At 33.8% G+C, this 72,089-nt stretch overlaps 5 protein-coding genes, 2 non-coding genes and 1 pseudogene across 7 annotated transcripts; 2 read left to right on the forward strand and 6 right to left on the reverse strand.

Annotated features, from left to right (window-relative positions):
- Positions 1 to 4,318: 4,318 nt before the first annotated feature.
- On the reverse strand, positions 4,319 to 9,627 carry LOC105954693 (pescadillo homolog). Its single transcript, XM_012978374.2, has 13 exons — positions 9,314 to 9,627; positions 9,158 to 9,243; positions 8,555 to 8,803; positions 8,325 to 8,462; positions 8,150 to 8,234; positions 7,953 to 8,060; positions 7,579 to 7,672; positions 6,580 to 6,827; positions 5,952 to 6,059; positions 5,479 to 5,600; positions 5,124 to 5,334; positions 4,838 to 5,035; positions 4,319 to 4,573 (listed from the first exon to the last, which is right to left on the reverse strand). Exons 1-13 carry the CDS (start codon positions 9,335 to 9,337, stop codon positions 4,490 to 4,492), a joined length of 1,755 nt encoding a protein of 584 aa, XP_012833828.2. The 5' UTR covers positions 9,338 to 9,627; the 3' UTR covers positions 4,319 to 4,489.
- A 5,954-nt stretch (positions 9,628 to 15,581) lies between these two features.
- Positions 15,582 to 19,177, reverse strand: WEE1 (WEE1-like kinase). The gene is made up of 10 exons (XM_088813931.1): positions 18,817 to 19,177; positions 18,660 to 18,705; positions 18,521 to 18,587; positions 17,598 to 17,858; positions 17,380 to 17,447; positions 17,189 to 17,298; positions 17,063 to 17,103; positions 16,836 to 16,984; positions 16,357 to 16,710; positions 15,582 to 16,049 (listed from the first exon to the last, which is right to left on the reverse strand). Exons 1-10 carry the CDS (start codon positions 19,026 to 19,028, stop codon positions 15,960 to 15,962), a joined length of 1,398 nt encoding a protein of 465 aa, XP_088670057.1. The 5' UTR covers positions 19,029 to 19,177; the 3' UTR covers positions 15,582 to 15,959.
- Positions 19,178 to 26,819: 7,642 nt separating this feature from the next.
- Positions 26,820 to 26,908, reverse strand: LOC148765185 (small nucleolar RNA SNORD24). The gene has a single exon (XR_016029966.1). It is a non-coding gene; the product is annotated as a small nucleolar RNA SNORD24 (small nucleolar RNA).
- A 134-nt stretch (positions 26,909 to 27,042) lies between these two features.
- On the reverse strand, positions 27,043 to 27,119 carry LOC148765186 (small nucleolar RNA R12). The gene has a single exon (XR_016030010.1). It is a non-coding gene; the product is annotated as a small nucleolar RNA R12 (small nucleolar RNA).
- Positions 27,120 to 39,176: 12,057 nt separating this feature from the next.
- On the reverse strand, positions 39,177 to 41,781 carry LOC105952510 (1-aminocyclopropane-1-carboxylate oxidase homolog 1). The gene is made up of 3 exons (XM_012976071.2): positions 41,149 to 41,781; positions 40,082 to 40,403; positions 39,177 to 39,597 (listed from the first exon to the last, which is right to left on the reverse strand). The coding sequence occupies exons 1-3, from the start codon at positions 41,640 to 41,642 to the stop codon at positions 39,346 to 39,348; spliced, it is 1,068 nt and encodes a 355-aa protein (XP_012831525.2). The 5' UTR covers positions 41,643 to 41,781; the 3' UTR covers positions 39,177 to 39,345.
- A 3,943-nt stretch (positions 41,782 to 45,724) lies between these two features.
- LOC105952511 (Amino acid dehydrogenase family protein) lies at positions 45,725 to 47,716 on the forward strand. The gene is made up of 6 exons (XM_088813299.1): positions 45,725 to 45,938; positions 46,032 to 46,215; positions 46,756 to 46,913; positions 46,994 to 47,206; positions 47,271 to 47,510; positions 47,634 to 47,716. Exons 1-5 carry the CDS (start codon positions 45,840 to 45,842, stop codon positions 47,502 to 47,504), a joined length of 888 nt encoding a protein of 295 aa, XP_088669425.1. The 5' UTR covers positions 45,725 to 45,839; the 3' UTR covers positions 47,505 to 47,510; positions 47,634 to 47,716.
- Positions 47,626 to 48,994, forward strand: LOC148765187 (putative galacturonosyltransferase-like 2 pseudogene; annotated as a pseudogene).
- Positions 48,995 to 50,862: 1,868 nt separating this feature from the next.
- LOC105952491 (uncharacterized) lies at positions 50,863 to 51,557 on the reverse strand. The gene is made up of 3 exons (XM_012976052.1): positions 51,530 to 51,557; positions 51,299 to 51,471; positions 50,863 to 51,213 (listed from the first exon to the last, which is right to left on the reverse strand). Exons 1-3 carry the CDS (start codon positions 51,555 to 51,557, stop codon positions 50,863 to 50,865), a joined length of 552 nt encoding a protein of 183 aa, XP_012831506.1.
- Between the last annotated feature and the right edge of the window lie 20,532 nt (positions 51,558 to 72,089).

The following is a 72,089-nucleotide window of genomic DNA, read 5'->3' on the forward strand; positions in this document are numbered from 1 at the left end:
GTTGATAAGAAGATTCAAACATGATCAATTGACACATGCTCACTTGCTCCACCGGTTACGCCCATCCTTACGGGACAGTTGTCATGTATATTTGCCTAAACAATTTTCTGATTGCTAAACAATAATTGATGGTTTTTATTAGCACTAAGCAACTCTATTACACCAACCACCTAATTATTCGGGTGAGGCATGAAACAAAGTCTCAGGCTATATATGACTCAATTATTGTCAATATTTTTCTACTAAAAGTTAAAATTTGATTCTTAAAGATTCATTTTTATATAATCGAATTTTCATTTTGTTTTCTTTTATACTTTTGAAACACATCACATGTGTCGATTTGTATATACTAGCTTCGTGTTAAGCACTATTCCTCTCCTTATTGAATTTGCTCGTGCTAAACATTCTTACTTTTATTTTGGCATTAGCTTCGAACTAAGCATTATTCCCGTTCTTATGGAATTATCTTTCTTTTATTATTTACTTATTTATTTGTTTTTATATATTTATTTATTTTTATTTTATATAATTATTATTATTATTTTTCTTATGAATTAGCTTGTGCTAGGCATTCATACTTTCGGTTTCGAATTAGCTTCAAGCTAATCATTATTCCGCTCATTATGGAATTTGCTTGTGCTATACATTCTTACTTTCATTTGGCATTAGTTTCGAGCTAAGCATTATTCCTCTCCTTATGGAATTGGCTTGTGCTAAGCATTCTTACTTTCCTTTTGGCATTAGCTTCGAGCTATGTATTCTTACTTTACTTTTGGCATTAGCTTCGAGCTAAGCATTATTACTCTCCTTATGGAATTAGCGTGTGCTAAGCATTCTTACTTTCGTTTTAACATTAGCTTCGAGCTAAGCATTATTCCTATACTTATGGAATTAGCTTTTTTTTATTATTTATTTATTTAATTAGTTTTATTTTTATTTTTTACAATTAATTTTTTTTTCTTATGGAATTAGCGTGTGCTAGGTATTCTTACTTTTCGTTTGGCATTAGCTTCGAGAAGCAATACATGGAATTTGCTTGTGCTATACATTCATTCCTTCCTTTTGGCATTATCTAGGAGCTAAACATTATTCCTCTCCTTATGGAATTTGCTTGTGCTAAGCATTCTTACTTTCTCTATGGCATTAGGTTCGAGCTAAGTATTCGTACTTTCCTTTTGGCATTAGCTTCGAGCTAAGAATTATTCCGCTCCTTACGGAATTAGCTTATGCTTTGCATTATTACTTTCCTTTTGGGCATTAGCTTCGAGCTAAGAATTATTCATCTCCTTATGGAATTAGCTTGTACTAAGTATTCTTACTTTCGTTTAGCTTCGAGCTAAGCATTATTCCTCGTCTTATGGAATTAGCTTTTGTTATTATTTTTATTTATTTATTTTTATTTTATATAACTATTTTTGTTTTTATTTTATTTTATTTTATTTTTCTTATGAAATTGACGTGTGCTAGGCATTCTTACTTTCGGTTTGGCATTAGCTTCAAGCTAAGCATTATTCCTCTCCTTATGGAATTTGCTTGTGCTATACATTCTTACTTACCTTTTGGCAGTAGTTTCGAGCTAAGCATTATTTTTCTGCTTTTGGAATTTGCTTGTGCTAAGCATTCTTACATTCCTTTTGGCATTAGCTTCGAGCTAAGTATTCTTACTTTCCTTTGGCATTAGCTTCGAGCTAAGCATTATTCCTCTCCTTATGGAATTAGCTTGTGCTATGCATTCGTACTTCCGTTTTGGGCATTAGCTTCGAGCTAAGCATTATTCATCTCCTTATGGAATTGGCTTGTGCTAAGCATTATTCCTCTCCTTATGGAGTAAGTATAGGGCTAATTCTGCAGTTTTCAGAACTGTTTGATCCAGGGAGGTGGATTTTCATAAATTACAAATTTACCTCCACTTGGGGGGCATTTCCGGTTTAAAGACCAAAATTAAAAATGGTATATAATATAGGGACCAAAACTGTAATTATCACAAGTTTATTATAAATAATATAATAAATTAAAGTTTTCCTAAATTGTAAATCGTAAATCGTAAAATTTGATCGATTTGTTGATATTTAAGATTTATTTTAACTTTTGAATCGACTTATGTATGAACGAATTGAATCGTAAGATTTGAATCGTAAAACATAAGATTTTGAACTCGGTATTGCTAATTTTCGTAAATGAGTCGCACACGATTATAGCTGAGGAGTCGAAGCATACTGCGTTGGTGGCGTATATTTCGGATATTGCAAGAGAGATCCACTTTGGGGTTAAATTTGCAATTTGGGTGGAGCGACTGGGAAGATGGAGTAAGTATAGGGGTGATTCTACAATTTTAGAAACTTTTTCAATCAGGGAGGTCGATTTCCAGAAATTACAAATTAACCCCCACTTGGGGGGCATTTCTCGTTTTAGGACCAAAATTAAAATAATAATAATAATAATAATAATAATAATAATAATAATAATAATAATAATAATAATAATAATAATAATAATAATAATAATAATAATAATAATAATAATAATAATAATAATAATAATAATAATAATAATAATAATAATAATAATAATAATAATAATAATAATAATAATAATAATAATAATAATAATAATAATAATAATAATAATAATAATAATAATAATAATAATAATAATAATAATAATAATAATAATAATAATAATAATAATAATAATAATAATAATAATAATAATAATAATAATAATAATAATAATAATAATAATAATAATAATAATAATAATAATAATAATAATAATAATAATAATAATAATAATAATAATAATAATAATAATAATAATAATAATAATAATAATAATAATAATAATAATAATAATAATAATAATAATAATAATAATAATAATAATAATAATAATAATAATAATAATAATAATAATAATAATAATAATAATAATAATAATAATAATAATAATAATAATAATAATAATAATAATAATAATAATAATAATAATAATAATAATAATAATAATAATAATAATAATAATAATAATAATAATAATAATAATAATAATAATAATAATAATAATAATAATAATAATAATAATAATAATAATAATAATAATAATAATAATAATAATAATAATAATAATAATAATAATAATAATAATAATAATAATAATAATAATAATAATAATAATAATAATAATAATAAATAAATAAATAAAAATAACGAAAAAATAACAAAAAAAAAAAGTATTTAGTATAGGTACCAAAAATCGTAAAATTTGATCGTAAACTGATGTGGGGTACATGCTTTTTGCCCCGAAATATTAAATTCAAGGGTGGTTTTTGCTAGGACCGGCAATTGAGCCGGGCCTACCCGAAGCCCGATAGCTCGGCCCGATTTTATTTGAGCCGAGCCCCGTTAATTGTGAGTCGGGCCGAGTTTGAGCCGTTTTATTAAACCCGATTAAACTATGAGCCGAGTCTGAGCTTACCATGGCTCGACCCGAATAAAGCCCGACTATATATATTTATATATATATATTTATATATATATATATATATATATATATATATATATATATGTATATATATATATATATATATTTGTTGTCCTTTTTTTTATTTTAGGTCTCAAGATTTTCGAAAAGAGTTAAGGACATTTAGAATTGCTTCTAGTTATTTTATTTTATGATTTTTTTTTTCATTTTGGCCTCGGATGCATTTTTTAGTATAATTAATTAAGGATTAAATATTTGCAATATTAAGCTTTATTTGTTTTAATGAACAGACTATGATTTATTTATTTATTTATTTATTTTTTAAGCTTATTTAGATTTTCAATGAATAGTCTAGATTTTTCGCTTAGACTGCGAAGTTTTTTTTTTTGTTTTTCTTTAATATGTCGACTCCAAAGTTGTAAAATATGTAATTTGTTTATTGCTCGATATAAGCCCGATATAAACCCGAAGCCCGAAAAAATGCGTGAACCGAGTTTGAGCCTATAGGCATGAGGCCCGATGTTATTTGAGCTTGAGCCTATAATAATGAGGCCCGATGGTATATGAGCTTGAGCCGACCCAGGCTCGGCTCACACGGCCCGATTGCCAGCCCTAGTTTTTGCCAGTTTTGAAATGTTAGGGTGCAAATCGTTGATCAATATCAATCACGGGGTGGAAAACGCAATTCACCCTTGTAATTGGAAGTGTCATATAGTTTGTTGGTAATCTAAGTTTGGGAGGAGGCTCAAAAGTGCTATTTACAATTTATTTACTTAGTTATGCATTTCTGCTTTTGTTTATATTGCTTGTTTTAGGGCAGGATATTCAGGATGTTCTATTTTCGTTCAGCCCCGAGCTGTGTGAACTACATTCATCACATGAGTTCACTTGTTTTCCTTTTGATATCCCGAATTCAGAACAAATGAATAAACTATCAAAACTGGAGTATTAATTCCAGGGTTCATTTAAGATACAGCATTAAGTTATCAAAAAAAAACTATCTCAATATTCATGCAAGGTTCTTGGCTTGGTCAATATTCTTCTTCCTTTCCTTGAGACGATTTACGCTTGACCGTTTCCTCTCCTTGCTCATCTGAATATGAGGCAGCAACAACACATGTAAGCAACAACATATATATATATATATATATATATATATATATATATATATATATATATATATATATATATATATATATATATATATATATATATATGGTCTTACTACATTTGAATAGCAAAACACAATGATAGACAATATAAATAAATGAAATGCACAAGGGCTTTGTTTTCTTCACAAAGAAGATGAATAATATTTTACGTAGATAAAGAAAAGAAAAATGATGAACATCCTGACCTCCATGGCTTCTAGAAGCTTTCGCTTCTTGCGGGGCATTACAACCTTGGACATATTAGATACATCATCAGCAATTTGCTGTACATCAGAGATGGCGTCGTCTCCTCCTCCTACAGCATCAATGTCTTCAGAAAACGGGGGGGCACCTTTGAGCTCTAGTTTCAGCTCGTCAAGGTACTGTTTCTCCAGCATTGAAATCTTCAAAAAAAAATAATCAGTATTTATAGCCAAGAAGAAATCATCATCATCATCGACGAAATAAATCTTAAAATAATATATTTATTACCTGTTGTTTTCTCTTAGCAGCTTCAATAGCTTCTTGGCGGTCACTAACAAGTAAACCCTGAGGGTCATCTAAATCCTCTATTCCAGTGCCAGGCAACGGTAGCACTTGTTTTCTTCCAGCAGCCTTCATTCGTTCTATGGCTTCTGCATAATCCGGGACATGGCCTTCTGCTTCATTATCAACGAATGGAGACAAGTGGGGTGGAGGAATACTGTCAAAAATTTAAAGAACAACGAGCCAGCCCAAATAATTAATTGTTAACGTGAATAAGATCCTCATTCTATACAAGTATTATATAAAAAGGTGGGAAGGGAATTGAAAAAAAGATGCTAGATGAAATTGTTTCAGAACTTACCATCCCACCATATATTTGTCAGTGGGCAATAAGATGCGTGCATTTACACAATCATACACCCACTGTGGCTGAACATATTCTCTTGAAAGGAATTTGCGCCCTTGTATTGGCCTATCAACGACCTGCACAAAAACATAATTAAACCTCAAACAAACAATTTAAATAATTCTGCTGAGCAACCAACAAGATTAATTCCTAAACCCAAACACCTACAGTTGATTTGAATTTATCTAGATTAATACTACAGGTATGCAAGATATACAGTAGGTAACACTAAGAAATGCCAATATATATCGACTCATATAATACCTTGTAAGATGAAAAGGTCGGTAAAACAATAAATAAAATTTATATTTAATTTCAGAGTAAAATTTACCTTCCTTGTTAAGAAATTTGTCATCATTAAAGAATCATAAGTCTGACTTAACAGAAATTAATTAACAATATTCATGAAATGATGTGAAATTACAGACCTGATGGGTGATGCTGTCGTCAGACTCATCAAACGGTGCTCCTTCGCCTTCCCAAGAAACTGTGCCACCAAAAGCAGGGATAACAAAGAGCAACGACTCTCTCGGAACCTGAAAAAGAAACATTTGGAAATGAGAGAGAAAGCATATTACTTACAGAATCAAGAAATAATATGTACAAAAATGTGCATATTATTAGCAACAAATTCTTAATGAAAAAAATAAAAATAAAAGATTTTCTATGACGGAAATTTTAAATCATTTTGAGTAAAAAAACCACTACCAAATGCAACAATGTAAGGAACGACATTTTAGTATGAAAGAAACATAACCAATAAAAGAGCCAAAATAGAATACCCAATTTGGTGTCAACTTGGCAAAAGGCCAATTTGGTCATGGAATTAGCTTGTGCTCACAACTAGTTCGACATACCCAAATTGTCTTATTCAGTGGGTCAGCAGCAAAAACAGTTACAATTAGATAAAAAAAATATTGTTCCCAAGTTATATCAAACAATGATGATTTCAAAGTGAACTTAGTAATGCATATAGTTGTTGCAAACATCATATATGAAAATAAATAAATAAATAAATGTAATAGTATAGTATAGCAAGAAGTCATGGCGGCTCACCTCACGACTCAAGAAGAATTTAACGTTCTTAAAGAGACTTTTACATTCCCGTGTTTCTAAATCTTCATCATCTTTATTAGAACCGTCATCAAGCAGGTGCATCAAAGCACCAGGTTCGTTAGAAGGGAGATGTTGATGAAGCTGGGCAAGTCTAACTTCCGACTCATCAAGGTTTGTTCCCTCCTGCTGGTTTTCAATTTGCTTAGACTTACCATTCGCATCGAAGTATCTTGACAACGCATAAAGATCTGCAAGGTAGTCAAAATCGGAATTTTAAGTGAAATCGGAGAGGGGTAGTAAAATCGGAAACGTAAAATCGTAAGACTTTACATGTATTGTAAAATAAATATATTTAGTACTTACTACTTAGAAAACATCCGTAACACAAATAAAATAAGTCATAATATACATAAAATATGTCCTAACAAATATATAATAACATCCCAAAATTAACAAAACATGTTTTCATATTAATTAAACATAGTCTAACATAAATTGTGTTAGGAGATAACAGAAATTGACACTCACAACCGCTGGATGTTTTTTTAGCAGAAGAGAAGTATTTTCTTCTCGTTGTGATAGATTGTTATTTTAGGGCAGGGCTGAGCTTTATATATTCTGGATTTGGTAATTGGCAAAAAAAAATTAGTTAAAAAACTGAATTTATGAGGCCAAATCCAAACTTTCAGCCCAATTCTTGACAAAAACCAAAAACGCCAAAATCGCACTAAAATCGCGTTTTTAACGATTTTGAACGCGATTTCACACGATGTTAAGGCACTTGCGATTTTAGTGCGAACTTACTCCTTTACAGTGTGTAAAATCTTAAAGTCTTACGATTTTACGATTTAGATCTCTATTTTGACGACATTGAAGATCTGCATAGAATTTTCATTCTTTTATAAACCGACTTTGCTAAAAAATTGTTGTAAATTTGCATTTTTTAAGAATACCAATTACAAATAGATTGGAACCTAAATAACAAAAAATAAAACAAACCTGCAGCCAGAGCTTCAAGCCGGGGGTCGAGAATGGGTGGATAGTTCACATTAATTGAACGATAAAGTTTGTAATTGACAAATGCAAGAAGAGTCTGGAAACAAATAAATTAAAATGGTTAAAGATAAAGATACAAATTAATAGATTATTTCAAAATCATCTAATTCGGTGAAGAATCAAATTCATGGACTATTCAATCAAATTTTGGTACAAATGACCGACACAAAGGAATCATTAAAATCATTTTCTTTAAGAGAGATAAGTTAGTCCTACACATTGAAATTGAAACTCATTAAGTTTTTGCACGCACAAAAAGTTGAGCCATAGAAAGGTAAAAATAGAACAACAATTACATGTCTAAGAGATGAACTAACCTCATAAAATTCCAAAAATGTTAGCAAGACTCTATAATCAACTTCAGGCAGTACTTGTTGCAATGCATGTGGAGTTAACCAAGTAACTATTTGCCCCTCAACCTCTGCCTGTAATTATTATAAACAGGGTGATTGATGTAAACAACACAGGAAACAAAAAGAATCGATACATTCATAGGAACTTAAGCATTACATACTTGGTAATATATTCCTTTAACAGAAATGAACGTCTTCCTCAGTTTATGGGTCCGAGAAATGTAAGCCAGCCATTCATGACTCAACCTAGAACCGTCATTGAATCAAAACAAAACATAAATGAAAATTTGCATATGGAAAACAGAAGAAAATAAGTTAAAAAAAGAAATGAATAACCTCCTGCAATTATGGACACGTTCTACAGGTATCTTTTCTCCATCTACAGCCCTATCCACAGCAGGCAATGCAGCAAAAAGATGTACCATACTAAGACAGTCATCAAGATCCCTCAGTGCATCAATGAATTTCGGATACCTAAAAGCCGAGCGAGCAAGAGTAACAATAATAAATGAACAGCCATAGAAAAAACCAAGCACAAAAAAAAAAAAAAAGCAGCTCAAGTCCACCTCTCTCTAACAAGCATGTCAAGTGTGTAAGAGGGCTTTCGTGTCAACAAACGTTCGGCGAGGTCCCTATTTTTCTTTGACACGGCCTTCTTTATCTTCTTATCATAAGTTCGTATGTCTCTCAATTTCTCAAGCAAGGGCTCGTGTTTGAGGAACATTATATCTTTCATATGATAATAAGAATGGTGATTTCCCTTCACCTTCTTCTTCGGTACCCGAGGAAACACACCTTTCAGGATACATAGTTTCCTGAGTTGCATACAAAACATCACACTTTCATTGACATAACAACTAATTTCTTTTAAAATAAAATCGAAGGTGGATGCATAATTATCCTTAACAGCAAAATGTTTAAACAACTGATAAAAGGAAATTACAAATAAAAACACCTTTATAAACTAAAAAAAAAACAGGCTAAAAATCCTATACAAATATCACTGCAATAAATTAATGAAAAAATTATAGATAATTACTTTTTTACTGGATTGTAGAAATTAAACTTAAATAAACCTTGAACTAGTATAATTTCAATGGCTGGAAAGTGATTATGACACAAGTTATTAAAGCAATTGTCAAAATATTAAGAAATAAATTGAAGTAAACCTGAACACTGGAAGGCTGATTTGGAGGTATTTTACAGCCTGAGTTCGGGTCACATATTTCGCGGCGTTTCCTTCCTTTTTCTTTCCCTGGAAAAATTAAAAAAATAGAGGTCAGCTTGAGTTGAAAATATTGATCGCGATTGAAATCGGAACTTACGGCGGGCCTGTAATGCTTCGGCATGGCGTCGTCGGCGTACGAGTGCCGGTCGGTGAAGGGAAACAGAGAGAAAATGAGCAATAGGCGGACGCTAGGGTTTTATGGCACCTTGGCCGGTCCGGTTCAAGCTTAAAACCCGAAAAATGTCAAAAACCCGAGTCAGATGGTTGTGAACCGGAAAAAATACCGGTTGAACCACAAAACCGGTAAAACCCGGCCGGTTATGGGTTTTGAGAAGAAAAATTGAAAATATTTCTTCTCTTCGAAATTTGGTTTGCTGGAGGATGTTTAAGTGGAGATTTGACAACGGTAATACGAATATTGGTGGTGTTGTAATGAGTTAGAGCATCTCCCACCCATCACCAAATCCTATAATTATCACCTAATTTAGGTGTTTTTAGTCTCCCAACCTAAATCTCTAAATCACCATTACACCTAAAATTATAGTCATTTAGTTTAGTCTCCCACCCTGGTCAAACTCTATATCACTATATCCCTAAATCCTATATTTTCAGCAAATTTTTTGGTGAAGAAATTTTTATCTCCCACCCGTCCACCATATTACCATTTTTTTTCCACCAAATCCTATTTTTTCTATCAAATATAGAAGTGAAAATAGGATTTGGTGTAATTAACACCATTTTATAATTAGCATATACAATTATTATATTAACTAATTTCATGTGATTATCAACTTATAAATATACTTATAGTAAATATATTAGTGTTAATTAGTGAATTAGTTTTCAAGATTTAAAATATATTTATTATTATTATTATTATTATTATTATTATTATTATTATTATTATTATTATTATTATTATTATTATTATTATTATTATTATTGTTCTTATTATTATTATTATTATTATTATTATTATTATTATTACTATTATTATTATTATTATTATTATTATTATCCACTGTCCCACCTTCTAAGGTTTGAAGAGATTTAAATAATACAAAATATGTTAATTTTCTTAGTCGACATCGAAATCTGATAAATCGAGGAGAACATAATGAACTAAGGAGAATATGTTAATTTTCTTAGATAATACAAAATATGTTAATTTCCTTGTTAGGCCAAACAAGGTTTTAACGAGCCCCTGTTATCAATGAAATAATTTTTTTGGCCAAAACAAATGTTGTAATGTTTTTATAATGAACTTATGTTGTAATGTTTTTATGATTAATTTAAGTTGTAAGGTTTTTAGGAAATAATTAATGAAATTATTGTTTATTCGTGGTTTTATTGTATGTATAATAATCTAAGTCGATTTTCATTCATGTTTCAATAATTTTTTTATATTTATCATAATTTTAAATTATATACATAATAAAATCATTGTTTAAGATCAAATTCATAATCAATATTTTGGTAATAAAATAGACTAAATTTACAATTAACATTAAAATTATAATTTTGTAATATATTTGGTGAAATGCCATGGGAGACCAAACCAAATCGTATTATCTATAAATGGTAAAATGGTGAAATATTAATATTTTATTATTTGGTGTAAAATTTGATGGAATTGGTGGGAGACCAAATATACTATTTTGTCACTAAAAATAGAGAAATTATAGAATGGTGTGCTACGGGTGGGAGATAACACCATTTTTTCACCACCAAAAATAGGATTTGGTGAAAAAATGGTGTTAAGGGTGGGAGATGCTCTTAAGGAAGAAAACAAAGTACAAAGAACCTATAAAATAAGGGGTTTTTGTGCATAACTCTCCAACCAAGCATCTTTATTATTCTAGGTTTAGGGGCTATATTTCTTTCACCAATAAGCACATTCTTTTAATATTTATTATAAATAAAGGAAACATTCATTCATGTATATATCAACCATTTATACCCAATTCTTAATTGTAACCCCAATTTAATCAATTTTGTTCACAAAAATCCAATTTTGACCACAAATATTCAATTTTGACTTTTTTTTGCAGCATATTCTAATATGCTCCAATTTCATCATTAACTTAATTTAATCTCAATTTGACCCCAAATTCACAAAATATTCAATTTGAGACTTTTTTTTGAAAAAAAAAAATTTGCCGCTGGATTCTGGCGTTGACTTTTCAAAAAATAAAAATCTTCTTTCGGATTTTTTCGCCGGTTTCCGGCGTTGACTTTTTTTTTCTTTTTTCTTTTCTTTTCTTCCGGATTTTTTCGCCGGTTTCCGGCGTTGACCGGCAGTCTCCGGCGATGACTTTTTTTTAGTGTTTTTTTAAGTTTTTTTTTATGTTTTTTTTTTTACGTCCGCCGCTAAACGTTGACCGTAATTGTGCTGTCACTGACAGTAAATTAACGTAATTATACTGTCAATGACAGTTAATTAACGTAATTGTACTGCCGTTGACAATGCATTTATGTAACTGTTCTGCCGTTGACATTAAATTAACATAATATTATTATTTTTTTATTTTTTGTTATTTTTTTTATTTTGTTTGTTTTGTGGACAAGTTAACGTAATTATATTATTGTCGTTGACAGTAAAATAACTGTAAACACAATAATATTACTGTCAACAACATCAATATTATTATTTTTTGGGGTTTTTTGTTTTGTTTGAATTATTCACGGAGTAACGTAATAATATTACTGTCTATTATTGTAATATTACTGTAAACACAATAATATTAATGTGGTTGACGGTAATATTACTGTTGTTATGGTAATATTGATGTCAACCATATCAATATTATTATTTTGTTTGGATTTTTTTGTTTGTTTGAGTTATTCACGGAGTAACATAATAATACTACTGTCTATTTTTGTAATATTACTGTGGTTGACGGTAATATTACTATTGTTATAGTAATATTACTATTACTCACAGTAATATTAATTCTTTTGGCCTTCTATTATGTTTACATTTGTTGAACGGTCAACATAGTAATATTACTCTATTACACAATAATAATGAATTTTGTTGTGTTAATATTACTGTGTTAGAGATTAATATAGCAATATAACTGTGTTAAATTGTAGTTTAGTTAATTTTACTGTGTTTAACAATAATATAGTTAATATTACTGTCAATCACAGCAATATTGTTGTTTAAACGAAAAAAAAAAGTTACAGAAAGAAAAAAATAAAAATCGAAAGAGTCAACGCCGGAGACCGGCGTTGACCGTCGCCGGTCAGCGCCGGAAACCGGCGAAAAAATCCGGAAGAAAAAAAAAATTAGAGTCCTAATAATCCACCGCCAAAAAAAGAAGAGTTGAAAGGAAAAAATAAAAAAAATGGTCAGATGTTAGCTAATGCAAAGTCAACTAATGCATAGTCAGCTAATCAGAGATTCGACGTCTCGTTGTCGAGGAAAAAAATTGAAAGAAGAAAAGTAGGATGTCAGTTAACGTTATGTTACGACATAGATAAATGACACGATTTTGTGGAATATATCTACTCACTATACCAAAAAAATCATTTTCTAACACTTATATATGTTAGATTAAATTTATTTTTAACGAAGAAAATCAGTAAAAAAATGTACATCAAAAATTTAAGGCGGAAATTTGGATACTTATAGATGCATGTATGAATTTATTAACATGTATTATAGTATAGAACAAACCCTAATGTTATCGTAACTGTATTTTACATATATTTTTTTTGTATTTCGACTCTGTGTAAGAAGAAGGTACTCCGTTCGTTCTAAAAAAACCCTTTAAAAGTTTAAATACATGTATTAATGAAAACCTGTTTTTTTTTTTTATCTTTCTTTTAGGAAAATAAAAACTAATAAATATGTATTGATTTTAGAGTAAGAGGATAGTTGGGTAAACTTGTACATTGTTTATATATTTAAGAACTTATAAGTTCTTCTAAACTTTTTTGGTAATAAGATTGTGGAAAGTTTAAACTTGAAAAATTACTTATACTCCATCTTTTTATTTAAGATTTTAGAAACAATGACAATAACTTATTATTCAAACGCTTCAAAAATTAATTGTAAAAATAAGACGTAATAGTTTATCACATCGTAAAACAACTTATCAGATGTAAGTGTTTATCAGTTGTCCAAAATAAGCTTAATAGGACTTGTTGGATATTTGACCTTTGAGTCAAATATAATTTAATTGTTTTGACTTTCTTATATGAATTTTTACTATTTTCGAATTCATTATTATTATAGGATTTATTATGTTAATTTGGATATATTATTTAGAGTTAGTGGGCGGTTATTTTTAGCTTAGTGGGTAGTTATTTAAGCACATGTTTAACTAGTCCACTAACACATTATCCAACTAACTCATGATCTCTCCTAGTGTGTTTATTTCGCGCATTGCAAGGAGCTCTTGGACTCTATAAATAGAAGAAGAACTCAGTTCATTTCTCACCTTTTCTACAGAGAGTTGAGAGCACAGAGCTGCGGGTGTTGGCACCACCGTCGACAGCACCCTGTTATCCTTATGGATTTCTCACCGCATAATTGAGTCTATTTTGTATTCAATCTCATTGAATACTGATTTGTATTCCTAGTATATTGTTAAGTGCTTTTGTACTAGATACTAAGAATTGGTTTACGAAGAAATCATCTTGCGATTTCTTCTTAGAAGAGAAGATTTTGGCTTCTCATTTGTATTCTTTTGAATACTGATTTGTATTCCTAGTATATTGCTAAGTGCTTTTGTACTAGATACTAAGAATTGGTTTACGAAGAAATCATCTTGCGATTTCTTCTTAGAAGAGAAGATCTTGGCTTCTCATTTGTATTCTTTTGAATATTGATTTGTATTTCTAGTATATTTTATAAGTGTTTTTGTACTAGTTACTAAGAATTGGTTTACGAAGAAATCATCTTGCGATTTCTTCTTAGAAGTGAAGATATTGGCTTTTCATTTGTATTCTTTTGAATACTATTTTGTATTCCTAGAGAGTTGTTAAGTTATAGAATCTAGGAATCGGTTTACGAAGAAATCAACTTGTGATTTATTCTTAGAAGAGAAGATCTTGGCTTCTCATATAAGTTCTTTTGAATGCTGTTTTTGGCCTATGAAGGCTCCATCAACAAGTTATATACTTGTGGATAATGATTTAAAACTTGTGTCATTTATATTCCGCTGCATAATCTTTCTCAACACAAGTTTTTGTTTATTTGAAAAAAATCTCTGATTTTATATTGATTTATATTATTTTAATGAATTTGGAGGCATTGAATTCTTTCACAACTCAACTACCCTTCCAATCAATTCTTTTTTTTCCCTATTAATTACTCGACCTCCTGAGAATTAAAATTTGATCGAAACTTAAGAATAATTAAGTTTGATAAAAACTTAAGAATACTTAATGAGTATAAATATTGAGAAAAAAAATTATTACACTATTATTTTTTAAAGTAACATAAAATAGGAAATAAATAAAAAAAGAATCTTCAAATTGGTAGACCGATACTTAATTTGAGAGTAATGACATTCGACAGCATAATAAGCTTTAGCCTTTATACTGTAAAGCATGACAGATGATTGATTTCATACATCATGAATTGAAAGTGTAACTATTTGTAATTACCCCATATATCTGTAATTACCAAAATCCACCGATGTTTGTTTTCGTCTTACACCGACCCCCTTACATATTTGCAAACACCCTCAACTTTTAGGTATTAATGGTGTCGACGATATAAAAACGAAAGTGTTGGAGATTTTAAGTAGAAGAAGCTGGAATATGCCGTTATAGATGTATGCTGAATGATATACGGGAACGATTTTCGGAGTGGATTAATCTTCGATTGATTTTCCATTTCCGGTTCAGCATATATAAAAGAAAATCCTACAAGGTGGAAATATCCTTCAAAAGTGTTCGAAATAATGGTTTTTGTTGTCATATATTCTTTTTTTCTGGTCCTTGCTTGTTTGAGAGACATGATACATGATGTAAATCTGGTTGAAAGTTTTCATTCATCAAATAAAATTGTCATCCATGCAACAATTTTTATGACAACGTCATTTTAATTAGTCAACTGAGTTTTTATCATATTTTCTCTCTTAAAAATTTAGAGGGTGTTAGGCTAAGCCTTATCAGATATTTAAGAATTTATAAACTATTTAAAAGTATTTGCGACTTATATATGTAATGCTTTGAATTTCTCTATTGTTTATTTAAACTCTTGGAGTTTTATCTATTCAAATTAATGCAAGTAATTCTCACCTTAAGAGAATGCATTTTATGCTATTCTTGTGCTCCTGGTTGGCATATATCATAAGCAGTTACATTTCTACAACGAAAGCAACCAATAAATAGCCTTTCAGATCGAATATACAAACAAAATCTTTAAATTGAGTAATCTTACAAACCAGCTGACCGGATGATTAACTCGAAAGGGGAAGATATGTTTAGGTCAAGAAACAGAGAGGCCTTGAAACAATGCTAAAACAAATTACCATAATCGCAACAAAAATACGGCCACTTGTTCACATTTCTAGTCTATACAAAGTTAGCACCACCACAATTGAAAATCCGGTGCAAGAAAATGGAGAAAACAGTATGGCCCGACTTCCATATCTGAAGTCCACTGCGATTCAAAGTCCTTTTAATTATTGCAAAACATAAGTACATTAGTGTGCAGCAGCGCTAGAAACCTGATTTCGTATTTATCGGTTTGCTAGAAGCCCTGATTATATACTTTTGATTTTTTACTTGTTCTTTCCAATCCTGTAAAAAATTGGATTCTCAACTAGTTCTTTGGCAGTTGGTCTACGAACAGGATCGGCATCCATCATGACCTGAACGATTAACAAATCAAAAGAAAACCGAACACCAATACATAAGTCAATTTGTAGCAATCCAAAGCATTTTTATTGAACATGCTCACTATAAATTAATAATTAATATTGAAAACTCCAATATTTAATTTTGCTCTGCAAGTTGTTGCACCAAATCAATACAACTCAAAGAAAAGAATGTTATATCAACACAATTATCACGATGGTTTTCATTGAAATTATCAAACATTAATTGTAAAGACGACAAATAGGATGTCTTCGATTAAGACCTACTTTTCATATCATAAAAGCAGAGAAGGTAATTTACCTTGATTAAATTCTGAAACGGGATTGAACGACCAGGAAGAAGGGGCAGTTTTCCTTCCCGAAGAGTGAGGAAATGAGAACCTGATTCAGGTAATGGTGACCCTCTTGCAAGTTCATAGATGGAAGCTCCTAACGAGAATATATCAACTTTGTCTAGATTTTCATAATTTTCATTCAGGATTTCTTGGGGCATGTACCGAGCATCACCTTCTTCAATTGCTAAGCTTTTATCAATGAGAGTTGCACAACCGAAATCACCAAGTTTATAAACTCCATTTTTTACATATATGTTTTCTGGCTTTACGTCTAAGTGAACTATTCCTCTCCCGTGTATAAACTGCAATGCTTTAGCAATCTGCACAAATGGAATTTTTTTCATTGGAAAATCTCCTCCGGGAAAGGTCATAGTCGATAAAATAAATATTTAACTGATCAAGAAAAAATAAACAAACCGCACGTAATAGATTCAAAATCATTTACCTGATACATTGCCTCTAAAGCTTCTCTTTCTGTGAATAGTTTAGATAGTCTATTGAGAGATAGGCTGTGCTCACATAGCTCCAATTGGATGTAGAGTTGCTGGTTTTCAAACCAAGAAGAATAATATCCAACTATATTCTCGTGGTACCCTGAGAAAAATGCGAGTCGAAAAGTTTAAAAATCTCAACTTTTTATAAAAATAAAAATAATATAATAATGCAACAAACCTAAAGCCGCCAAAGCTTGAACTTCCATCAAAGCCTTGCGCCTGTTACAGAATTAACCATAAGTTTGCTGCTACAAGAAAATGGCGTAAATACAAGCAGCTGATCATTACAATTAAATTAAATTACCTTTCAGCATCCTGATGCAACTGTCTCATGCTATGTTTTACGGCATACATGCAACCATCAATTCTCTTCAAGACTTTGAAAACCTGGTTGAAGTTTCCATAACCGATTTTCTGGAAAGAAAAAAACATCAGTTCAGAGTAGACAAGCATTTTGAAAATCAAGATACAGCAGTTATGTATTGGTTTCCAAACCTCAATTTCATGGAAATCTGTCCGATAGCGGGAAAGACCATCACCGCCAATGCCCGCAGGCTGAAAACCTGGAGAGAGAGAGAGAGAGAGAGAGAGAGTGAGTGCACTTATAAAGTTGCGTAATAGAAAAATATACAAAACTGCTTCTTCAGCATAAATACTGCATTATATTTCAATCTTCGATTACCAAAAAAAGTGACAGTAAAATATAACTTTACCTGCACATTTCGATCTTTGATTACCAAAAGGATCTGCATCGAACTCTGACGTATCCTTAAGGTACGGATTCTTCAAGCATGGGGGAGGCATTACTCTACACCGTAGAGCCACTGCAGACTTTGAAAGATAATTGTGATTCTTTTGCCACTCAACTTCATTGTCTATCTTCACTTCATCCGTCCATAAATTATCTTCGACAAGATCAACCATTGACTGATGGCCAGTATCAACTGGCTCGAGGGTTGCTTCCAAGTCAATATCTGGGAGGTATCCCATGTGAAACGTGAGCAGAAAACCAGACAATTGGAGTTACAATATATATGTTACGAATGAAAATTGTGTAATGCAGTCTAGAACTCAAAATTACCACTATCTATATGCCTTTAACCTTACGTATTTAACTATGACTCTACTGTAACAAGTAATGATCTAAGCAAGAAGTACCACACCAGTTTTCTCAACATTCTAACAAAGTACTAACTAAGTACAATCTCATATCACATAGTCTATGGGAATCGCAATTAGAAACAAACGAAAATGACTTAAAGATACTACAGCGAAATACGAATTAAAACCAAAATGACAAGCTCAAACAGCTACCGGTTTCCTCACCATGTTATTTCTGCATGAGATTGCCCAAACATGGAGCAAAAAACATGATTTAATCAACACAGAAGAACCAGCTTTACCTTAAAAAAGAAAAATCATGCCAAGCATATATTGATGTTTCTAGTATTACTAAGTCACACTATCAGATTAAGGTTAAACAGCCAAATGGGCAGTTTTGTGTCTGACCAACAAACTTCATCCATCTTCATACAATACAACTTTTGTATAATTTCTATATTGTACATTGACTGAACTATCAAAAGAAATATCAGCAAACACTAATTGCACACAAAATTAATTACAGTAAGGTTACCTAGTTTTTGCCGCTTACTCCTAATGGTCTTAATTTTCTCAGGTGACTTGGGACATGTAATATTTTCCTGCAACACAAGTTTCCTTTAATATATCAGCACCCAATTAATTCATAAAGTAGGAGGATTAATTAATCTTACCAAGCTCGAATCTGTATTGGTTGCTGGAGTAATATAATCAGGCGTACTGCAATAAATAAATCAATCAAATGATTAACATAAATAATTAAGTAATAACACGACAACATATTCATCATCGAATTAAAAAGAAAAAAAAAGGGTAAATGATTATTATGACCAGAAGAAATCCTGACTGCGGATGAAATCTCTATCAATGGTAGATTCGTCGGCATCAAAATCAAGGGGTTTCTGTTTCTGGAATAGAGAAGGATTGAAAGATGGAAGAGGTAAATTCAGCTGCATCGTCAAGTGATTTGTCAATGTGCCTTTCACCATTGTCTTTGAATTTTGTCTGTATCTCTTGCTACTACTTTTCGAATTTCTCTTCATCAATTGTAATCCCGCAGTGCACTATTCACTATGTGAGAGAGAGAGAGAGAGAGAGAGAGAGAGAGAGAGAGAGAGAGAGAGGGGTGGGCGGGGGAGAGAGACGAAAATGATTCAAATTTGTGGGGGGAAAAGGAAAACATATGGTGGGGTTTTGGGAATTCGCATTTGGTGTCTTATTATAGATACAAGTCAGGTGCTGCGTGCGTGCTTTGTAAGCTTTGCCTTTGCCCAAATAAAAAATTGAAAGATAAAGAGATATTTACTTGTTTTTGGGTAAATTACACACACCCCCCTGAGGTAAGCTTAAATAACTGTAAGGTTCCTGTGGTATCGATAATTACACTCAGCCCCCTGAAACGTAGTCAGAAACTCTAATGGGATAATGAATTGGATACGTTATTCCGATAGGGTTCTAACGGACTATTGGTTTCAGAAAGTGGTGGTGACAACAAAGAGCAATGGGTGATTTAAGAAATGTTCGGGAATGTTCGAGGAGCCATGTTACCCCATAGCTCTTTGTTGTCTTCACCACTTTCTGAAACCAATAGTCCGTTAGAACCCTATCGGAATAACGTATCCAATTCATTATCCCATTAGAGTTTCTGACTACGTTTCAGGGGGCTAAGTGTAATTATCGATACCACAGGGACCTTACAGTTATTTAAGCTTACCTCAGGGGGGTGTGTGTAATTTACCCTTTGTTTTTTAGTGAAGACATTTTTTAATGTAGCAAAAGTTGAAATCCCTCGCCTCAGGGCCCCCATTCATTGGCCCGATAAGGATTGATGGAGGAAACAGTCCATTAAGGTAGTCAACCCTCATTGAAGTTGAAATTCCCACACTGCAGCTGTCAGGATTCGATCCTAGGACTTTGCACCAACTTACCACCTCCGGAACCAGTTGAGCTACACCCATGCGGGCGTCAAATCATTTTACTGTAGCAGTCACATCATATCTGAAGGAGAGATAAACTTTTGAGATTGTTTTGAGAAAATTATTTGAGAAGTGTAATAAGTATAATTTTGTTTTGGGGAATCAATGAAAACAAAATAAAAACGCAACCAAACATTGTGTTTCGAACAATATTTTATTTTGAATTCCTATTTTTCTTTATTAATTTCATGATGGGAGTGAAATATATATAAAATTTGATTTTCAGTCCGATTTTAATTTTCAAAAACAAATTAAAAAAAGTCCTTTTTTTTCTTCTGAAAATTGTATTTATATATCAATACAATTATGTATTTTATATTATAAATCAATAAGAACTTCAATTTTTCAGTGAGTCTTAGAGGGTGTTTGGCTAAACTTATTTTAAACAGCTGATAAGCTCTTACGTCTAATAAGATGTTTTAAGAGCTGATAAGCTGTTACATCTTATTTTTAGAATTAATTTTTAGAGTGTTTGGATAATGGACTTATTTCCTATTTTTACTCATTAAAAGATCTTAAATAAAAAGGTGGGGTAGAGGTACTTATTTAAAAAGATCTTATTTGCTCTCCAACAGCTTATTTTAAAAAAATTAAGATCTTTTTTTTTAAATTTACCAAACACTGTGGAAGAGCTTATAAGCTCTAAAACATCTTATAAGCTCATTTTAACATCTTATAAGTTTAGCCAAACACCCTCTTAATTTTAAGAGACTATTTGACAAACTCTCTCATTGAATTTCAATTTCATAATAAATCCATTTTCTTAATTGATTTATGACATAAATCATTTGAGTTAAAATTTTTTTAAATACTCCTATCATATTCTCTCTTCAAAATAACTCCTCAAAAATCTCACGTTATTTCAGTTTTTTCGTATTGTTTTTCTTTTATCAGAAAAAATATGGTTCAATTTTAAAACAACATATTACTTTTATTTTATTTCAGCTTTTTTTTTTATTTAGTTTTTTTATTCTTTTTCCACCAGATTTTAAAAAGGGATAATTTGACAAACACCCCTCATTAGCCTCCTTCAATTACAATAAGTCCAATTTTTTTTTTGATTTTTAAGTTAAATCCAAAATATTTTTAATTAATACAAATTAATAGAATTTCACGATTATACCCTTCTTCCTATTTGATATAATTTTATTATTTAATTATTTAATCTTAATTTATAATAATTCAATTATAATCTCCATCTCAAACTCCCAAACCCTATTCTCAAACTCTTTTCTCTTTCACGTAATTTTTTCTCCAAGCCGCCATCATATATCATCGCCCAACTTCTACTCTCTCTCTCTCTCTCTCTCTCACACTTTACTCTCTCGCCGTCTCAAGCAATTTTTGTAATTGAGTTTCTGAGATTGTAATTATTTGATGAAGTGTTTTTATTTATTTATGATATAGTTGGCAAGCCAACTGCTGTTCCTGAGGGCTCTTTCTCTCCCCCTCCACTTTTCTTCTCTTCATTTAGCAATCTTTTTTCTCTGTAATTTTAGTGAAGCCCATTGGAGCCCTAATAATCTAAAATTTGTGTTTTTCTGTGTTAGCCTGAGATCATAAATTAATGACTGGAAAGGTGGAGTGGTTTTTAATAATTATTTACAGAATTTTTATAGTGGTTTTCAATAATTATGTACATATTTTTATAGTGGTTTTCAATATTTTACAAACCACTATAAAAATCTGTACAAAAATTGTAGTGGTTTTCAATAATTTTTGTACAGATTTTTATACAACTGTATATATAGAGTGGTTTTTATGTTGATATAGTTGTTATACAAAGTGATTTTCAAGTTTATATAGTTGTTATACAAAGTGGTTTTCATGTTATATAGTTGTTATACAGAGTGGTTTTTATGTTTATATTGATGTTTATACATAGTGGTTTTCATGTTTATATAGAGTGGTTTTTATTTAAAAAAACTGGAAAGAAAAAAAAACCATTAAAAAAAATTCAAAATTAAGAAAAAAGAAAAACCATGAAAAAACGAAAATAAAAATAAAACCATTTTTTTTAAATTAAAATAAAAAACATGAAAAATATAAATAAGAAAAAAGATAATTTAAAATAAAACCGAAAAAGAAATAATAATAATTACAAAATTTTCTTTTAAATCGAAATAAAGAAAACAATTAAAAAAAAAAGGAAAAAAAAACTGAATTGGCGTGATAAGGGGAATAATTTTTGGAGAAGATTTGGGTGAAGATTATGGGTACAATTTTTTTAAATTAAATAATTATATTAATTAATAATTTGTGGGGGCATATATGGTTTTTCAGGCCCATTGGATTTATCTCAAATATCATTTATAAATAAAGGATTTATCAAAAATTAAAATCCCAATGAAGGGTGTTTGACATATAGCCCCTTTTAAAAAATATAGTTTTTAACGCCCAATTTTATTTTAATATTTTATCTTTTTTTATTTCAATTTTTTTTCCACCAGGTTACGAAAATTAAAATTCATTATATACTCATCGGAAACCACTGTAAAATTATCGAAATCCATTTTATCGAAAACCACTGTAAAATTACCTTAAAATTCACTATAAAATTAACGTAATTCATTTTAATATTAACATAATCCACAACAAACTTATCGAAATCGACTAAAAATATACGTAATCCACTAACACAACTCCAAAAATAACCAAAAAAAAAAAGCATAAATTCACTATTCGAAAATCCATTCTTTGAAACGTAAGTCCACTACTATGTCTAGGGAAAAGTCCAACACCAGTACACCACCACCAACAAGGCCGACGACAGTCACTAAATCAATCTGAACAAGAAAAAAAAAAATTGCAAATGGAAACCAATTTCCAAAAGCAAACCTTATTGTCACATGATCGTTTGTGGGAAAAAAAAAATGCGAAGCTTTCATAAACAAATTCTTTCCAACCTATTAATATGCAATGTATCACCACTATTGTTCTTTTTAATTATAATTGTTGTTTCCTCATTCATTTTTTGTTTCACACTCACCAATGTGACTAATTTATGAAGCTAGGTAATGGATAGTCCCGATGCCAAAAATTTATAAAAAAAAAATATATTCAAGGTGCAGTACAAAAATAACAATATATATAATCATCTTGTTCAAAACAATAATTTATATGAATTAATAGTCTTTTTCAAGTATAGTTATCAAATATGGACTGTCCCAGAAACCCTAAAACCACAACAAGACGATTATACAAAAAAAAAACCAAAAAGAAAAAACATTTGTCTACCACCGCATAGAGATCATGTTGTGGATTCACATCCACAAACAATAACAAGCCACATAATATAAATTAAACCAAGAAAGAACATACAGATATCACTATGTGGACTCAAACGATTGTTGCTACCGTTGCCACAACTACAGTTATCACAGATCTAAAACTAAAAGACGAAAGCTATAGAAACAGATAAATAACACAATATTTAAGTGGTTCGACTTGTATCACCACAGGCCTACATTCACTGTGCACAGAGAACAAAATCCACTAGATCAAAAAGGTTACAAATTACAAGATAGTGATTACACTCAAGCTCTCAACAACTATTTCACCTAAGTTGTTTTGACACTCCCCTGTGTATACCTCACTGTTTCTCTCTTGTTTTCCAACCCCAAGACTCACAAAACGGTTAAAGATTTCCTTCTAGTTTATTTCATTTGTTCTTGAGTTTCCTCTCTTTTCAGCCCTTCAAGCCTTATCCCATTGATGAGCCTTGCTCTCCAGTCTTTCAAGCCTTATCCCTTGATTAGCCTTGGCCGCCAAGCCTCTCCTCCAAGTGCTATATATATTCAGTTAACCCTAGCATAAAACAACATGGTCCCCAAGCAAACCACTGTGAGCTTGACAGGTGTCCACCACAATCAATGGTCCTCACTTGTTATGTGTTTTAAGTAACATCTCATTGGGTTTAATATATGAAAATTGAAAACCACTATTTATCAAACATGTATCCAGAACATGTATAAATTGAAAACCACTATTTATTTATCAAATTGAAAACCACTATTTATCAAAGATGTATAAATTATTTATCAACTTAATCCAGTTATGAAAATATGAAAACCACTCTGAATAATTGCTACAATATTTACAAAGTATACATGTATTGGAATCGGACACCACTCTAAATAATTGAAAAACCGCTTTCCTATTCATATAAATAGGGAAGAGTTTTGAGAATTATAATTCCCACTATGATGAAACGATATTCTCAAATCAAGGAGCGAGATTTGTGGATGTGATTGTGAACGTGAATTTCCCCAAAATGTCTCATATCATTGTTCTCACATTATAAACTATTGACATTTCTCACTGATGTGGGACTTGGTTATATTTGTTCAACAGATAGGACCTCCGGCAATCCCGCACCGAGCATTGAATAACCGGCAAATTTCACCACATGGTTAAGTTTGAGCCATGGCATCTGATATCACTGTTAGGGGCCCACAGGATAACACAACCTCCAAACTGGGATGATATTGTCCAATCTGGGCAAAACCCAATTGGTTTTGTTGTTGGATTTCCCCAAAAGACCTCATACGAATATAATTATTATTCCCACATTATAAACCATTGATATTTCTCATATTAAACCAATGTAGGACTTGGTTTGCACCCCAACAATAGAAAATCAAGTGACCTTATGGACAATGTCACCGGTTCTTGGAACTCCGAATTAATCCGAGAGATATTCTTCGTAGAGGACCATCTTATCCATTCCTCTCGACAGCACATCAAACAAGGACATGCAAATTTGGCATTACAATAGGAATGGAAAATTCTCAATATGTAGCGCGTATCGTCTTGCAATAAAGATTAAGGCAGAGGTAGACGGTCACCCGAGGAACAACTCAAATGCCCACCACGTGAGAGATTTGAAATGGCTCTGGGCTAGGGATGGCAATTTGACCCGCCCCGATGGATCCCCGCCCCGCCCCGCCCCGAAATTTTCGGGTATTACCCGCCCCGAAAAAAAATGGGGCGGGTATGGGGATTGAAATTTTTTTTTGACCGGGTACGGGTACGGGGATGGGTTTGTCTATACCCGCCCCGTAGACCCGCCCCGTACCCGTCCCCGTACCCGCCCCGCATTATTTATATATATAATATATATTTTTTAATTATTATATTAAATATAAATAATTAAATAGTAGTAATATATTAAATATTAGCTAAAAATGGGGATTTTTAGGTTTCGATTATATAATTAAATATTAGTATTATAATTAAATATTGACTTATTTATTGAAATAAACCTTTAAATTATAAGTAAATTGCATATTTATTTATTAAAAAAAAAAGAAAAAAAATAGACGGGGATTTTTACCCGCCCCAATACCCGTGGGGATTTTATGGGGCGGGTATGGGGATTCTTATAATACCCATGGGGATTTTTGACGGGGATGGGGATGGGGATTTCCATAACGGGGCGGGGATGGGGATTGCAAAACCCGCCCCATTGCCATCCCTACTCTGGGCTTTACATATTCCTAGTAAGATCAACATCTTCCTTTGGCAAGCATGCAACAACCTGCTAGCAACCGGTACTAACTTAATGAGACGTATGATTATGAATGATAACCGGTGTATCTTCTACGATAAACAAGGGAAAATATAATGCACTTTTTCACTACAAGGTTAATTTCAGCCTGTAATTAAGAAAAACAGAGAACTTCAAGTAGTGAGAAAGTGCATTATAGTTTTAAAGGCCAGATCTGTGATTAAGAAATAAAATTTTAGTATTGAAGTTCTCTGTTTTGAGAGATGACAACAATGTTAATTTCAGCCTAGAAGGTTATATGAATTAAAGATGAATTTAGTTTCTGAGCAAAGAGATATAATAATTTATCAATAGTTTGTACAATTTTCCGATCTATGGTAGATTTTTGTGTATTTGGATATATTTTGAAATAAAATATATAGTTTAGACTTAATTTCACTTTACATCATGTAGCATTTTGTAACTTTGCACCATAAAAACATAATAGAATTTACAGCGCAAAATGTAGAATATATTTAACCATAACTGAAATTTTGAGGTTAATGATGATAACTTTATTTTATTGTAGTTTTTCCAGATGACTATTTTCTTTGATTATGAAAATGTATTTATTCATGTAATTTGGCCAAAAATAGTTGATGTGTGGAAAGTAAAATTTTAATACTATACAATAAGTTTAGAAATACATTTTTTTTAGTTGTACTGAAAGATTTTTTGTAGTTGTATTGAATAAAGATTTTTTTATCTTCACAATAGTACTTTCTTCTATTACAGGGAGTATCAAGTTAAATTATGTCTCAATCAACATTAAAATATTTTCCCACTAAATTACTAAAATTAAATTTTATTATTTAAAAAGATGCAGAATTTCTTTTATCAAGACCAACCAAACAAATAATTTACTGAATTTATATTAAAGTTAAATAACATTGAAATTTAAAAATATACATGTTTTGATCATTTTGCATACAGAGTGACTAGTTGACAAAGATTGTTAAAAATACAAAGTTATGTAGAAACAATTAAAAATACTTATAATCCCATCAACAAATTAGAAATGATAAACAAGTATTAAATTACATAAATAGTCATAATCATCGAACAACGTATCAATTCATTTATGTTCAATAATCTACCAGGACGAAGAAAGAAAAGCAGAGAACTTCTTCAAGACTAATCTACTTTTATTAATCATCAAATGATATCAAACAAATTCAAGAATATCTCTAGAAATATGAAGTATCACATTGAATTATTTCAACTAATATATTTAAAAAAAAAATAGGTTATACTAAAACGATTTAAAGAAAGACGAAAAAAACAGGAGAAATAAAAAAATTAAGAAATTAGGCCTCAGAGATCTTGGTGGATAATGAATCATCAAATGAGAATTGAACTTCCCATCAAGAGTAGCAAATATAATTTTCCATCAACAGCCAATCAAAAGAAACAAAAATTCCATAGTAAACAAATGAAAATAGAATGACCAAAATTGTTCAAAACTTATAAAATAAAAAATTAAAGGAAATATTATTATAATGGTTGTACAGAATGATGATGATGATGATAGAAGTAGGTCAAAAGTAGCTGGTTGTAATAATCATAAAATGAATTCATAGGGAATCCGTCTGTTTTTTCATCATCCCTAATTTTCATCATCATCAATTTCATTTTAAAAAACAAATAAAAATAAATATATAAATAAAAAAGAAAAAAGATGAGGGGTATGTATGGTGTGGGGTGACTCAGACATCCAAGGAAGGATAGAAAAACAGCATAAGCTCTCAAACTTAGTCGGCCACTGCGAATGTTGTTGAGAAACAAGCCTTTTGTTTTCTCTTCATCGCCACTCAACCCCATCACCCTTCCATCTTAAATTACTTTCATTTTTAATCAAAAGTTAATAACCAAAGGAGAAAAACAAAGAGAGAAGAAAAAATAAGAATGGATATCGATTTAGGGTCTGAGACTAGTAGTTATTTATACAAGTTTGGGTCTGATTTAGGGTTAAGAGGTTTCAAGGAGATCGACGGCCCACAATCATCAGCCATTGGATATGTTTCATTCATAAACCGCCCACCCCTCTAATTAATATTACGCCTAAATACAATTACTACCTAGCTAGCAACGCATCTCTAAAACCAAATTATATGGGCTAAATACAATTACCTCCTGACTAAATAGTAGAGGCTAATAACATGTCCGGTTGGTAAGATTCACACTTTTTCAAACCCGTTATTAAAATCAAAGTCCGCTATTAAATGCTACTATTTCATTAAATTATTAGCATCCCCTGAGATTAATTTAATAAGGGTGACTAAAAAGGAAAAATACAATTTTATCCTTAAAATTATATTTTATTATTGTAAACTAAGTGGTTTTATAGACAATTCATATATAATAACTGATTTTAACAAATTTAATAGAAAATCTAATCTAAGAAACCGAACATGCTACTAACTAAATAATTAATTAGTGAGTAGGGAGTTAATCCAATCTCGTGTAATTCAATCTAATCCAATATAGGTAACCGAACGAGCCCTTATTTGACAAACCCAACTCATTAGATTCCTCCACTTGGGAGAATTACACTTTTGGTCCTTCATATTTGGGCCGATTCCACTTTTGGTCCCTCTTATTTTAAAATAAACAAAGTTCACCTCCAAGATTTAATTTTAAACACTTTTGGTCATTACCGTTACATGTTTGTTTACAAGTAATAACGGAAAACACTATTTCGTGACAAAAATTGAAATTTTTAACTTTTTTGGGACTGGAAAATAATTAGATATTAAAAATATACTACTTATAATTAATTTTTTTTTTATAATATGAAGTATAAATGAAATTTGTTTGGTTAATTTCTTTGTTTATTATTAAAAATTTAATTATAAGTAGTATAATTAAAAATATTATTAAGTATAACTAAAAATAATTTGTTTAGTTATTTTTTTTATTATTAAAAATTTAATTATAAGTAGTATAATTATAATAAATTAAGTATAATTAAAAATAATTTATTTAGTTAATTTTATTTTAAATTTAATTATAAGTAGTATATTCAACTATATTTTGTTGCTCGCATATTTAAAATGGATTATTTCACAAAATTCCCTCATCACGTAAGTCCAATTACAATGAGCCCAAATTTATTTTTTATTTTTAAGATAAATTCAAAACATCTTTTTTTAATAAAAAATAATTAATTATCACAATTATACCCTTACCTTATTATAACGTATCTTAGGGTTGAATATAAATATACGTAATCTCTGTTCCTATAATATCACGTTCTCAATCTCACCCACACATCTCGCTCCACAAATCTCGCCATTCAACACAATAACGTTCTTTTTCTTTTTTTTTCTCTCTAGATTTTATTTTATTTATTTATTCTTTTATATTCACCGTTGCACCTCTCCTTCCATTCACCTCTTCTTCTCTCCCCACCGGCGCTGCCCCAACCCCCACCCGGCGACGCCCCAGCCGCCACCCCAACCCTACCCGGTGCCGCCAGTCCCCGCCCGACGCCGCCCCAACCCCCACTCTTATTTCCTCTCTGGATCTTCCGGGTCCAATCCCTAACCCGCCCCGATTCTTGGCCACAAGAATTGATATCAAAGGTACGTTTTGTTTCATTTCATATTTATTTTGTTGTTCTTAAATATTGTCCCAACGAAGGTTACATGAAATTCTCTCATATGGTCTGAGATTTTCTTTTCTCCTATTTTCCATTAAATTTATTTTAAATTCTTCAAATTGAAAGATGAAATTGATAATATCAGCCGTTTGGGGTTTAGAGAGGTGGTGTTGTACAGAACATGGATATGTGCATTAGTTTGGTCTTCTGTTGGATTATTGTAATGATTTAGTTTCTTCTTTTTTTTATATTTTTTTAACGGTTGATTTATGTTCTTTTAATTTTGGTAATGTTTTTGTTCTTGATGATTTTTTTTTTTGACGAAATTGTTGATGGGAGGAAGAAGATGATGATTTTTTCAAATAGTGGTTTACGTTTCAAATAACAAGAAGAAGAAGATGATTACACGGACTATGCTCTAGGGTTCATTGGAGAGAAGATGGTGCCTTTTATTGTGGTTTTGTAACTTCTTTTTTCGCAGAATTTTTGATGTTTTCTTGTTAGAATTCATAGTGATTTTCGATGTTTATATAGTTGTGTATATAAAGTGGTTTTCATGTTTATATAGCTGTTTTATACAGAGTGATTTTCATATTTATATAGTTGTTTATACAGAGTAGTTTTCATGTTTATATAGAGTGGTTTAAAAAAAACCTGGAAAGAAAATTAAAAAAACCATTTAAAAAAAAATTGAAATTAAGAAAAAAGAAAAATCATGAAAAAACGAAAATAAAACTAAAAAAACATGAAAAATATAAATAAGAAAAAAATAATTTAAAATAAAAAACCGAAAATAAAAAAAATAAAATAATAAAATAATTACAAAATTTTCTTTTAAATCGAAATAAAGAAAACCATAAAAAAAATAAAAGAGAAAAGAAAAAAAAAACTAAATTGGCGTGACGAGGGGAATAATTTTTGGAGAAGATTTGGGTGTAGCTTATGGGTATAATTTTTTTTTTAAATTAAATAATTATACTAATTAATAATTAGTGGGAGATATATGGTTTTTCATGCCCATTGAATTGATCTCAAATATCATTTATAAATAAATGATTTATCAAGAATTAAAATCCAATGAGGAGTGTTTGGCCTATAGCCCCTATTTAAAATTCAGTTTGTTAACCTAGATTTGCTCGCAACTTTAAATTTTGGTGCAGAAGGTTAAAGTTTTAATTCTTATAAAAAAAAGGGTAAATTACACCCACACCCCTGAGGTATGTTTAAATAATTTTAAGGTCCCTATGGTATCGATAATTACATTCACCCCCTGGAACGTAGTTAGAAACTCTAACGGAATAATACATTGGATACATTATTCCGATAGGGTTCTAATGGACTATTACTTTTAGCTAGTGGTGGAGATAACATAGAGTTATGGGGAGTTATGGAGTGACATGGCTCCCCCACTATGTCTTAATTAAAACACCCATAACTCTTTGTTGTCTCCACCTCTTCCTGACACCAATAGACTGTTAGAACTCTATCGTAATAACGTATCCAATGCATTATCCCATTAGAGTTTATAACTATGTTTCAAGGGGGTGATTGTAATTATCAATACCATAGGGACCTTAAAGTTATTTAAGCATGCCTCAGGGGTGTGGGTGTAACTTATCCTAAAAAAAATATATCTTTCTACTGTGTCTCCCTTTGATACCGATAAATCGATAGATGGTGATGAAGAATTTAATGAGTTGAATGATATAGTAGATAAAGAAGATAACAATATAGTACTGGCTGAAAATTCCACTATTTATGATGCCACAATATATTTCCATGTGAATTCATATTGAGAAAAAGAAGGTAGTGTGACATGTCAAAGGGAAGTATGTACACAAATGAGCACTTACTTTTGTAGTTGTGTTTGTTACTTTTGTAACTGTTGTTGTAGTGGATTTTGATGAGATTGTACAAAAATAAATATTCACCGGACTTGTTTTGATGGCGTTGGTTCCTTTTTTATACGACTTTTAATGTTTTTTCTAGGTTTGTTATATTGATTGCAAACTTAGGCCCAATCCTCAGCGAATTCGCTCATCCATCTCACACGCTGTTGGATTGAAAGAGTGGATTATGTTTCTGTTGTTGTTATTTTCGAGTTATAATTAGTAGTGGATCACGTTTTTGTTGTTATTATTTTTGAGTTGTAATTAGTAGTGGATTACTGTTGAGTGTAGATTTTACACTTAATTTATACTTTTTTACAAGGATTTTTTGTGGACTTTTATTGCTACAATGGTGTTTAATGATTGGTTTGTTGTATTTTAGGTACAAATTGAAGATTCGGGAGTTTAAAGGATGAAACGAGCAAAAAAAGGTCAAAACCGGGCAAAAACAGAAGAAAACATGTTGGGGACTGAAAATTGGCCTGGGATGGCCGTGTGAAAATTAGCCTATTTTTGGCACGGCCGTGTCAACTGCAAAATTCTGGCAGAAAGCCTCAAGATCATTTGAGACGGCCATGTGAGATTTGTATTGATTCTCACACGGGCGTGTGAAGACACGCAAAATAGCAGTTTTAGAGTTTTAATTGTACAAGAAAACCCGAATTATCTACCATGTTGGAGCACCTATTTAAGGGCAAAGATAAGCACGAATTAAGAGACTTTTTTCACAATCTTAGAGCAAGAGGAGCGAGAGAACGGAGAATCGAAGACGAAGACCTGACGAATCTTCATCATAGTTCTTCCTTTATTTTCTCTTTTCTAAATCTACATATTTTATTATTTTTTATGATGTTTTCGCGTAAGAAAGTGAATAGATAAACCTTTTAATCTAGGATTTTGTTGGAACCCTATGTGGTTATTTTGAACCTAATTTTCTAATATTATGCAAGTTTAATTCTATGGTTATTTTTTCTATGATTTTATTTAGTTCACGAGTCCAGCTAATTTATGTTGCTATGTGTTATTGTTAAAATTGAATCGAGAGATCGTATTAATAATTAGAACATGTATAGAAGAGCATTCGAGTAGTTTTCACCGGATTAGTGTGTTAATTGCATGTGGCGTCATATACATACATATATCACCTTAGGTAGCCGTTTACGAGACTTATTAGTAAATGTTTTATTCATAATTGGTTTGCATAGACATATATTGAACTGTTTATGAATAACGAACTTATAATACACGCGACATCTGGTTATAAGTAATTGGAAAAAAGTCGAACTGTTTATGTTCCGAAAAACATCGAATATATTACATGTCATATTACCAAGAAACAACTACTATTCAATGCAGCATATTAACAAACACTTTGCGTCCATCATTAATTCTCCCCATTTCACCAATGACGAATTTTCCCAACTGATCAATTTCAAACCAACCATCTCTTTAAATGCGTAAGATTCGATTGTCGGTATTTATTTGACCAGGCAAGCATCTCCTTCTTCTTCGCCCCATCACACGTCTTTGAGTTGGTGGTACTATGAAATTTGAGCTTGTCAAATCTCATTTCCAATCTCGGTTCCGTTTTCTCGTACCAACTTAATTGATGCCTTTGAGGAACAATCAAGCCCATAGTGTTCCTCAGACAATTTGAACACTAGATATGCTTCGTAGATTGTGTCGGACGACAGCCTTTGCACTTGAAGTATTGAGCGGATTTCAAGCCAGCATACACTTTGTAGTTCAGCCACCTCAGCAAATGTGAATCACCGTTGCAAATTTTACAAACCCCTATTGTACGGGTAAACTGCATAAACCCCCCTTGGATCGAAACTTTTTGGATCGAAACCGGCGGAAATTGAAATTTTCGTTCCAACTTGCACCCCTTGGCTCAATAGATATTAATGTTGGAAGAAAGAATAATAAAGTAGGAAGAAGACAAAACTTTTAGAAGAGAATATGCAACTCACGTTTTTTCATTCCACATGCAGGGGTATTTATACCCTCTAATAATGACCCTTGATTATCTAGTTACATGTATTTCTCCATGACTCTTCAACACCATACATGAATATTAAATTAATAAAATACATGAACTAATAAAATGCATGAATTACCACACTAGTTAGATTAATGTACTAATTTATTTCAAATTATTAATCAACACTCCCCCTTAATTTGAAAATTTCTTCATGACTCCAAGACTTTCTCTCAATCTTCTAAAATCCTCAAACTTTAGAGGCTTCGTAAAAATATCCGCAATTTGATCTTCCGTCTTCACAAGGCTGAGCTTCACTTTCTTCTCGGCAATGTACACTCTAATAAAATGATACCTCGTATCAATATGCTTGCTTCGATCATGGAATACCGGGTTTTTCGCAAGTGCAATTGCCGACTTATTATCGACGAAAATCTCCGTAGCTTCCTTTTGTGGCAAATGAAGTTCTTCAAGCAGCCTCCTAAGCCAAATTGCGTGACATGCACAAGATGTTGCTGCCACATACTCGGCCTCACAAGTTGAGAGAGTAACGATGGGTTGTTTTTTCGAACTCCAAGAAATAGCCGACTCTCCCATAAAGAACATATATCCGGTGGTGCTCTTTCGATCATCAATATCTCCGGCATAATCACTATCACAAAAACCTTGAAGCTTGAAATCACTACATGAGGAATAGAATACTCCAAATCCGATAGTACCTTTCAAGTAGCGAAGGATCCTTTTGGCAGCTTTCATGTGCGTTGAGGTAGGAGATTCCATATATCGACTTACGACTCCAACCGCAAACAGAATGTCGGGCCTTGTGTTTGTTAGATATCTCAAGCTTCCCACGAGACTTTTGAAAAGAGTAGGATCTTCTTTCTCTCCGTCGTCAAATTTTGACAACTTCATTCCGCATTCCATCGGGGTGTTCACGGGATTACAACCAAGCATATGAAATTTCTTTAACACCTCATTTGCGTACCTTTCTTGAGAGACAAAAATTCCTTCATTCATTTGTTTTACTTCCAAGCCCAAGTAATACGACATGAGACCAATATCTGTCATCTCAAATTCAAAAGACATAGCCTTTTTGAATTCGTCAAATAAGCTTGAATCGTTGCCCGTAAAAATCAAGTCATCAACATAAAGACAAACGAGCAAAACAAAACCATTTGCAAAATATTTAACATAAAGAGCATACTCATTAAGGCAACGAGTGAAACCGTTATCTTCGAAGTATTTGTCGATACAGCTATTCCACGCTCTTGGTGCTTGCTTCAAGCCGTATAATGCCTTCTTTAGCTTCAAGACTTTATCTTCTTGCCCGGCAATCTCAAACCCCATTGGTTGTTCTACGTAGACCTCTTCCTCAAGATAGCCATTAAGGAACGCCGACTTCACATCAAGTTGATAAATTTTCCACCTCATTTGAGCCGCCAAAGAAATGAGCAAACGGATTGTTTCCATTCGGGCCACTGGAGCAAATACTTCATCATAATCAACTCCATACTTTTGTTTGTAGCCTTTTGCGACGAGCCTTGCTTTATATCTTTCCACCTCTCCGTTTGCATTTTTCTTCGCCTTAAAAATCCATTTGACTCCAATAACTTCATGGTTGTTGGGAAGATTAGACAACTCCCAAGTGTTATTTTTCTCAATGGCATCAATTTCTTCTTGCATGGCTTGTCTCCATTTTTCATCCTTCACGGCTTCATGGAAAGTCAAGGGCTCATGATCTACAAAGAAACATAGCAAATCATTAACAACTTCCGTTTCATTATATAAATCAGTGAGACTCTTGAATTTTCTTATTGGCCTTTCACTTGAGCTTTCTTCCGAAGAAGAATGAGAGTGAGTGAGAGGTGATTGTTGCTGCAATGGTGATGGTGGTGGAGATGTATTTTGCAGCGGCAATTCCTCATCTTCTTCCCCAAAATACGAAAATAAATCATACGTCTCTTCTTCTTGTGCTTTCCAATCCCAAGATTCTTCTTCGTCAAACTCCACGTCTCGGCTAACGACAATTTTTCCATTGGCTGGGTTGTATAATTTATAGCCTTTGGAATTCAAGTCGTACCCAATGAAAACATACTTGGCACTTCGATCGTCAAGCTTCGATCGCTCCTGAACAGGTACATGGCCATATGCTATACTCCCAAAAACCCGCAAGTGATGAACACTAGGCTTCTTTCCACTCCATGCTTCGAGAGGTGTTTGATTTTCGACGCCTTTTGTTGGAGAACGATTGGCCAAGTAAACTGCACATGCAACAGCTTCTGCCCAAAATTCATTTGGCATCCTTTTTGCTTTCAACATACTCCTTGCCATATTGAGAATCGTCCGATTTTTCCTCTCAACGACACCATTTTGTTGCGGCGATCTAGGAACCGTTAGTGGACGACGAATTCCATTTTCTTCACAAAAGAGATTGAATTCGTTTGACGTGAACTCGCCTCCCCTATCGGTTCTTAAGGATTGGATCTCGTAGTTGCTTTCCTTTTCCACAAGTGCCTTGAACTTTTTGAATGCACCAAAAACTTCCGATTTCTGCTTCAAAAAGTAAATCCAAGTCTTTCTACTAAAATCATCAATAAATAGTAAAAAATACTTATTTTTACCAAATGAAGGTGGGGAGATCGGGCCACAAACATCGGCATGAACAAGTTGCAGCAGTTTGATTGCTCTTGACATGGATTGCTTTGGAAAACTCTTCCTCGGATGTTTTCCCAAAAGACAAGCTTCACATAATTTATTAGGAAAATTGATTCTCGGCAGACCTTGAACCATCACTTTTTCTTTCAAGGCTTTAAGTGAATCAAAATTCAAATGGCCATATCTCATGTGCCAACTCCAAGCTTCATCTTTGACATCGGCCTTCAAGCATTTTGCCTCAACAGTCTCGAGATTTAGCAAAAACATCCGATTCTTTGTCATAAAAACTTTGGCAATTAAATTGGAATTGAAATCTCTTAGCCAAAGACAACGATTTTTCATGTGAATTTCATAGCCTTTTTCAACAAGTTGCCCCAAGCTCAAAATACTAGTATTCTTTAATTTGGGAACATAATAGACATCATAGATTAGCTTATGGTCACCATTTTTCGAGGAAATTAAAATGGTACCTTTTCCGTGAATCTCAATTTTCGAGGAGTCTCCAAAAGTAACATTCCCACGCAGTTTATCAAGCTCCACAAACTTATCCTTGTCGCCACACATATGGTTGCTTGCTCCGTTATCCAAGTACCACAAATTTTTATGGTCATTGTCTCCATCTTTGAGAGCGAGTAACAAAGTTGGCTCTTCGGCTTCTTGATTTTCACCAACTAGATTCGCCTTTTCTTCAATATTATTTTTCTCATTGCGGCATTCCCACGCATAGTGTCCGAGTTTTTGACAATTGTAGCACCTAAGGTGAGATTTGTCGGGCCTCTTTTCTGCATTTATGAAATTTTGATATCTTCCTCTTCCTCGTCTCATGCCACGACCTCTTGTTGATTGGTGGTTACTCTCTTCGTTTGACTGGTTTTCGTAGTTGCCTCTTCCTCTTCCTCCAAAACTTCCACGACCACGACTTCTTCCTCTCCCTCGACCTCGGCCTCTTTCATAGTTCTGCCTTGCACCATCTCCAAAGGAAATTTTGGCTTTGAGTGCTTGCTCTAGAGGTTCCTCTTGCTTTTTCAAAAATCTTTCTTCATGGGCTTGAAGAGAACCCATTAATTGATCAACCGTCATTTCGCTAAGGTCTTTAGATTCTTCAATAGCGCACACCACATAATCGAACTTTGAAGTTAATGAACGAAGGATTTTCTCGATTACCTTGACGTCTTCGAGTGTTTCACCATATCGTTTTAATTGATTCACAATGGCCAACACCCTGGAACAATAATCCGAAACTGATTCGGATTCCGCCATACGCAAAGCTTCATAATTTCCACGAAGTGATTGAAGCCGAACCTTTTTTACTTTGTCGGCTCCTTGGAGAGAGGTCTGCAAAATCTCCCAAGCTTCCTTTGCGGTGTCGGCATTAGCCACTTTCTCGAACATCGATTCATCTAAGCATTGATGAATGAGGGTGAGGGCTTGTTGATCCTTCTTCTTGGACTTCGCTAATGCTTCCTTCTCGACGGCACTCAAAGTTGTTTCATTTTGTGGTTGAACGAAACCTCTATCTACGATTTCCCACACATCTTGTGCACCAAGTATAGCCTTCAGACGCAAGCACCAATTTTCATAATTTTCTTTGGTGAGACGGGGAAATTGAAATGAATACAACCCATTACTTGCCATTTCTTATAAGAATAAAATAATGGCTCTGATACCACTTTGTTGGAAGAAAGAATAATAAAGTAGAAAGAAGACAAAACTTTTAGAAGAGAATATGCAACTCACGTTTTTTCATTCCACATGCAGGGGTATTTATACCCACTAATAATGACCCTTGATTATCTAGTTACATGTATTTCTCCATGACTCTTCAACATCATACATGAATATTAAATTAATAAAATACATGAACTAATAAAATGCATGAATTACCACACTAGTTAGATTAATGTACTAATTTATTTCAAATTATTAATCAACAATTAAACATTCATTATATATTCGTTGACTTTAATTTTGTGAGCAAATATCAACATAGAATTCCCATAGTCTGCATGGAAATCATTTAGCTTAATTATAAATTTTTGTATCCAGCTTTGGATACTTAAACATTGAAGATAGAGTAACTTGTAAAAATACAACACAATGATGCCGAGACACAACTCTTAATCCATCATTCTTTTCCTCGGTCTCATAAAAAAAAATTATAAATAAAAAAATATAAAGGATAGGAAAGCGATGATTATCTTACAACATTCTATCGATCTATCGTAAACCGTCACAAAGCCCATTCCTAATCTAACTGATATTAGAAGTAGGAGTCAAAAGAAACGAACGGTAAAGCTTACGAAAGTCGGAACATGATAAGAGCATTGTTCTTCTGCAATCTTCGATTCCATTTTTAATCAACTTTTTTTCTTTCTGAATTAAGATACGTGCAGTATTTTCCAAACTTCTTCTGTACGATTTCATGTAGTTCAATGATCGAATATATTCATGATGCTGGACATACATAGTCCCGTAACAAAGTTAATGAAGTAAGCATTCTAATTTATTGAACAGAAAAAAAAAGAGACTAATGAACCGAAGAGAAACTTTCCACTAACGACAATCCCTTATTTCACTACGCCACTATAATAAATTATAACTTCTCACTAACAACAATCTTAATTATTATTTACTGGTGGAGTTATTGAGTGCGTAGGAGGTAAAACGAAGGAAGTTAATTTAGAAAGAAAAAAATTGTCGAACATATAAAATAACAATACTATATATATATATATATATATATATATATATATATATATATATATATATATATATATATATATATATATATATATATATATATATATATATATATATACACTACGTGGAAATTGTGATGGAATACTCAAAGCAAGTAATGAGCTTAGGAATCACATTGTTCAACCTTCTCTCTGAATCACTTGGTCTCAATCGGATCACCTAACCGACATAGATTGTGCACAAACACTTGCACTTTTCGGACATTACTACCTCTCGTGCCCACAGCCTGAACTCATATTAGGTACGGTGAAACATTCGGACTATGGTTTCTTGAGAATTCTTCAAAACAATTTAGGTGGTCTTTAAGTCCTTCATCAGAATCAATGGGTGGATATTCCTCCAAAACAAGATGCTTTAGTTGTTAATGTTGGACATCTTCTTCAGGCATGCATTTTTTTATTGAATTCTAATCTATATTTTTTGTTTGCGGTTTTTTTTTCTTCAGCTGATATCGAATGATATATTGAAGAGTGTGGAGCACCGAGCCCGGGCTAGCCGGTTAGGTCCAAGAATATCGGTGGCTTGCTTCTTTGGGAGAGATACTTTGGGTGGGAGCACGAGGGTGTACCGATCTATTGAAGAGCTTCTAGCGGAGGATAATCCGCCAAAGTATCGCGGAGTAACGATGAAAGAATATACTAGTTATGTTCGTGCCAGGGGGTGAATGGCACTTTTTTGAGAGTTTAAAGCTTTAGATATTATACAATGATATGAACTCAATAGGAATATATGTCAAGATGCTTGTAATAGAAACGAATTCAAGAAATTACTCTAAAATTGTTAAAACAAACTTAATATTTTATATAGAGATTTATTATGTTTCGAATATCGCTGAAATACTTTAGGCGTGGTAACACTTATATAGGCAAATTAAGTAATTGAAATGGGATTTATTATAGAACTAGAAGTTATAAAAAGAAATTGTAACGCAGGATCTTCGGTCGCCAAGTTTAAATCTTGAAATGAAGCAAAGGGGAAACCCCATCAAGGCCTTTGGTGAATGAGTACGTAACGTACTCCTCTACCGTTGTTTCTCTGTATTTTGGAGGATTATCTTTCGATAGCAACTCCTTTATTGGTCCATAAATCTTCGACGATGGCATCATAGAAGTGCTAAAGAAACACGCCACCGACATTCTTGGACCTTTCCGATTTGCTAGAACTCTGTGCTCCACACTTTTGAACTTGTCGTTTGAAATAAGCTGAAAAACAGATCACTACAACTTAGTACATATGTTATATTATGGTATGTCTTAAAATGACAAACACCTTTCTGGAATAAGGTTAAATTACAAAAATACCCCTTTCATTTGCGAATTTGTCTTTACCCCTCAAAGTAACGGTCAAATCTAAAGTTTTAACAAAAACGGTGAGATGTCTTAATTACCTATGAATGAAAAATAAAAATAGTCAAAACAACCCCTGGAAGTATGTTTAAATTACGAAAGTCTCTTTTGTGTTTGCAAAATTACATTAACCCTTCAAACTAACCATACGTCACAAACTTTAATTGAAATCACGAAATATATAAATTGCTATTGGAAACAAAATAGCCGGAAAAAAATTGAAATGTCTAAAATACCCTCATATGTTTCTAAAGAAAATGGTTTCCTTAATTAACTAATTATTAATTTGTTTTTTAGCAACGCAAAAACTACCACAGAAGATAGAAGTGAATCTACAAACCTGTAGCAGATCTCCAATATTAATCACAAGAGCACCATGCACAGGTGGAATATCAATCCACATATTATCGAGAAAAACTTGGAGGCCTCCGATTTGGTCTTGTAAGAGAACGGTGAGGAAGCCATCGTCAGTGTGCTTGCTTGCACCCAAAGTCAGCTCTGGCTGTGGGCACGCTGGATAGTAATGGCCCAAGAATGTCAGCCCATCGGTACAGCCCATTTCAAAGAGCCGACTTGATTCAAGCCCGAGTGCCTCCGAAAGTAAACCGAATAGCCGAATACCCAAGCTCATTACATGTCTTGAATACTCTATTTGTATATCTCTGCATAATTAATAAATGTGGTGAAAATATTGGGATCTCTCTCTGTTTATGGCTTTATGCAATACAACTACTACGGATTTATTGCATGTAGCACCCTGTGTTTACTCTATTTGTAGAAAATCAAAAAAACTATCGCCCCTATGATTTAGAGTGTATTTGGCTATACTTATTTTAAACAACATAAGTTGTACACTTGAATAAGTTGTTACGTCTTATTTTTAGAATAATTTTGGATAATAAGCATATAAGTTATTTTTTACTGATCATAAAATCTTAATAAAAAGGTAAGCACTCCAACAAATACTCTTTTTTCTTTTTTTTCTTATTCATTTTTTTTTTTTTTTTTTCTTTTTTTTTTAAGTTTTTAAGATTGTTTGAAGAGAAAAATATCAAACAAATTTGAATAGCTTATAAGCATAGCCAAACACTCTCTTAATTGTATTAGCAAAACGATCCCATAAAAACGAACCAATTAGGGGGTTGTGTGCTAAAAAATGCATCATATATTCGTTATAACACAAAGGTACTGAATGCAATAAACTTCAAATTAAATCCACCACAATAACTCGAAAAAAGTTGTTCAATATAAGAGGTAGTAGTGATTTGAAATCCATTGCACGATGAATTTATCTTCACAAATTCAATCTATTTGGTGTGTTGTGGATTCGATATTGGTATTATCTCCAAATCCTTCAATCCAGATGCAAATTCGATGGATTTGAAATTATTAAGCGTACGTAGGTACCTGCACGAAGCGGGCAATTCTTCGGGCTTAGGAGGATTTGGAGCCATATAGGAGAAGAAAGTATCTCTCCAATTAGCTGCAGGTGCACTGTACAAATCAAAGTTGCTGTTGTAGACAAACTTTCTCGTCACATCGCGCGTGTAATACAACTTCTTCGCCCCTGCGTCTAGCTCGTTGAATCTGCGGATCCCACAAAGCATCTCCTCCAATACACAGACAGGAATCCCATGATTCACCACCTGGAAAAACCCATATTTCTCCGATGCATGTCTGATTTTTTCAACACTCTCCTTTTGATCAACGCCTTGTCCAAGATCAATAACTGGAATATCGAAATTCGCTCTTGTGTTGGTGGAATATTCTTTGGGGAGATGGAATATTCTAGGGATCTTTTCGACTCCCGAGTCGACTAGGCCTTTTACGCCGGCTTTTGTTTCGTCGAAAGATTTTAATTCTTCTGCACGATTGTATTTAGTTTCTCTCACTATCTCCATTCTTCTCTATGATGAAGTTCAGAGAGAGAGAGAGAGAGAGAGAGGGGATAACATCTAAACGCTGGCATTCAAATTAGGCAACTCTTTTGACTTTTGAAGTGAAGCAGAATGCACCACAAAGATAAACCATTCAATCTTCAATTTGAGGTCCCTTTCTTGACTTTTATGTCTTATAAAAATTCAAATTGATCATCATCGGCCGGTCCCTACAATAGACTTATTTGACAAAATATATAGGATAAATTACGGTCACACCTTGAAGTAAGGTCAAATTACGAAAAAACTCATTTTTTGGGTAATAATAACCAACCATCAACTATCAATCTTCTTAAACGTCGACTCTTGCGGTGTCAAATTTAGTGAAATCTACTGGATTATGTGGAACATTCATTGGTTTGTACCTGTTTTACTCCATTCGAGCTCCACATTTTAAAACAAAAAGATGATAAGATGTGTCTCTTGGCTTGTAAATATCAAATAGTTGTGTATTATAAACTGCATTTCTGCACAAAACGAGTACAAACTTGAGAATATTCCACATAATCTAGAAGATTATATTGAATTTGATACCATAAATGTGGACGTGTAAAAGAAATTCATAATTGAGGAATGATTGTAATTATTCAAACAAGAGGGGGTTTTAATTTGACCTGAGAGTTGCCGTAATTTACCATAATAATACTGATATCACAAGTGTAATTTTCAGGAAAAAAACAAAATAAGAACTTTTTGAAGTATTTTCGTAAATTAAATTTGGATCGAAAATCAAAATTTTATCTGCATTCTAATTCCATCCAAAAAACAAAATCCAAAAAAAGAAAATCATAACTTTTGAAATTCGGAAAAGAAAATATGGTTCCAAAATAAAAAAAATATTCGCATAAGAATTGACGCAATTCAAAAATTCCGTCTCAATCTACACTTCTAATTTGCACAATTTTATAAGCAGCCAATTCCTTTGTTAACAAAAAAACATATGTAGAAGTCCTTCGAAACAATATCAAATTAGCACCTCCGAAGCAAAAATAATAATATTAATCAAGGCCAAATCCCACTTCTTGCTTAAAATAATTTCGGCAGTGTAATTGAAATTTCAAGAATTTTGAAATGTACTTCGTCCCCAAACTAGTGTTTTCAGTTAGATGTGAACAGACAAGTGACGGAGGTGACTATATGTGTTTGAAATTGAACTTTCGACGTGTATTTTGTTCACTTTGGAACAACGGGGACCAAAAGTGGAATAATGTGAAACATGAGGGATGAACAATGTAATTCTCTCAAATACCAGTATTGGCATTAATATCACTATTAGCATTAGTATTAATATTAGCATGAGTTTTGAAAATGACATGGATCCATTCATATTTTTCATTTAAACCACAACTCTAATACCAATTTGATGGAGTAATGAATAGTTTTTTACTCATGGAGGTATATTTTTCATTAGAGATTTCAACTCGAAGCAAAATGAAGATAATATATTGACAAGAATGTTAAACCTTAAGGGCATCTCCGACTCCAACTATGATAGCTTTGGAGAGCTGAAAATTAAAAATTAGTATTTTAACTCTTGTAAATAGAAAAAACTCCTCTCCAAATGGTAAATTATATTTTATCTCACATGGTAAAAGATGAGAGAGGAATGCTACATATAGTAAAAGAAAAATATTAAGATAATAGGTTTATAGTGGCAAAAAGTATGAAGTTGAAATAATTGATATTTAAGACATAACAAAATATAATAGAATGGTAAATTATACATAATATGATTGGAGTAAACGAGTTGTTAAAACACTATTCATTAGCTAAAACGGATTTAACATTCCATCTTTTACCAATGAACATTGGAGATGCTCTAAGGAAACAATGGGATGTTTGGGAATGTTTCTGGTGAGATTTTCTAGTTTTCGAAATTTCTGATGGAAAAAATGAATATTGGTTATTTTGTAGGAAATGAGAATGTGTTTGGATAAAGTAATTAAATTTTAATAAGGAGAGATAAATGGGATGAGAGAGTGAATGTCGATTTTAATGATGGAGAGGAATTTGAGGAGATAGAGTGTGGATATTAATGAGAAGAGAGAGTAAACACGGCCACATGCCCGAAGCCCGCCCCGCCTCGTTGACCCGCACCCGTCAACGTATGGCTCGGTTTCGGGCCCCTCTTTTCAGGCTTCGGCAGGAGTTTAAACTCAGGACAATTGGAAGGAACATATAGTAATTACCACTAGGCCAAACAATATGATTGATTAAAATCTGACAATAAATTAATATAATATAAATATTCAGTTTGCATCTCTCGAAGTTCTCGTCCTTAGGGGTAGAGATGGATAAGGTGGAATCATTCCAACAGGTGGGGGAGGCTAGCTAGGACCTCCTTCCTCGTAACGGGATGGCGAATTATTAACCCTTCGGTTACCTTTTTTCATGACACATGTGGGGGTCGATTTCCCACAGACGGCGTTAAAATGATGCTGCTCGAGTACACTCACGAAGTAAATCAGGAAAGTAGCGTCTCTTACTACATGTCCAAGGTGAACGTGAGGTTTCAATCTGAATGTCAAGCGATAGACCTCGTGCAAAGTAGAAATCTATGCTCCAACCTACAAAACAGAGGCGAACACTAGGTGACTCGCTGAGGTTGGCCCAACGATTAACCTCCGACGGTCAAGTCAGTGGGAATATTCTCTGTAGGTAGAAAACTCTCTAAATTGCAAAGAAATAGAACTTACCTCAAATGAATAGTAATCTCTTATATTTATAGCAATTAGCAAGGTTGTAAAAAGTGGTAATCGGGTTCTAGTCGGTTAGGCATCGACTCACGATTAATCGGTGCGGCGGTGATAAATCGAAAATAAATCGGTTTTTAAAATTTAATATAATATATTTCTAAATATTATTTATAAATACTCCATATATAAATAGATATTTAAACATAGTTACATCTCCATCATGTATATATCCTAATAACATAATAAAAGTTTAATAATCATAAGATCATAATACATAAATATCCTTATAAAATATAAATAAAAAAGGGCAAATTACGGCCACCCCCCTGAGGTATGGTCAAATTACGAAAAAACCCCTCTTGTTTGGGTAATTACAGCCACCCCCCTCCTTTTAAATATTTTTACGTAAAATTTATGTAATTCGGTTATTTACCGAACCAAATCGTATATTTAGTTCGGTAAACGGTATGAAATGTTGGCGTACCGAAATTTTGGTTCGGTTTTACCGAATTAACATCCCTAAATTTACCTCTTGAGGGGTCTTTTTGTAAGATAAATACATAGTTGAGGGGGGTGGCTGTAATTACCCAAACAGGAGGAGGGTTTTCGTAATTTCACCATAGCTCAGGGGGGTGGCCGTAATTGGCCCATAAAAAAAACAAATTTTTTGAATTTACATTTATTCTTGAACATTCCTGGCATACATCATTAGTTCTTTAACAATAACAATTAACATAAACAAAATAAGGCATAAACTCATATTTTCTTTTATTAAAATCCATCTTTTATTTTGAATTATAAAAAAAAAAAAAAAAAAAAAAAACCGATTTTTGCCACCGAGTTTGACCCGCCTTAAAGGTTTGACCGCCTAAAACCGCCTCACAGGCAAAAAACCGATTTTTCAAACATTTACACTAAAATCGTAAAGGTTTTGGACCGCCTCCGCCTCGGATACCGATTAATCGGCCGATTTTTAGAACATTGATTTATAGTAGTCTCTTATAGGCTTCTCATTTAATGGGCTTCATTAGTGACTTTTGATTTCAATAACCCATATACATATCAAGTTAACTCTAATAGACCAAATTAATTACACATATGGATTATTTACTAAAATAATCCATGGTAATTAAAATTAGGTCTTAAAGATTACATTAACTGTATATATGGTTTATTTACAGTAATCAATGTAATATTTATAAATAGACCTCATGGGTGGAATTAATATACATACGCATATGAGTGAGGGATTATTTGGTGTATTGAGCTTAGTTTGAGGGGTTTTTGGTAATTTAAGAAAAGAAAAATGATGAGGCATGAAAAGGAGAAAATTAGAATAAGAATAAAAACGATAACTAAAAAAGAAGAAGAAGATTGGATAGAAACATTGAGATACATATATATACATACCACTGGACACACACACACAGTAATATAACAATAGGTGTTGAAACGAAACGAAACGATGTCGTCGGCCACCATTATCGATGGGAAAGCTATCGCCCAAACAATCCGATCCGAAATTGCCGTCGAAGTTCAACGTCTCTCCCAAACATACAACAAGGTTTGTAGTTATCTGTTGATTGATTGATTGATTGATTGATTGAATGAATGATAAAAGGGATTTTGGAATGTGGATAAAATTCAATAAATTCAGGTGCCGGGTCTAGCAGTGGTAATAGTGGGGAAAAGGAAGGATTCACAGAGCTATGTGGGTATGAAAAGGAAGGCTTGTGCTGAACTCGGTATTAAGTCTTTCGATATTGACCTTCCTGAGGATGTCTCCCAATCTGACTTGATTACCAAACTCCACCAATTGAATGCCAATCCTGATGTTCATGGTTCGTTCTTCTCATTTCCATTATCCTCAGATGTTCATCATTTATTAATTTGACATATTTCCCTTTAATTCTTACAAAATAAAGCTTTAGATTTATGCTAGCAATGCAAAATTCTGAATTAAATTCATCATAAACAAAATGGAATTGCAATCAGAGAGTTGGAATATTTGGCCCATTTCTACTATTATCATTTATATGCCTAATAGGAACTAAACACATTTTGTTAAGGGTTATCAGATCCTTGACGACAGGTGGAATTTGATCAACCAAAACATTCAATACAATTTTGTAGATTTAATAGACGGGGGTTGATTATTCTTGGTAATAAGAATAATGTTGCTGTGCTGTATGTTGTTTGTGCTGATATAATTGTGTTAAGAAAATCTTTCCATTATGTTCTGTTTTGTTGGACGTAGGCTGGGATTAATATATTAGCCAGTAACTCTTCTTAGGGTAACCACATGCTTTATACGTACAATGTTCTACGTTGTGCTCTATAAATAAATATGTATAAAATAGGGAAATTAATTTTTGGTGCAGGTATACTGGTACAGCTTCCGTTGCCTAAACATATAAATGAAGAGAAAATTCTAACAGAAATATCCCTGGAAAAGGATGTTGATGGATTTCATCCATTAAACATTGGCAAATTGGCAATGAAAGGCAGAGATCCTCTTTTTGTCCCTTGCACCCCAAAGGTAACTAACATATTCATTGATTTGAACAGGCTTTATTTATTAATTAATTAATGAAAACCGTTCCCTTGTTGTCGAAACAGGGTTGCCTCGAGCTTTTATCAAGAAGTGGTATTAGTGTTAAGGGAAAGAATGCGGTTGTGGTGGGTCGAAGTAATATAGTTGGTTTACCAGTGTCTTTGCTCCTTCTCAAGGCAGATGCTACTGTTACTGTAGTTCATTCACACACAAAGGAACCGGAGACCATCATTCGTAATGCTGACATCATTATTGCTGCTGCAGGACAAGCAAAAATGGTAACATTAACATACATATATGTATAATGATTGCATAGTATTGAAATATTGACGTAAATTTCAGATAAAAGGAAGCTGGATAAAAGCGGGTGCTGCAGTAATTGATGTAGGAACAAATGCTGTGGATGATCCGAGTAAGAAATCAGGATACAGGCTGGTTGGGGATGTGGATTTTGAAGAAGCAAGTAAGGTAGCTGGATGGATCACTCCAGTTCCTGGTGGTGTGGGACCCATGACTGTTGCTATGCTACTAAAGAATACTTTGGATGGAGCTAAGAGAGTCATTGAACATTCATGATTCATCTTTTTTCTTAATTATATCAAAACCTTATTAACATCTATCTCTATTGGTGTTCGTCGTCGTTTACCATTATTATGTTTAGTTTCGCTTGTTGCCATTGTAATGCTGAAAATATAGAATGACGGATTTTGATGCTTCTTGTTTGTCATTGAGGTTGTATTATCCGGGGAAACAAAAACTATTATTATTAGTATTTATGTCGTAACTAAGTGTTTCTGAGTTTCTGCTTAGTATTACTGCTTTTGTGAGACATGGTAGTTATGGAAATGGCTTCTGAATATTTTCTGGGCTGTCACCTTTAATCAGGTCCTTTGAGTTGCAACAAAGTTTTCTGAGCATTTTGAATTTCCCATTTCTTAAAAAATCCCATTGTCATTATTAAATTAATTAGATATTAAGTATATTCTTCATCGAATTAGATCGACGATCTAGCACCGACGGAATGAATCTCTGTTCTGTTTACTGAATCACGTAAAATTTTACCCAACTCCATCTTTTGGAATGAAATGTATAAACTAGTGAATGGAGGAATAATGAAAATTTTCTACTTAAATTGGAGGTTGGGACATATCAACGTAGAAAGGAATTTATAAAACAATCCTAGAAACATAATTCTCTTAGAGCCCGTTTGGAAGGACGGATTTGGGCTAGGACGGATTTTAAATCCACTGCCCAAATCCATTACGTCGTTTGGGCCGCAACTTAAATCAGTGGATTTCAAATACCTCTAAAAATCGATGGATTTGAGCCCATTTTTTAATGGATTTCAAATCCTCCCACAAACCTAGTCATTTGAAATCCACCCATCGTGACTTGTCTTAGCAGCCTTCAAAAATTAGGGATTTCTTCAATCATTGATCTTCTAGCTAGGGAATTAGCAGGGAATATTCCTCTTCAACGGCGGTGCTCGACGGTGGTGCTCGGCGGTGGTGCTCGACGGTGGTGCTCGGCAGCGGTGCTCGACGGCGGTGAGATGCCCCTAGACCCTCTCTTGGACGGGTAGTCTACCTCGACTCCAACCTCGTCCTCGTCGACGACATCGCGAAAGTCGCGACAACGCCGCTCCCGAACGGGGCCGTGCTGGCGGCGCCGGAGTACTGCAACGCCAACTTCACGCCGACGTTCTGGTCCAGCCCTTCTCTCTCTCTAACCTTCGCCAACAGAAAACCCTGCTACTTCAACACGTGGGTTATGGTGATCGATCTTCAGAGATGGAGGGCCGAAGATTACACCACCAAGATTGTCGAGTGGATGGAGCTTCAGAAGAGGATGAGGATTTACGAGCTGGGCTCTTTGCCACCATTCTTGCTCGTGTTCGCCGGAAACATAGCTCCGGTTGATCACCGGTGAACCAGCACGGACTCGGCGGCGATAACTTCCGTGGCCTCTGCCGTGATTTGCACCCCGGTCCGGTGAGCCTGTGGCATTGGAGTGGGAAGGGGAAGCCGTGGGCCCGGCTCGACTCGAACCGGCCCTGCCTGCTCGAGATATATATATATATATATATATATATATATATATATATATATATATATATATATATATATATATATATATATATATATATATATATATTATTTTTATTTTTATATAGTGTTATTATTTAATGAAATTTAACTGATATTTCTCAGAAGTTCAATAATTGCAATATCACATTTGTATGATATGAAAATATTTGTAAAACTAATTAAAGAATTTAAATCCACTGCTCTTTAGCCAAACAGTGAATTTGATTTGAAATCCTTTGTATAAATCTTCATGTATCCAAATAGGTGATTTTAAATTGTATGGATTTCAAATCCAAGGTATTTTAAATCCAAGGTATTTCAAATCCATTCGTTTGGAATCCTCCAATCCAAACAGGACCTTACACTTATTAAGGTCATAGGTTTTTGTATAGAAATAGTAAAACAAAAATAAAATTATTAAAATTATAGTCAACGAGAAGTCATAAAAACAGTAAATGTAAATCGATATCAAACATAAAAAAGAATGTCGAGTAAAATACCTAAAACACTCGTACAAAACTATCACAAAAATAATTGATGGCTTTCGAAGAACAAATATAATGTGAAATAGGTACGGTACAGTTGAATAACTTAACATACTCCTAACCATATCCATAAGAGTACGACTACGACGTTCAGCAACTCCATTCTACTATGTTGTTCTAGGCATTGTGTATTGAGCACAAATATCACGCTTTTCTAAGAATTTAGCAAATGGGCCAGGATTTTGGCCCGACTCATCATATCTACCATAGTATTCCCCACCCCGATCTGATCGTATAACTTTAATCTTTCTATCTAATTGTCTCTCGACTTCCGTAACAAATACCTCTAGCATATCAACATCTTGAGATTTTTCATGAATTAGATAGAGATAACCATAACGAGATAGATCATCAATGAAGGTGATAAAATACTTTTCTCCACTAAAACATGGAATATGTAGTTAGCAGATATCTGTATGGATTAACTCAAGAAGCTCTTTACTTCTTGTGGCACTTTTTTTATTGTATTTGGTTTGCTTGCCCTTAATGCAATCCACACAAACTTGAAAATCAGTAAAGTCTAGATTTTTCAAAATTCCAGTTATTACCAATCTTTCGATTCTTTCCTTGGAGATATGCCCCAAACGTTTATGCCACAAGATAGAAGAATTTTCGTTATTTAGGCTTCACTTTACGCCAACTTCTGAATGAGTGGTTAATAATGATTGCTGAAACTCATGATTCAAAGATATTTTATATAAACTATCACATAAAATATTGGAACCAATTATTATAGAATTAAACATAAAACTGAGTTTTCCACAACCAATTAAAGCTGAATAACCACAAACATCCAATTTTGACAAAGAAACCAAATTCCTAGAAAATGAAGGTACATAAAAAGTGTTTTCAAGATCCATCTTGTGACCCGTCCTTAATATGAGGCGATAAGTGCCATCAAACGCCACTTTAGATTTGAGACGGTTCCCATATAGATGTACTTTTCACTTTCCTCTGGTTTCTGATTTGTAAGGAATCCCTGTAATGAATTTGTGATATGAGGTGTGGCACAGAATCAAGTCACCAAGTGGAAGAAGGAACTTCAATAAGATTTTATTTATAACATACAAAAGAAAGATGAATACCTTTCTTTTCGAACCAAGCCTTACGTTTCTCAAAATCCTTCTTTACGTGTCCCTTTTTGTTACAAAAGTAACAGGCGGCAACAACAATCCTTCCATGACCCTGAGTACTTTCACCAGGTTCATATCTTTTGTTTGGTGCTAATTTCTTTCCACTCTTCACAAATTTCCCTTTCTTCTTCATATTTCCATGAGTTACAGCCAATGCAAAGTGATTTTCTTATTGCTTTAATCTCACTTCCTCTTGAATAAACATACTAGTCAGCTCATTCAAATTCCACTTGTCTTTTTTAGTATTATAGTGGATTTTGAATGGGCCGAACTTTGATGGAAGTGAATTAAGGATAAATTGCACAAGGAAGGACTCTTCCACTTTCATGCCAAGAGCTCCAAGTTTGGCAGCCTTATCAGTCATATTTAGGATGTGTTCCTGAATTCCCTTATCACCATCATATTTCATGGTAGTCAATTCAGCCATGAGTGTCCCTGCTAACGACTTGTCCGCTAATTTAAAGCGTTCTTTAATAGCCGTTAACAGTTCCATAACATTGTCAACCTCGGGAAGAGAAGTCTTAATATTATTAGCAACGGGCATTCTAATAATTAAGCATAAGACTAAGCCTATTGGACTTGGTCCAGGCTTCAATTAGGCTAACTTCTTCCTGACTGTCAGCATTCATTAATTCTCCAGGTTTTTCAGTAAGCAATGCTAGGTTCAAATCCATAACACCCAATGTGAATTGAATTTGTTCATACCATTCGGAGACATTTGACCCATTGAGAGTCTTAATACCAGAAGCATGCGAGTACAACGAAGTAGGAATAGCAACTGAAATAAATTTAGCAGAATATAATAAGGTAAGGATGAAAGGATGCTCACATAAGACCTTGAGTCAAATAAGATGAACTATCCATATCACTAGAAGTTCTCTTTTGGGTGAAATATAGTATACCTATTGTTCACTCTATGTTGGTGTACATAATCTTTTATAACACCTAAGTAGGGTCTAACATAATTTATCTCACTCGTCAATTAGTCATATTACCTTATAGGTAAACAATTCTAATTGCTAAGTAATACAAATTATGATACCCTACCCAGTTCATAATTAATTAAAATCGACTATCCTTTGAGCTAGTATTAATTTCTTAATTATAACTGCAATTTGAGAATATTATAATTTTTAATATCATCTAAATGATTAAACCTTCATATAGTCTTATATTTATAAGATTTTACTAATCTAGGTCACTGGCAACTACACAATTTGTAAATTTCATAAATATAAAACTAATAATATTATCGTTATTTTGTTTGAGTGATGAAATACTCACAGAATACATATAATTCATGTAGTGCATATTAAAATACTGCATGAAATTATAGAGTAATCAAAATGAATATGCACAGAATAAGCACTCACAGATCATGTATGTACATCTCATTAAAACATGAGGCATGTAATACTTCATTTCTATTATAATGATGACCTTTGATTTCAAATAGGTACACACAAACAGTATAAACTCTGAAAACTAAATGACCTTTACGTCAATCAGTTTTTTTTTTGAATATCACGTGTGTGTGTGTGCAGTTCAATGTCCAGAGATAATTCATACAATATGCATATACAAATCCATGCATTGATATAATAATAAATATTAAATAAAAAAAATATACACTAGTCAAGTAACTCAGATAAAGATCTCTGACACATTCGTCAAAACATCAATTCGTGGGAAATTTGTGTTTTGCAGAAGAGTACCCACAAATAATAATCCAATTCGTCAAAACAGATTATAAATATCAAAACACAAATACCAATCATAATCGCAATTCAATTTTATGATATCATAAAACCGTATTATTGTCATATAACAAATTTTGAGTTGTAAGATGAATTCATTTCAAAACTAGATGCGCTGAATAATTAAAAATTCATATGGGTATCCTCTAAAAAATCAAAATATTTTTTTAACTTGACAGTTGTGTGCTGCTTACTCACAAGGAAAATTGAGTATGAGACCATCTCCAATGAAAACTGGTAACGAATTCCCATTATTTTTACAACGAATTACATGAGATATTTGTGAACCTTGTGGACCATTTCGTTATTTCATGATCCTAAAGATTCATCGTTTAGATGGTCACATGTAAGTTTAGTATCAACACGATTGCTTGTATTAAATTTCTTGTTCAAATTATAAGATTGAGAGCTCAATTTTCCGATTATTCCATAAAATTGAGAGCTCAGTTCTTGACTATGTCGGTGAATTTACATCTCAATCATTTGATTATTACTTCATGTCAAATAATATTGATGCTGAACATTCAGTTGCGCTTGTGCACACTCACAATCGACTTGCAGAGTCCTTTATTAAAAGGTTGCAACTGATAGCTAGACTATTACTATTAGGGTCTAATTCACCTACTTCTATTTGGAGACATGTAATATTACATGTTGCTTCATTGGTCTTAATTCGATCAAGTTCATTTGAATAATATTCACTGTTGCAACTTGTTTCTAGCCAACAACCGGACATTTCTCGTTAGAAGAAATGATTGTGCGATTTTTGTTCCTATTTTTCCACCTCAAAGAACAAAAATGGGTCCACAAGGATGTTTGGAGAATTTTTATTGGTTTTGATTCCTCGTCTTTAATTAGATACATTGAGCTAGAAACGGCCACGTGTCGGGTCTGACCCGGAACCGACCCGAGTTTGCATGGATTGGTTTTGGGTCTTGTTTTTGCAGACCCGAGACCCGACGGGTCGACCCGAGGACCCGTCGGGTCCACCCGAATTATTTTTTTTATTTTTAAATTGAATTATAACGGCTATAAAACGAACCCTGACCGGACCCAAATCGGACCCGACCCATACCTAGTCCAAAATTTCAATTTTGTTTTTTTTTTTTTCAATTTTCAACGGCTATTTTCTCGGGTCAATCCGGACCCGGTCTGACATAATTCAAATTATTAAATTTTTTTTTTCAACGGCCAAGATCATATGATCGTTTGAGATGGAGGCCAGGATTCGTCGCATTAAACCCGACAAGAACTCGGCTGGACGAATTTCAAAAAAAATTCCTTTTTTTACCTATAAATACCCCGCCGTCCCCCCCCCCACACACACACACACACATCGGCTCCATTTTTTCACCAATTCACTCACATATATCTCTACTCTCTCAATACTCAAATATCAAGTGTTTTCTACTCTCGGTTAAATTTGCAAGAATTCTCGATCTTCTCTCCGGTTTTCAATTTTCGTTTTTCTTTTGGTTACTCTGAAAAAAATATCTTCAAGTGATAATCGTGGAAAGGGAAAATGCGTAATCCCTCCTAAATTGGACTAGGATTGTTCCGATAATTGGCAACACCAATCAATTCCCCAACTCGAATCGCACACTATAGATTCTCGGAATGTACTTATTAGTGGTGGTGGTGATGATGATGATGATGATCCGACCAAGGTACCGCCTCCTAGCCGAGCGACCGGAGTGCCACCTAGGCCAAGGCGATCGAGGGCCCCTAGGCCATCTCCTGCGCCATGTTCTACGCCGTCTCAATCATCACTCGGTGGATAATCCCAAATGAATGATACGGAAGCAAAGTCCGAAATGCATCGTGTCCATTTTACTAGAGCGGTTCTGGAGGACGGGAGCATACAAGCGTTTTGCAATTATTGCAAGGTATTTGTCTACTTTTTGCACGCCTTTTATTTTTGTTTTTAATTATTTGTGTATTTTATTTAGCAAGTGTATTAATAGTTTTTTTAATATATAGGGTGCACCTAAATCATACACTTGGAAAAAAGGGCGAACCTTTCATAAGCATTTGATGACCAAACATCCGACGGAATTCGACCACGACCAAACTCAAACACCGATACGATTTAATTCTTCACATGGAGGTATCGATTCTCAACTTTTTAAATTTTCAAAAAAAAGTAGAAAGAGAAGAATAGACTAGAGTTCTTGCAGTAGCATCACTTTCATTTAGTTTTGCTGATAATGAGTGTCTTATAGATTGTTTTTAAAAAAATGTATGGGCCTAATTGTTCTCGTCAACCAAAAACTACATCTACTCGATCTACAAAAAACGGGGTTAATCGCATGAAACTTGTATCAGTACAAGAATTTCTTATGATAAATAACAAAGCTTCTATTTGTTCTGATATTTGGAGTGATCATTGGGATCGTAATGACTATATGGGTGTGACATGTCATTGGATTAATCGTGCTTCGAAACTTGAAAACAAAATAATTTGTTTTCCTATTATAAATAGTGGTCATACTGCATCTGAAATTGCACAAGAACTTCTTTATGGTTAGATTCATACTTATTACCATAAAGAGTTTTTTCAATTTCATTCAATAATGCAAGTGCCAATACGTCTTCTATCCCCGATCTTGTAGATGCATGTAAGCCAGCATATGGGGATTTTTTTTATATTAGGTGCACATAGGGGTGTGAACGAGCTGATCTCGAGTTTATTTTGTCGAGCTCGAGTTCGTCGAGTTTTTTTTTTTGCTAGAGCTCGAGCTCGTGTCCATTTTGTTGAGCTCGAGCCCAAACTCATTTTTTTAAAATATTTTTTAAATTATTATTTTATTATTTTTAAAAATTAATTTAAAAAATTACAAAATAAACAATAAATTGTATTTATATATATTTTTTTAATATTTTATTTTTATTTATTTATATAATATTATACATTATTATACATTATTTAAATACAAAATACTATATAAGAAATAACAAATAAGGCTCGCGAGCCGGCTCGTGAGCTCACGAACAACTTAAAACAAGCTCGAGCTCGGCTTGTCAGAACACGAGCTCGAGCTCGAAAAACTCGAGTCCGAGTTCGAGCTTTTTTTGAGCTGGCTCATCGAGCTCACGAGTCGGCTCGACTTGTTTACCACCCCGAGGTGCATATATCATATTTTGAATTGATGTGTGCAAAATGATTTACGAATTTTAGCAACATATATTAATTACTAAACGTAGATCATGTATTCAATACATATGGCGACACAAGTCGGTTACCAGACAATGGTGGCAGTTTTGTCAAACTCACCACATGCATCCAGTTAGATTTAACAGAGATACTCCAACTCATTGGAACTCAACATATAGATTTTTAAAACAAACTTTTGCATATAAAGATTTAATATGTCTATTTTTTAACTCGGAATTTCCTCAGGCTGAAATTTATATTTTACCCTCTGAATGGGATACATGCTTTCAAATATGTGATGTTTTAAAGATTTTTTCCGAAAATTCTGATTTATTATCTGGTACTGATTATCCTAGTGTTCATTTAGTTGTTTATCAGTTATGCAATATTGTCGGTGTTATTAACAAAGCTATGCAAATTGAAATTTTAGTTCGTCTGAATGAATTAAGAAAAAGATCTGCCAATATTATATGAATATTCCTGAGTTATATTTGATTGCTATTATTTTAGATCCTAGAATTATGCTTGACTTGTTACCTGATATGCTACAAAAATATTTCGAGAATTTGTCTAGGAATATATCATTGCTTGATTGCTCCCCAATTCCTAACGTACCGAATTTTGTTAGCAATTCAACTGCATTATTAAATGAACTTTATGATGAATATGCTAGTAATATGTCTGGAACATCTAATGTTCCAAATAACGATCCTGCTCCAGTATCGAATACATCTACTATATTGGCGGCCCAACGTTCATTGCATGAGCACTTCAAGCTCATAAGGTCCATGTCCTCAAGTTCCAATCAACGATTGGAACTTGGAAGTTATTTAACCATTAGATTTGATTCCACATAAAGTACAAATTTTGACACACTAGCGCGGTGGAAGTGAAAGGGGATGTTTGGTTATGTTTCTAATGGTATTTTCTAATTTTCACAATTTCTAATGAAAAAAGTAGATGTATTGGTTTTTGTGTAGAAAATTAAAATATGTATGGATGAAGTAATTTTTTTTGTTTTATATAGGTTGTGTATTTTCTATACGAAAGTACGTGCAATAGTAGAATATATATGATTGGATATGATTCTGATGGTAGTTATTATTATTATTATTATTATTATTATTATTATTATTATTATTATTATTATTATTATTATTATTATTATTATTATTATTATCATTATTATTATTATTATTATTATTATTATTATTATTATTATTATTATTATTATTATTATTATTATTATTATTATTATTATTATTATTATTATTATTATTATTATTATTATTATTATTATTATTATTATTATTATTATTATTATTATTATTATTATTATTATTATTATTATTATTATTATTATTATTATTATTATTATTATTATTATTATTATTATTATTATTATTATTATTATTATTATTATTATTATTATTATTATTATGTTAAAAGAGAGAGAGGGATGGAGTTATTAATGTGGATGTAAATGGGAGGGGAGAGAGAATGTAGATTTTAATGAGGGGAGAGGAATTGTAGGAGAGAAAGTGTGAATATTAATGAGCAGAGAGAGTATAGATATTAGAGCATCCACATGGGGCTCTTCAAATTCACCCTCCAAACTATGGGGTCCACATGCCACATATCCACATTTATCCTCCTTAACTACTCTCTAAGACCTAAGTCCCACTTATACACTCTCCAAATTATTTTTTACTCCAATGGATACATTTTGGTACTCGCTAAAATAGCTCTCTAAATATTAAATTATAATAAAATTTGCATTATTAACATTAAAAAGTAAATTAAAAAAAATTCAAAATTTATATATTTTAATTAATAAATTATATATAACTCTTGATTAATTTCAATTATAAATCATGCTATCTTATCTAATATTTTATAATGTTTAATTATTTTATGAGTTCCATTAGTTTGTTTATTTTTATATACATAAATTAATTTTTAAAACTTGATTTCATTTTATTAAATCATTACAAATTTTATTAAAATTATCATATATTTAGTACACTGATTGACAAAGCTTGTTATTTAATTATTATTATTATTTAAAGTAATATAAATGAAAATAAATAAGTATATTAAAAAAATGAGATGGGAACACGTGGTCCCACCATTTGCTTGTTAAACCACTGCTAACTGTGGCGAGGCATTTAGCAATTCTCTAAATTTGGAGAGTCACAAAGAGCGGCACATTTCACCTTTGAAGCACCACTCTCTCTCCAAATTTTGAAGAGGGACAAAAATTTGACACTGACAATGCCTTTAGAGAGGCTAGTGTGGATGCTCTTAATGGTCAGAGATGAATAGAAGGATAGATAAATGAGTTGAATGAATAAAAAATACAGGTTAGTAGGTATTAGTAGGTTTGAAAGTTGGAAAAAAGTATGAATAGTGCATTTTTATTGGAAATTTTGATAGGAAAAAGTGTGCATTTTCAAGTAAAATTCCTCAAACAAGCATGATCTCGATTTTATGAATAAAATAAAAATTGGAAATAGTTTTGGAAACATAAACAAACATGCCCAAAGAGTTCATCGTTTCCAATTTTGGCACAAGTCGCAAAGGATGTTCTCGCTTGTCCCGTCTTATTGTTGCGGTCGAATCCGCCTTTAGTGTAGCCGGCAGAGTATTGGATGAAACAAGAAGCCATGTCGGTGCCGATAATTTCGAAAATCAAATGCTTTTGGGAGATTGGACGAAAACCGACTACAGACACAAAGATGACCACATGTACAAAGACGACGACGACGATGATAAATACGTTCCTACAGAAGGTGGGAATACAACTTCAACCGCCAGCACCAACGACTAAAAAGGTAAGTGAAGGTAAGAGAACTACGTGGACTTTGGTTCCGTACCGGATACGTAGGCAACTTAGTATTAAATGCAAAGATTTATAATTTTGAATTTAAAGCTAAGCTCAAGTCCTTTAAATTTAGCTTCTTTTTGTTTTTGTTTTTTCCTTTTTTTGATATATGTAAAAAAACAATATTGAAAAAACGGTTTACCCGGACCCGCCTCCACACGGGTCGATTTCGGACCTCCTAAAAGTTGGACCCTGACTCAACCCGACCCGTGGTCGTGTCTACATTGAGCCCATGTGCGGTGATTTGTTTAAGAGAAGATTCAATGATTGCCATTTTGATAAGACCAATTTACCGCCGTTAGGAGGAGAAGAATTGCCGATTCATAATGAACGACTTAAATTTCATGAAATTTACTATATTTATCTCATTTTGACCACACGCAAATAAATGTGAGCAAGAAATGAAAAAGAAAATACATTTGTACTAATATAAATAAAGTAACAAAATCTCATATACCGGTAGTAAATACACCTTCACGAATTGATGCCCTCGAAGGATAAAATATTGTAAAAAATAAATCGGGCATGAAAAGTGGACGTCCTATTGACTCTAAGAATAAAAAAACTAGAAAGAAAAGAGTAGCTAAAATAAATTAACCTAAAGAGAATACAATTGGAAAAGATAGCACTATGGAAAAAAAATGATTAATCAGTCTAAAGATGATGAGGAAATTGCCCTTGAAGAGGCTAATCAGGAAGACCTCATATCTGAAGAGATCTCCATAAATTATTTGAGTACAAGAGAAAGTTGGGATATAAAGAAAGTTGTTATTGATAATATTTTTGCTTATGGGATCGCATTAGATATTGCGAATGAGGAACCTGAACTGAATGTTTTTGAAGAATGTCGAAATACAAATGATTGGCGAACATGGAAAGATGGTATACAAGTTGATTTTCTATCTTTAGAAAATCGTAAAGTACCTAGACCAATAGTCCAAACCCCTAAAGATGTAAAACTCGTTGGGTGCAAATGAGTATTTGTACAAAAACGCAATGAGAAAAATAAAATTGTGAGATACGAGGCAAGACTTGTAGCACAAGGTTTTTCAGAAAGACATGGGATTTATTATGAAGAAACATATTTCCTATTCCCATGTGATCGACGCAATCATGTAAGATATTTTATAAATTTTGCTGTCACAGAAAAGCTTGATATCCACCTTATGGATGTTGTTACTACTTATATGGGTCATTAGATAACGAGTTTGCCATTATTGCAGTATATTTAGATGATTTAAATCTTGTAGGGACTCTTGAAGAGCTCACAAAACCGCAAATTATTTGTTGAGACAATTCAAAATGAAAAATCTTGGACAAATAAATAACTCTGCCCGGATCGAACATTTGCCATTATACATCAATCTACGTATATACGGATAAAGCTCATCCATTAAGTAGCTATATGGTTTTCCGGTACGGTCATTAGATATAAAGAAAGATCAGTTCATTCTTCGAGAATAATGAGGAATTATTACGATCGAAAGTAACTTATCTAAGTGCTATCAGTGCATTAATGTATCTTGTTAATTGCAGAATTTCATTTTTTGTTAACTTATTGGCAGTATACAACTCTACACCTACACGAACAACATTGAAATATTGTTAAGAATTTTTTCGGTACCTTTCGGGAAAAACCAAGATGGGTCTATTTTACTCATTAGACTCAGATGTTAGAGTAGGTGACCAACAAGCCAACTTGTGGCTGTGGTCTTTCATTTATTCTTGTAATAAATAATCATTTTTTGTATTAATGATAAAATACCTTTTGGCATTCTATATCTCTGTCCCTTTCATAAGCATAGATATAGTCCTTACAGTTATTAAAATTACTTATACTTGATCAATTAGGATCATGAAATATTTACTTAAGTATTATAACTGTTAAACCATGTTCCTAGTCGAAGGGTTACGCCACCAATGAGGATAACGGTCTTTCCCATTCAGAGACTAGCACTCAGTGTATGTGTACTGCGTCTCATCAGTAAACGGTATTGTGATATCGGCATACATAAATGGGTTCTTGTAAGTTGACGAGTTCACTGAACTCACTCATCTAGAAATCTCTAAGTGGTTCTAAATAATCGAATAGAGATCTCTATGATATAGTTGTACGCCATTAGTCCTTAAGACCTAGACATCACCGTGACTTCACTAGAGGACCAGCTGTATCGTTACCTATCCCAGAGTTCTACCGAGGACTGCCCCAAGGGCCAAGGTTCGTGCAGTCCGAAATCTAGTAGGAGGTATGTGCATTGTAGTAGGGGATTCGATCGCTAGAATAGTCTTGGATGTCCTGTGTGTTCTCATAGTTTGTAATCTTTAAGTCTCTGGCCAGAGCTGACTAAGTGATGATTAGGGAATGTGATTCTCTAAGCCATGCACGTACCGATTACAACACTTAGAACGATCGCACAGTTGTTGAACTATAAAGGAGGTCTCGATGAACCGATGCCTCTAGCTTAATCGAGACACATGTATCGAAGGGATCGTACTGTACGGTAACTATATCACATGGTTCTTGCAGCCACTTCATTTGTATCTAGGGAATCATGATGCGTAGTTGCTAGACGCCAATCTTGATTCGTTGGGTGATTAAGTTTAAATGAGCTTCATCTTAATTATAACTCTAGGGACGAGTTTAAAGCACAAAGAGTTGTGGGCCCACGACTAGCTGACACCTGAACCATCGAGGGTCACACTGCTTGTGTACTCGAGTTCCTTGAATAAACGGTCAAAGATAAAAATGATTAATCTTTGCATAATTGGAAGCCAATACGGTTGAGTCCAACATTCATAATTGAGAATTATGAATGAAAATAAGAAAAGGAAAGAATTAGGCTATTATCTTAGTGAACTTTCTAAATTGGGAAGTTTCCAAATTTAGCAGGTCTACTAAATTAGGGTTTTAAGTTTTAGAATTTGGAAATCGAGAATTGGCATTCGTATCGACGAAGACGTTTCAATGATTCCGAAAATATAATTATTGTAATTTTCCGATCATTGGTTTATGAGAAACGAGCAAAGAAAGACTAACAGGCTTAAGCTGTTGGATCCGGTCCAACTTAAGCATGTTAGGGCTTGTATACAAGACACTATAAATACAAGATTTATAGGTATTGCAAACAGTGAAAAACCCTAGCCGCTCAACCCCACGTCTGTTGCCATCTCCTCCACTCCGCCGTCGCCATAAATTGGCGCCCACGCGCCGTTGAATTTTGGTAGTTCTAATCCTTGCTTTATTCTTCCGGTTTTTTCTGACTTTTGCGTGTCTAGTGCCACGTATCAGTTAAATTCAGTATACGAGGTAAAATCCGAGAGGAGAAAGACAAAGGAGTGAAACTGCCGAGACCCCGTCGCCGAACCCTCGCCACACGCACCGCCCAAAGACAGCGCGTGAATCGCACGCGCCGCCGCTGCCTCGCGCGTCCGTCGCCGTTGCTTCGCCGCCGCTTCTCTTGACTGCACGGATTGGTTTCCGTGGCAGTTTGCGTCAATTCCGAAAGTTCGCCTCACGCTTCAAGAGATATTTTCGGATCCGATCTTAATTAACTTTTATTAATTTACCATGATTAAATTATATGTTTATATATGCATTATGATTTTACTTGAATGATTTTGTGAAATTGTTTATGTATGATTTGTGATTTACTGCGAGCATGCTATGTGATTTTCCTAGCAAATATATTATATGCATTTTTGTTTATAATTTGGGCTGGAAGCATCAAGTTACGCAATTAATTTCTATTATTGAGTACGTGTTTATATGATTAAATTCATTTTTCATATAATTATTTTTGTTTCCGCTGCGTACACATGCCCGATTACCACCAGTGGTATCAGAGCTCGTTGTGCAATTAATTGCGTTTATATATTGCTTATTTTTAATGCATTCTTGAATTTATTAAAATTGTAATTTGTATTATTTAATTGGGTATTTTTCGGAAGTTTAAAATATCTTTGAAATATTATTTAGAATTTTTCCATCTTTAAAATTATTTTAAACTTGTAAAATCGATTTGAAATAAAATTAAAACTGCTGTTTTTATTTTATTTGGATCGAACCAGTCGGATTCGCCGGTTGGACGGTTCTTTTTTATCCAACTGACCGAATTGACGTGGAATCGGATCGGTCAGACTTGTTCTCGGTCTGACTAACCCGACCCTTTGATTCGGCCAGCTGGGCCGGACTGAACTGGACCGATTCGGTCCGAACCGGTCAGACCGAGACGGTTCAGTAAAATAAAAATTAAAAATTAAAAAAATATATACAAATAAAATAAAATAAAATTTTATTTTTGATTTCTAAAATTAAACTTAAAACATATTGATTTTAATTTTTTTGAAAATTATTTTCAAGCAAACTCAATTAGATAATTGATTCAACAATCAACTATTTTAGTAAATAGGTGTTGGATTAATCAATTAATTTAAAATTGTTAAATTAATTTTAATTAATATAACACATATATAATATTGATTATATTTCAACTTAATTATTAGTACCTCAATAATATTTGATTGATTTATGTTAATTGGGGTCCTATAATTATTTTGAAACCCCATAATTAATTAATGTAATTAATTATATAATTAGGTCATATGTTCCTCTTAGGACAATATGTGTTTCCATACGCCTTTAGAGAACATAGATGTAAGAATCACATCGACCGTTCCAAACCTTCTGATGAGATAAAACTTTTTCTAAAATTCCCTCATTCTTAATTTTATCAAGAATTATTTCAAGCAATAAAGAAAAACCAATCTGTTGAGTTTTTCTTTCCTTCGGCCAACGGTTGACGTATGAGTAGCCCTTTGCAATAGTGCAGTAAGATGTGTTAGCGGGGAGTGCTATTGTAAGGTAAGCTGCAATTCAGTTGACATAATGATGTAGGTAGCCATAGAAAATGTTATGCTAGATTAACATGGTCGGCTAGATTAACTAGGGATTGCATTAGTTTGGTATAATTAGTTCTATGAGCATCTTTGATTGGTAGGTTAGAATTGACACACGAAGATTTGAATTCGCGCGATTAACTTAGGTCATTATCAAGTGTGAGGAAAAATACTTTAGGATCACATAAATGATATGATTGATTGTGATCTACCTTTGGGCAAATATAATCGGGTTGGATAAACTGCGGGTTATAAAGTCCATTAAAGAAAAAATGGTTTTCTCGTTTGTCTACTAGAGGGTAGTGGAACTCGGTAAAATTAGTGGGAGAAAAATTAAATAATAAAAGTCCAAATATTTAATTGTAAATCATGTAATATGAATCTCTAACCTCTCAGATAATCATGTCTAAGAATCCCATAATCTCAATCATCGACCAAAAACTCAATGGCCCAAACTACCTCGGTTTGTTACGTAGTCTAAAACTTGTGCTCACGGTTGAGGTGCGTCTCTATGTGCTCCATGAGAGACCGCCTGCCTCTATACCTGACACTGCGACTGATGCTGATAAGGAGACTTATGAAGCATGGAAGAATGACGACACTCATGCTAGGTGCTACATGATAGCATTAGCCCGCGCTTGCGAAGAAATATGAGTCTCACTTGCATGCTTTTGACATCAAATCTCATCTTGATAGCATTAGTGTGAATATTAGCAATGTTTTGAAAACCGGACCGGACCGGACCGGACCGGCCCGACCGGTTTAACCGCGAACCGCTGCCATGTCCGGTCCGGTTAGTAGTGAAAACTCAAAATGGCCAAAAACCCGGGTCAACTACCAAAATCCGGGTTCGACCGGTAAGAACCGGGAAACCCGAAAACAGGTCCAAGAACCGGGTTTTAGCTTAAAAAAAAATATTATGGCCGGATCTGCGTCGATGGTGGTTGTGGGTGACTGGATCTTGCCGGAAAAAGCTGTGGGTAAAGGGATCTAATCGGATTTGGGTCATATGTACTGTGACTAAAAAAAAAGGAGGAGGTGAAAATGAAAAAAATGAAAAAAAAAAGTGGATACAAATCTCTATATGTGTGGAAAATGAGAGAAGAAATAACAAATAGAGGGAGAAGAAGGAAGTCAAGAAGAGGAGGGCATTTCTTGGGAGACATGCGTGAGCCGTGAAGTGGAAGAAGCAGGCGGAAGAAGAAAGAAAGAGGGAAGAAGAGAGATGAGAGAGAGGAGAAAGAGAAGAGTAATAAGAAAAAAATTAATTTTAAATTCTTTTTCTATTAAAAAAGCCAAAAAGTGAAGTGGGAAGAAGATATAAAAAACATAGAAATATATTATATTTAAGTTATTTAATTAATAACATAATTAGATATTTAAAAAAAAAAAACCCGGTTGGACCCGCCCAACCGTGACCCGGTAACTTGGCCGGGCCGATGTCCGGTCCGATTTTCAAAACCTTGAATATTAGGGTGTTTAGGTACGCATATACGAAGGAGTTGACCAATACGAGACTGCGCAAAGGGGCTTAGGTCACGAGCATTGTCTCAAGATGACCACTCTCCTTGAGAAGCTAGTGAACCTTGACGTCACCGTCCCAACCGCGTTGTCATTGGATTTGATCATGTTTTCCCTCCCTATTTCCTATGAATCGTTCATAGTGAACTTCAATATGAACAAACTTGATCCTCCCTTGAATGAGTTAATGAACATGTTGGTCAGTTTCGAGTCCACTATCAAGAAAGAGAAATTTGTTCTCGTTGCTGTCACTTCTGGAAAATAGAGAAAGGAAAGTGTTCCCTTCACAAACCGCAAGTTCGAGATGGGTGGAGGTAGTGGAGGTCGTAAAGCGAAAGTCAGCAAGCAGGCTGATGATGCTTGCCATCACTGTGGAAAGAAAGAGCATTGGCGCCGCAACTGCAAGACCTATCTAAAGCAGAAACGTTCTGAAAAGAGTACTTATTTCATTGACGTAAAGTTATCTATAAACTCTTATTCTTGGGTATTAGATACAGGTTGTGGCTCACATTATGTAATGATTTGCAGCTGATGACAAGAAGTAGAGAGCTTAGAGCTGATGAGACCTACCTAAGGATGGGGAATGGAGCACGAGTTGGTGCTAAACCCATTGGGACTATTTACTTTTATGTTTTGGATTCCAGTTTTCCTATTGTTTTGAACGATTGTTTATTTGTTCCGTCTCTCAATAGAAACCTTATTTCTATTCCTGTTTTGGATATTGAAGGTTTTACTTTTGTTTTTGGAAATTCGATTTGCATTATACAAAAGAATAAAAATATGATTTGCAAGGGATGACTATTAAACAACTTATATGATCCAAATCCAAGCGAAATACCCATTAATGTTATATCAGTAAAACGTAAGGAGATAGACCAAAACCCCGCACAACTTTGGCACGCTAGATTAGGTCATGTCTCTTTAAGAATGATGAACGAATTTGTTAGTGAAGGATTGTTCACTTTGGACGACGTGAAATCACTACAAACTTGTGAATCCTGCCTTAAAGGGAAAATGACTAAGTCACCCTACAAAGGAAAAATGGAGCGGCCCGAAGGTTTTTTGGATTTGATCAACACAGATATGTGGTCCACTAAGAGTTAGTGCGAAGAGTGGTTACAACTACTTCGCTACCTTTACTGATGATTATTCAAGGTATGGGTACGTGTACTTGATGAAGTACAAGTCTGAAACGTTTGAAAGGTTCAAAGATTTTAGACACGAAGTAGAGAAACAACTCGGACGAAGTATTAAGAAACTACGATCCGATCGGGGTGGAGAATACTTGAGCATCGAGTTCATTGACTATCTAAAAGAGAATGGAATACAATATCCACCTGGAACTCCGCAATTAAGCGGATTTTCCAAGCGTCGGAATAGAACTTTGTTAGACATGGTTCGTTCTACGATGGGGTTCACCAACTTATCGGCATACTTGTGGGGTCGCGCTCTTCGCACTGCCGCGTATTTGCTGAATAGAGTTAGCACTAAGGCAGTTAAATCCACACCATACAAAATTTGGCATTCCCGGAAGCCCAACATCAAACATATTAAGATGTTTTTCGATTGACTTTCTTACTTCCTATCCCTGTCGAAAAAGTGAGCTCTTTCCTTCCTCTCCACTCGAAGTAGATTGAGTTGAGTGACTCCTGCCCTTATAGATAGTTTAGCCGCAAAAAGTCTTTATTTGTTGAGTTAAGAAACTTCTTCCAATCCTAGACCTTTAGAATTGGTTTCCGAAAAAGAAGTTCTTCGGGGAAACTCTCTAGTGCCAACTGTGGATCCGGTGCCACATATGACTCTATTATCACTTACGATAGGCAGGAACGAGATCCCTTCTGCTAGGAATTCTATTATGTCAAGGAAGCAAAAACGTTTGTTTCAAGAAATGCCACTTTTCTAGAAAAGGAGTTTATGTCGTATAGAAAATGCACCATGATATAACGTTCAAGAACCGCAAAGTAAAGTTCAAGCACAAAAACAATTAAACGAGCCAATACAAAAATCCACTAATATACCTCCTGAACCATCAGTACGCAGATCCGAAAGCGTTCGGAAAATGCCTGATAGTTTATTCCTCCTCGAAAATGATGAAGATCATATTGAACTTGGACAATATCCAAGGACATACAATGAGGCCGTATCAGATACGGACATGGGACATTGGCTAAATTTCATGCAATCCGAAATGGACTCCATGTACTCCAACAAGGTATGGACCTTGGTAGATCCACCCAAGGGAATAGTTCCCATAGGCTGCAAGTGGATCTATATGAAGAAAATTGGAGTGGATGGAAAGGTATTGACCTACAAAGCTAGATTGGTAGCAAAAGAATATACTCAAGGATAAGGTGTTAACTATGAGAAAACCTTTTCATCAGTTGCAATGCTGTAGTCCATTAGGATTTTGCTGGCCATAGCTGCGTGGTACGACTACGAGATATGGAAAATGGATGTGAAGACCTCTTTCCTTAATGGAGACATTGAGGAAGAAATTACATGGCGCAGTCGAAATGCTTCATATCTTCTGGAAGTGAGCAAAAGGTTTGCAAGCTCCAGCGATCCATTTAGGATTGAAACAAGCATCCCGTAGTTGGAACATAAGGTTCGACTCAACAATCAAAGAGTTTGATTTTGAGAAGAACCCGGAGGAACCTTGTGTATACAAGAAGGTTAGTAGGAGGGAAATGATTTTTGGTGCTTTATGTCGATGACATTCTACTCATTGGAAATGATGTAGGAATTTTGCAACAGACTAAATCTTGGCTGTCCACACGTTTCACAATGAAGGATTTTGGAGAAGCATCTTACGAATTAGGAATACACATCTATAGAGATAGAGCTAGGAAGATGCTAGGCTTATCCCAAACCCTGTACATAGACACCGTTATGAAACGGTTTAGCATAGAAGAATCAAAGAAGGGATTCTTGCCAATGTCCCATGGGGTTCGTCTCTCAAAATCCATGTGTCCTCAGACACCTAATGAAATCGAGTAGATGAAAAGGACACCATATTCTTCTGCCATAGGAAGCATAATGTATGGCATGCTATGTACTAGACCGAATATTGCGTATGTTGTGAGTGTCACAAACATATATAAGTCTATCCCCGGTCCAGCTCAGTAGAAGGTTGTGAAAGATATCCTCAAGTATTTACGAATTCGTACTAAGGATATATTTTTGGTCTATGGGGGTGTCGAGTTGAAATTAGAAGGCTTTACCGACTCTAGTTTTCAATCATATGTGGACGACTCAAAGTCGAACTTGGGATTTATATTCACGCTTAATGGTGATGCCGTGTGTTGGAAGATTTCCAAGCAAAGCATGACGGCCGATTCCACTACCGAAGCTGAGTATATTGCAGCATCGGAAGCTGCAAAAGAATGGACTTGGATAAGGAAATTCATCCAAGAGTTGGGTGTTGTTCCTAGTGTTAATGATCCAGTACCATTGTACTGTGATAACACCGGAGTCGTGGCGCAAGATAAGGAGCCGAGATCTCATCAGAAGTCCAAACATATTCTAAGGAAGTATCATGTGATCCGAGAGATTAGTGATAGAGGTGAAGTCAAGGTAGAACGAGTCAGCTCGGAAGAGGACGTAACAGACGCCTTCACGAAGCCTTTACCAAGATCGATCCATGAGAAACATCGAGAGTGGATGGGATTATGATTTATGGGTAGCTGGCTTGAGGTCAAGTGGGAGATTGTTAGAGTAGGTGACCAACAAGCCAACTTGTGGATGTGGTCTTTCATTTATTCTTTTAATAAATAATTATTTTTCGTATTAATGATAAAACACCTTTTGGCATTCCATATCTATGTCCCTTGCAGAAGCATAAATATAGTCCTTACAGTTATTATAATTACTTATATTTGATCTACTAGGATCATGAGATATTTACTTAAGTATTAGAATTGTTAAACCAAGTTCCGAGTTGAAGGATTACGCCACCAATGAGGATATCGACCTTTCCCATTAAGAGACGATATTGTGATATCGGCATACATAAGTGGGTGCTCGTAAGTTGACGAGTTCACTGAACTCCCTCCTCCTAGAAATCTCAAAGTGGTTCTTCATAATCGAATAATATCTATATGATATAGTTATACACCATTAGTCCTTAAGACCTAGACATTACCGTGACTTCACTAGAAGACCAGCTGTATCGTGACCTGTCCCTAAGTTCCACCGAGGACCGCCCCAAGGGCCAGTGTTCGTGCAGTCCGAAATCTAACGGGAGGTATGTGCATTATAGTCGGGGATTCAGTCGCTAGAATAGCCTTGGATGTCCTGTGTGTTCTCATAATTTTTAATCTTTAAGTCTCATGCCAGAGCTGAATAAGTGATGATTAGGGAATGTGATTCTCTAAGTCATGCATGTACCGATTACAGCACTTAGAACGATCGCCCAGTTATTGAACTATAAAGGAGGTCTCCGTGAACTAATGCTCTAGTTCAATCGGGACATATGTATCGAAGGGATTGTACTGTATGTTAACAATATCACACGGTTCTTGCAGGAACTTCATTTGTATCTAGAGAATCGTGATGGTAGTTGCTAGACGCCAATCTTGATTCGTTGGGTGATTAAGTTGAAACGAGTTTCATCTTAATTATAACTCCAGGGACGAGTTTAAACCACAAAAAATTGTTGGCCCACGGCTAGCTGAATCATCGAGGGTCACACTGCTTGTGTACTCACTACCAAAAAACAAGGCTTCAGTGACTGCCAATTTTGTCAAAAAATTGATTAAACTCTGTCACAAATAAGCTTTAGTGACGTAGTCATGACAAAATACGTCTGTCAGAAAAACCCTCGTCACAAACTGAAATTGTGACTGATATTTTAATTCCGTCACATTGTTTATCACGGAATGGTTGGTCACAAACAAAAATAATTCTGTCACAAATACCATATCCAAGGTCCCTAAAATCTATGACGGATTCTGTCAAAAACAATTTTTGTTTGTCAATAATTTGCCACTAATCAACTAAATTGTAGATTTATATGCCTATAGAAATCAATTAACCTAAGTTGTAACAGTTAAGTTGTAGGAACAATATTCAATTACAACTATAATTCTTGTGTTAACAGAGTTATAAACTACTGAAAGCAAATAAATGAACATAAGAAATTAATGTGGTTCAGACACAAAATGTGCCCTACATCCACGTGGACCTGCACAGTGTACATTAATAGGACTTATTAAAAATAATAAAGACTCCCTCTTTAATTTTTACGCCGTTCTTGTACACAACTCGAACTTCGTGTCTCTCTCTACAGCAGCTCCACTCCGCGTGCGTTGAACCTTCTTCAAGCCTGAACTCCCTTCAGAAACGCGGATGACGTCTCCCGAGATCTATATACAACAACTCTGTATATGTTGGCACACGCAACGATGGCACAGTCCTGCTCAGCAGACTGCCCTAGCACAACTTCAATACGATGAGAGGTTTTTCTCCAATAAAAGTGCTGAGATCTTCAATGACTTGTGAGGCTTTATATAGGCACGAATTTTGCCTCCCAAACCCTTGCTTGATCTCCAAGAAATTGTATAACTAGGTAAGTAGAATCCTAGCCGATTTCTAACTCTATTCTAGATAAGTACAAAGAGACCTAACTAGAATAAGATACATGGAAATAAATCAAAGTCCTAATAGGAATATTAAAAATATAGGACTCTAAATAATTCCCAAAATAAACATGGAAATAAATCTTTGCCAATTTTTAATTCCAAAAACTCGGCGGATTTCCTCGATCTTCAATAGTCGGAAATCTGGCACCAACAATCTCCTCCTTTGGCATAGATTGGTCAGAATCCATGTTTAACAAGAACTCCCCTTGCAGATGAGATTTTCTCCCCCTGCAGAAATGATTAACTCCCCCTGCATCACATATTGTTAGCACAATAGAAGTTGCAATACATAGATGTTGTAACAGAGAAATTTCCTGCAACACAAAGTTATCCAAAACAAGCCCAAGGCACAAAATAAATATTACCAAGGTGATATCCAAAAGGAAGGAAAATAAACATAACCATAACAGTCCTAAATAAAGAGTTTAAGCAGATCATTATCATGAGAGCTGCTGGACGCTTTGCCTTGCGGTTGTGGACTGCTGCTTGCTCATTGAAGTTTCTCCCTTGTGTATGGCAGTTTTTGCTCGGGCATCTGGAGTTGTTGCTACTCCCCCTTTCTGACCAGACTGTGCCAAAGTTGCAAATTGTTCATGCATGGCTGTGAGAATGGATGTAATGCTCACGTGATTTTTTTTTTTTTTTGTGAAATTCTCGTTGATACACTAATAATAGGAGCAACAATAGAGGTCATAGAGGCAGAGTCATTAAGTGAACTCTTTTTAGCCTTGAGAGCAACCTGGACCACATGCAAAGCATCTTCTTGAGGATCATCAAAATGCCCAACCAATACCTTAGGATGAATAGTGATTGGTCGTTCAGGCATTGAAGCTGAAGTTGCCACTCAGAAATGTTGTGACAGCGAGTGATAGATCAACGAGGGAAAAGACAAACACTCCAACTTTTTGTTCGAGAGTTAGCAAGAGCTCCATTTTGAGCAAAGATGTACTCCCCAATGTTGAAAAAAACAACATGAGTGATGCTTCAGAGAAACTCATCCTACAGTGATCACAAAAGCTATGGTGTCCTTCGACACATAGGGCATAACAGTGATTTGATTCTTACGCCTGTAAAAATCTTTATCCAATTCAGGAGCCACATTGAAAATTTCACTTCGCAAATATCCTCGAGAACTAACAGAAAGTTAGGATTCCAGAGAAGATTCTGATGACTTAGCTCTAATTAGATGTACGGCAGTAAAGGCAGCATAAGTCTGCTTAGAAACAGATTGGTGACCACTCGAATAGTATGACTTATCCTTAAGACCATACTTGCTCCCAACGCCGCCTTTGAGGTCGGCGAAGCTGCACATGTGAGCTGAAAATAGTCTCTTCATCAATTTCAACCAGAATATTGTCCACCGGATCAGAGACAACACCTTATTTGGAGCTTGGGACTGGTGACTGCACATGTGTGACCGTGGGCCCCGGATATGTGGCCACAAGAGAGAGGGGAACTACAGAGACCACTGTTGTTGTCACAGACTTTGACGTTTTTCCAGACTTCTTGTCGGACGGCGATGCACAGTGGATTGTGCTTCCTCAT

Source organism: Erythranthe guttata, chromosome 14 (assembly GCF_056151865.1).
Source record: "Erythranthe guttata isolate IM_541 chromosome 14, IM_541, whole genome shotgun sequence".
Classification (NCBI taxonomy): domain Eukaryota; kingdom Viridiplantae; phylum Streptophyta; class Magnoliopsida; order Lamiales; family Phrymaceae; genus Erythranthe; species Erythranthe guttata.

Coding starts and splice junctions, on each gene's coding strand:
- LOC105954693 (XM_012978374.2), bottom strand. CDS start 9,337: ATGCCGAAGCATTACAGGCCCGCC. Junction 6,828..7,578: donor GCTTGAAGCTCTGGCTGCAG/GTTTGTTTTATT, acceptor ACTACCTTGCAG/ATCTTTATGCGTTGTCAAGA. Junction 4,574..4,837: donor AGCTTCTAGAAGCCATGGAG/GTCAGGATGTTC, acceptor CCTCATATTCAG/ATGAGCAAGGAGAGGAAACG.
- WEE1 (XM_088813931.1), bottom strand. CDS start 19,028: ATGAAGAGAAATTCGAAAAGTAGTAGCAAGAGATACAGACAAAATTCA. Junction 16,711..16,835: donor CTTTAGAGGCAATGTATCAG/GTAAATGATTTT, acceptor CCATTTGTGCAG/ATTGCTAAAGCATTGCAGTT. Junction 16,050..16,356: donor CGTTTCAGAATTTAATCAAG/GTAAATTACCTT, acceptor TTAATCGTTCAG/GTCATGATGGATGCCGATCC.
- LOC105952510 (XM_012976071.2), bottom strand. CDS start 41,642: ATGGAGATAGTGAGAGAAACTAAATACAATCGTGCAGAAGAATTAAAA. Junction 40,404..41,148: donor GAATTGCCCGCTTCGTGCAG/GTACCTACGTAC, acceptor TTAATTATGCAG/AGATATACAAATAGAGTATT. Junction 39,598..40,081: donor ATATTGGAGATCTGCTACAG/GTTTGTAGATTC, acceptor TCTGTTTTTCAG/CTTATTTCAAACGACAAGTT.
- LOC105952511 (XM_088813299.1), top strand. CDS start 45,840: ATGTCGTCGGCCACCATTATCGATGGGAAAGCTATCGCCCAAACAATC. Junction 45,939..46,031: donor TCTCCCAAACATACAACAAG/GTTTGTAGTTAT, acceptor CAATAAATTCAG/GTGCCGGGTCTAGCAGTGGT. Junction 47,207..47,270: donor CTGCAGGACAAGCAAAAATG/GTAACATTAACA, acceptor CGTAAATTTCAG/ATAAAAGGAAGCTGGATAAA.
- LOC105952491 (XM_012976052.1), bottom strand. CDS start 51,557: ATGGATAGTTCATCTTATTTGACTCAAG. Junction 51,472..51,529: donor TTCATCTTATTTGACTCAAG/GTCTTATGTGAG, acceptor AATTTATTTCAG/TTGCTATTCCTACTTCGTTG. Junction 51,214..51,298: donor ATGCTGACAGTCAGGAAGAA/GTTAGCCTAATT, acceptor AATAATATTAAG/ACTTCTCTTCCCGAGGTTGA.